The sequence below is a fragment of the Camellia sinensis genome, chromosome 11, assembly GCF_055761805.1.
Source record: "Camellia sinensis isolate YWXY chromosome 11, ASM5576180v1, whole genome shotgun sequence".
Classification (NCBI taxonomy): Eukaryota; Viridiplantae; Streptophyta; class Magnoliopsida; order Ericales; family Theaceae; genus Camellia; species Camellia sinensis.
In genome coordinates, this window is record NC_138971.1 from 65,211,014 (window position 1) to 65,283,102 (window position 72,089).

Below are 72,089 nucleotides of genomic sequence, written 5' to 3' on the forward strand. Positions count from 1 at the left end.
CTACTGCCTCAACTCCTCCTAGAGTTACTCGAGCTGCCTCGAAGAAAGGTATATACCCTTGTTTCTTTTCTCTTCTTCTTCTTCATAATGCTTTTTGCCTCATCTCGAGTTCTTCTTTTTGTGAAGATGGTGCGGGTGCCTCACAGGGAGATTCTCCTCAGAAAATCCAAGCTTTAAATCTTCTCAAGAGCAAACAACAACAAAAGAAAAGGAAGCTTTTACTTGATCTTGAAGAGGAAGCACCTGGGGTTCAGGCAGCAGAAGAAGAAGAAGAAGATCAAGAGCAAGAGACACCCTTAAAAAGAAGAAAGAATATGACTATCTCTCTCGCTGACTTCACTGGAGATCCTATTCATGAAGCATCTGCTAAAGCAGTGCAGGTAGAGCATTCCAAAGAGCTTATTGTATTCCAAAAGGCTGAGAAGAGGAGGCAACAACAAATGCTCAGGGATGAAGCTGCTGCTACTGATGCACTCCAGAAAGAGGTTGCAAGGAAATAGCAAGTTGCTGGACACTATACTTTTCGCAGCTTCCCAATCATGGCCATTACTTCTAAAACCAGTAAGCTCCTTTTATTTCTATTCATCTTTCTCAAATCCTCAATGCTGAGGCTTGACATTGTTTTGTATTTCTTCTTTTGCAGTCACAACTACTTTGCCAATTTTTCTAATAAGGGCTCCATCAGTTTCAGTCGAAGTTGAACAACCTCAAGATGTGGAGCCCATTCAAATAATTCTTCCACTTCCTAACCCTATATTTTCCATACCCGTCTTGAGGCCAAGTATTCCTGCTCCTTTTCCTTCTGACTTAACTCCATATATCCCTCATTTGTCTTTTGATTTTCCTCAATTTGATTCTCTTTTGAGCCTTGCTTTTCCTCCCCCTCCTAAGGAAATTCCAGCTGACACTCCATCTTTGATGGTAGTTGATTCCTGTAGAGAAGGTACTGGTAGCTCTCCAACTCATGGTTCATTATATCTGCCTAGCTCCAGTCCTTCTTCTCTTGACCAACTGGTAACAAAAACCATAGAGACTGCTAAGGATGCTCCACCCACTTCTCCTATTCCTATGCAGTCCTTTCTTCCTTCCAACAAAGCTCTTTCTGCATCTTTCATGTCTACGAATGAGGTGGACCTCTTCGAAGCTAGACTAGCTAGTCTCTTCGACATACCTTTCACCTCTCCAATAGCTAGCAACGAGACTGAGCCACTAGTTCTAACCGATTCCCTGCTAGAAATTTTTGAGAGCTCTTCCACCAGTAGTAAGACTTCCTTGCCTCCAATAGACTTGGACAGCTGTCTAGAGCTGCTGACATCTTTTGATCCATCAAACCACATTTGCCATGGTTCAACACTAGTCATACCAAGTTCCATTATCTCTTGGCTTTCTGTTTGAGATGAATGGTCTGCCAAAAAATTAGCTAAAACTTGTCCTTTTACTGCCTTTTGGGGAACATATTCTAAATGAAATTCTAATAACGGTAGTATCCATTCGCCAATTCTTCCTCTTAACATAGGCCTAGATAACATATATTTAACCAAATCTGTGGTTGCAATTACCAAGACAATTGTAGGCAAAAGATAGTATCTTAATTTCATCGCAGCAACATACAATGCATGGCACAACTTTTCTACAGCTGAGTATTTACATTCACAAGAATTGAAAAACCTACTAAGGTAATAAATAGCTTGCTCCTTACCTTCTTCATTGTCTTGGGCTAAAAAAACTCCCAATGAATCCTTTGCTGCAGCTATGTACAACTTCAAGGGCTTATCACCCTTTGGTGGCATCAGCACTGGAGGGTTGATCAAGTAGGTTTTGATTCCTTTGAAAGCAGTTTGATGCTCTGTTGTCCACCTCCTCTTCATCCTTCAGCCTTAATAAGGAAGAAAAAACTTTAGTTTTCCCTGCAGTATTAGAAATGAATCTTCGAAGAAAATTAACCTATCCAAGGAATTTTTGTAATTCTTTCTTACTTGATGGAGGTCTGACTTCAATGATAGCTTTGGCTTTATTCTGATCAATCTGTATTCCCTTCTTGTGTACTACATAGCCCAAGAAGTTTCCAACTGATACGCCAAAAGCACATTTGAGAAGATTAAATTTCAACTTGAACCTTCTCATTCTTTCAAAGGCTGCCTCCAAGTGGATCAAATGTTCTTTCATGGATTGGGACTTTACTACAATATCATCAATGTAACGCTCTAAATATCCTCCAATGAGGTCATGAAAAATAGTGTTCATAGCCCTTTGATATGTAGCCCCGGCATTCTTCAAACCAAACGGGATTTTAACCCATTCGAAGGTGCCAATATTCCCAGGACATCTGAATGCTGTTTTGTGGATATCCTCCTTTGCAATACATATTTGGTTATAACCAGAATGCCCATCCATCATTGACAAAACTTGATGCCCTGCTGAACTGTCTACCAACAAATCCACTATAGGCATAGGATACTCATCTTTTTGTGGTTGCTAAATTCAAGTTTCTGAAATCGATTCATACCCTCATTTTACCATTCTTCTTAACTACAAGCACAATATTGGATAGCCATTCAACGTACCTGGCTGTCCTAATAAAGCCTACTTTGAGGAGTCTAAGAATTTATTCCTTAACTTTCTGAATCACTTCTGGACTCATTCTTCTCGGTTTTTGCTTGTATGGCTTGAAATTAGGCCTCATAGGGAGCCTATGTTCTACTAATGACCTATCCAATCCTGGTAGTTCATTATAAGACCATCCAAAACAATCTTTATATTTCTTCAAAACAACCAACAACTGGTCCCTATCAAGAGCATTCAACCAAACACTTATATAGGTGGGCTATTGTATAGAACCTTCCCCTAGATTTACTTCTTCCAAGGGGTCTTGTATCTGAGAACTTACTAATGCCCATTCTTTGATTCCTTCTGACTTCGAAGCAATGTCCTTGCTTTGTTCTGCTTCCAGTTTCTTTGGTTCGACATCCTTACCTTCCTCCTCATAGACAAAAGTCTGTCCACAAGGCATCCTCCTCTTGTATCTCTTGGACTTTTATTTCAATATCCAAAGCACAGTATGTACCCAAGGCCAAACATCTGGCCTGTTGCTGTTCCTGCTTCCAACCAATTATTACGGTTTCTTTCTCTTGTTCTTGCGCTTTCTAGACTATTGATTGTACGTCCAATGCTGAAAACTTAATTAAAGCCAGAGATTTGGCCTCCTAGGTTCCATCTCTTTGCCTACAACCAGGCATCATTGTCATCTTTAACGACAAACTCTTCATCAGCACTTTCCTGGACTAAGTGCTTCAGGTGTGCTAATTCCTCCTCAGTCGTCACTTTGGCTAATCCATCAAGCTTTCTCAGTATACTAAGTGGTACCACTCCTTCAGTATACAATTTGGCCTCTGCAAAATCTGCACAGGCTATGAAGGGTTGAAGATCTACATTGATCTCCTCTGTCTCTCCATTGCACAAGGCCATCATGATTTTCTGATGTAAAGAGGAAGGCACACACTTGTTGGTGTGAATCCAATCTCTTCCAAGTAAAGCCTTATACTTAGCATTGTTGTCGATAACAAAGAATGTTGTCATGCAGTCCTTAGTTCCCACACTTAGGTTGATGGACAAAATACTTTGGGTCATCTGTTTGTCTCCAGCGAAACCAGCAATGGTTGTGCTGGTTGGGATTAATCTGGGGTTCTTCTTTCCTAGTTTTTTCAACGAAGATTTTGGAAGCAGATTTACAGCTACCCCGTTATCTACCAGCACCCGATTTATTTGTATTCCATCGAAGAAGGCCTTGATATATAAGGGTTTGACATGCTGTGTCATGGATGTCGTGGGATACTCAAAAGGGTATGAGAGGTTAATACTTACCTCTTCCTTACTCTCGTTTTCAGTTTCCATTGGTGTGGCTACTTCGGATTCGTCTTGCACCATACTTACTTGGGAGTCTTCACTGGAGACTGGAATTGGGTCAATCTCCTGACCTTGGTCTTTATCTTCAACTTGAAACTCCTGTGGTAATATAAGCACCATATTCACTGACACTGGAGGGAACGAGCCAAATTGGACGACTGGCTGTACCTGCTTTCCCTCTAGGTCAACTGGTTCAATTACTTAAGAAGCGTCCTCTATGCTGCATTCTAGCACTTCTGTACCAATAGCTTCCTTCGAATTGTCTGTTTCTGCTGGCTTTTCAACCAAAAATGTTTGTTCAGCCATGAAGGCTTCAAACATCTCTTCCTCAACCACTTCCTTCCTTTGGCCTAGGCCAACTTCTTCCTCTATCTCAGTATCACTTTCCATCAAAGCCTTTTCCAATCCTGCCAGGCTAGATCTTTCCTTGGCCTTTAGTTTGAAATGAACTTTGGCCAACTGTTCCCTGCTACAATTCCTTTTGTCTGGAAGAGTTGATTTTAAATTATGGTCTGACTTTGAATCTTTTTCTCCTCCTACCTGGTTCTTTAGCTAAACCAATGAAGAGCTTTCTCCACCTTCTTTCAGATCCTTCTGGTATTGAGTGTACCTTCGTTGGATCTTCTTTCTTTGGGACCTAGAAATCACTGGGACCATGTGTAGACGTCCTCGAATGTCCCGGGAAAATCCCGTTTTGTTCATTGGGCTTACAACAGTTCGGACTATCACGGTTCTTAATCTGATCTCGCGAAGTGCGATACGAGATTGATGAATCACCAAAGAGTCCAAATCCGGTAAATCGTTTTGAAAAACTAATTTTTAGAAAGAAGTGCCAAACATGGACAGTTTTGCCAGATACAGAGTCGCCACCTAAATATTTTATTTTGGGAGAATTTAGGAAACCCCGACTCGTGCCTAGGGCCACGTGTCTATCATCACCAAAGTTGCCTCGGCTCGGAAACTTGGGTATGATTGGGGAAGGTCATGCAATAAGCACCCCCGCTCGCCCGATCAAAGATCGGCCACTACTAAACATGATATCTTGTTTTTGAAAACATATGTGTTCTTATTCTGGTTTATTAGCCTAGAATTGCTACGTGATGCGCACAACATACAAGTATAGACTGGATCGTCTAAGTTGGAACAAAGCATCGCATATCCGTTTGTTTTGAAAATGGATTGAAGCTTGCTACTCGCAAGTAGGCTAAAACACGGGTTTTGACGAATTATTCCAATTCAAGCAACCCAACCTTCACCCACAGGCATTTAGGCAGTTATATCACATAAGCACATAGCCTCATGGTAAGCATGCTATCATGGCAGTCACTCACACGCATGCAAGGATGCTAAAGCATAAACACTTACCGAGTACTCCGAGCCAAAGAAAGAAGCTAATTAGAAAACATGCATGAATCCTAACTATCCTAAGATGCCTAATGCAACACATGCAAGAATGCAACTAAGATAGGCTCAGATATTCTAAGATGGCATATGAGATGCTACAGGTAATATGTATTCAACTTGGAATTGAAATACGATGCAGTTAGTATGATGCGCCGAGCCTGGTGCATGCAATACAGATGAATCAATGCAAGCATGCGAACATATAGATGCTAATTGAAACATACCCTAAAACTAACCATCATAAGCTGGTAAATAAAAGGGAGAAAGGCGTGGGGTTAGAAGACATGCATCACACGCACGCACACTTATTACAAAGTTCGCCCTCTCGCGAGGGTCCAAATGAATAATACACAACCAACTAGCTAATCTAAGCTAATTAAACTAATTATTACATAACCCAAATGAATAACGAATTACAGCTAATTATTACACAACGCTAGCTAATTAACAAATTTAACTAAGGAAGCGAATAAACTAGCATGCAAGCTACATGAAATGGATTGCCTCAGCTCTGCCTTGAATGATAAAGGATGCATGCATGCCCGAGTCGCCTTGTCGGGAAATCCATCGCGATGCCTCGACTCGCCTTTGTTTGCAATTGATTTTAGAAAGTTGCACGAGGCTCCAAAGAGATGAAACTCTACCCAGGGAAGCTGTGGGAAGGCTGTCGACCAGCTATAGGCAAGGGAGAACACCTGCCGACCACCCTTGGTGGTGAAGACCAGAAAAGGTGGTCGGCCTACCAGAAAACCTAGTCGGCCGACCAATTCATTCTCTTGGTTTTTGTTTTTTCTGCAACAAAGGCAAGAGAGAGAGAAGGCAATGTATTTTCAACATATGTGTGCCCGACCATTCTCCTCATCATTGTATAAGCTCTAGGGAGTGTAGTCCTCGATCCTCAGGCCACCAATCACGCATCCCGATGCATGATGGCGGAGGAGTCGAATTGCACGACTCAATGGGACATGAATGTACATATAAGCAACTAAAACCAACAACTCCATCATGGATGGTCAAGAGTGTCGGCGACCGGGATTCAAGGCACGTTTCGTCACTTTGAGTACGAAACGTCCCACGTTTCCTGTGTTTGGACTAAACCCTACTCCAAACACAATGCAACAAACAATGTATGGATAAATGCAACTCTAGCATGCGATCTAAATGCAATGCAACTAAGTGATGCGAAGATGCATGGAATGATATGCAAGCATGCAAATGGCATACACAATGCTATGAACTAATCAATGGCATACTCAATGCACATGGATTATATGGCATGCATACACAATGCACTAACATACACAATGTTATGAACGAGGCATGCTCAATGCAATGATCAATCATACGATAACATGGACTACAGGGCATACACAATGGAAGATGGACTTAAACCAAGATGGATGGGCCTCGGCCACACCCAAATCAGTGGCTAAACATGATGAAAATAAGGCAATGACACACATACAAGCATGTACAATGTAAGGGATCAAAGCCTAAGGTACGAGATACAACTCTACAAAAGCATTGAAAGGATAAAATATGGCATACAATGGCATAAGTTCCAGCTTTGAAATAACGTGCAACATGGTCCCGAATCACACAATGCATATTGGGAGGCTCAAATACCGAAACTAGTGAAGCACATTACACTAGAGGTATGCAAAGCAATGCTCAAATGACCAAACCAACCCCAAACAGTCCCTATGCAAGCCCAAAACAGTGGAAAAATTGACTAAGATGATGGCTTGAAATGCACAAAAATGAAGCTCATGCATTGGCCTATCAATGAGGGATACAAGCACAACTCTCAAACGCATTTAAAGAGTAGAAAACATGGGCATATAGCACCAGTATAAGCTCTAAAATAACATGTTCAATGATGCCAAAACATAAAAACAACTCAAGTTAAGCATGCAAGAGGCTCCAAAACTCGAAGCTAGGCAAGGGTATTACACTACAAGCATCCATGGCAAGCATCATTCCACCATGGGACCTCAAAACAGAGCTAAGGCAGCCCAAATCATGAATAAAATTAGTTTAGAACATGGCCAAAATATGCTAGAATCAAGGGCCAAAACAACATGCAATGTGAGCTAGTGAACATGGATTACACTACAAGCATATGAAGCATTCAAGAGGCCACTAAACCAGAAAAATTCAGAGACATGACATGCCAAATAAAGCCCAAAAACCCACTGAAACATGATCAATTCATGCAAGAATGACATGCTCCTTTGATAGGCTATAAGAGGGGTTATTCTACACATGCAAGAGACACACCCAAGGTGACAAAACCAACTCTGGATAGAGCCTAGGCAGACCATAAAAGTCACTAAAAAGCGCCTGAAACAAGGCTTGGATGTATGCAAATGAAGGCTCCTTTGTAAGGCCAAAATGCTAGTGAACAAGACAACGAGGGAGAGGGTCACCCCTCTCTGATTTTGGCTCTCAAAAACACATGTTAACCACTGAAAATATTCTGGATTTCAGTGGTTCAAAGGTCAAGCAAAGGTCAACACAAAGGCCTTAGTGCAAGGTCAAAACAAGGAAAAATGAAGCATGCAAGGGGGTAGATGACCCCCAACAACAAAATGACCTTAAACAAACATCAAAAGGACCTCAAAACAAGACTTTTTTCAGTTGACAACAAAGCTCAAATATGCATGCAAATATGGCTAAGAGATGGATCCAAATAAAGCTTAAAAGAGGGAAAAAGTGTTACCTTTGTAGCTCAGCAAAACCAGCAACTTCTCCAGCTCAAAACCAACTCTTTGAGACCTCTCAAGACCCTCCAAGAACCTTAGAACAATGGTGGAGGTGTGTGGCTATGATGTGTGGTGCAAAGGTGCAAAAACAATACCCTTTTGGACTCAAAGTGTAGAGATATAGAGAGGGATATATCTTGCAGCCTTAGAGCAATTTCAGAACCTGGTATAAGGAGAGGAAGGCTCTCTCTTATAGAGATACAAGGCCAAAGATTCTTCAAGAAGCTAAAAACCAAGGCTCAAGATCCTCCATACACGTGTATGGAGGATACAGTCCGTGCCTTCCAGCTGGCATAGCTAGCACACACTCACAGAGACAAGACTGGAGGAGGCAGGCCGACCAGTTCAGGTGGTCGGCCGACCACTTCCCCTGGTCGACCGACCAGTTCAAAAGGTTCAACCCAATAAAAGGTGGTCGGCCAGCCCATTTGATGGTCTCCCAACTGAATGCAAGCTAGTGGTATGGTGGGAGACCAACAAATGTGGCTCAAAAACCAAGGAGACCAGCTTCTTGACAAGAAAACCGGCTGGCAGGAGAAAAGGTGGTCTCCCACCCTTGTACCACCTCCCAAACAATGAAAACAAAGTCCATGCCAAAAATGAACCAAGACGGATGCAAAATGAGGGTTCGGGGGTCAAAACGCGCAGCCGGGTGCCCTGAAAACAGGCTGTTAAGCAACGAACGTGGCGTGCGACCACAAAGGTGGTCTCCTGGGCCACAGTGTCCCTCTAAACAGAGGAAACAAGGTGCGTGCCAAAAACCGTACCAAACGGAGAATGTTAACCGGTCCCGAACCGAGGCACGCGGCCGACGGCTACGAAAACCAGAAACTGGTCTCCAAACGGGAACAGTGGCCTGCGGCCATGAAAAGTAGCCTACGGCCACTGAGAGATGGACTACAAGATCTCTTCCTCCCTTCGAAAAGAGAAAACAAGACCTGGTTCGCAAACCGAGGTGAAGTACAAAGGGGTCCCGAGGTCCGGGGGTAAGGCTCTCAGCCAAAACTCTGAAACCTCAGAACGAGCACAACATGCACCATCACCAAGCGCTCAATCAATGACGTCTAAGTCTTAAGTTTGGTCAAAAATGGGGTGTCTACAGTTGTCCCTCTTTGACAGAACTCGAAAGTCATACGCGATGGGAGTGAATGTCAAAGCCCAGAGACGACCCATTTTTGACAAGGCCGAAGACTTAGACAAACGGGCGGGATAAGCAAGAGATGTGCCCCGAAGGCAGGGGTAAAATGCAAAACGATATGCACAAAGCCGAACATACCTTATGATTATACAAAGCGAGCTGTAATGAAGCAAATATTCACAATAAATGCAACAGTTTTAAGCAAGAATGCCATGCAAATCACACTACATTTCATGCAGTAAGAATCATGCAAAGAAAGCTGTAATGAAGCAAATATTCACAACAAATGCGACAGTTTATGCAGGCAAATACGAACCAAACTATATTACATGCAGAAAGGATGTAAGAAAATTATACAATTCTTGCTACGTCTCACACGGAGAATACAATACCGTCCGGTTCGTCTGGTCGCACCAGCTTCAAATGAACCGTACATACAATATCGCCTAGTTGCACCAGCCTCAAATGAACTGTACATACAATATCGTGCCTGCAAGAGAGAGAAACTTAACAGGTACAACATAGTTAGCAACATATGTTCAACGCTATATCGAACGCGGATACGCATGATGTCGATAGAAAAGTGTATAGCAATGCAAGCGAAACATGTGTGACAACGTAAGTTAAGTATGGATGCGTGACAATACCAGTGGAATGTGCACAACAATGTCAGTGGTGTGCATAACAATGCAACTTCAAAAGCATGCTTGAAACAAAATGCTGAGTAAAGAAGTGCAAGCTTCGAAGAGAGCAACTCAAACGCGACCTCCGATTTACCTCTCGGAGGGGTCGCAACATACTCAAAAAGGATGCACCTTGCTCTTGGCGAGTAACGACGAGCCATATGTCGAAGACTTGAATTGAAGTTCCAGCAGAGGCATTTCGCGCCGAAAAGTACACTTTTCTTGTACTTTCTCGAGAGTCGGGGACTCCAATCATCACCAAAATTCACAGGGAGAACAAAGGGACCTGGGAGACCACCCAGAAAGGATGGCCAACCACCTACCAGTGCCACCGACTAGTTTTTGCCCAGGGAGTGGTCAGCCTGCCAGAAAAACTGGTCGGCTGACCAGTTTACCAAATTCGGGGCAGTTTGGTCCTTTTATGCTCGGTTCTTTAAATACACAACTCCAAAACACTTTTCCTCACACACCCACTGCTGAAATCAGCCCCTTTTCCTTCCTAGAATATTTTCTCACTCAGATCTGTGCTTTATACGCGTTTTCCAACGCCCTACGCAAAGTTGTTTCGCGAAAACTTTCAGTTCTCTTCACTTTGAACTTATTAAAATTTGATTTCGGAGATTCTTCTCCATTTTCAGCATTTGAGGTATGTTTGTCTCGAAGTTTGGCACATTTTCTCGAGAGTTGACTTTTGTTGACTTTTTTCTAATTTTGGCTCATTTCGCTCATTTTTGCTCATTTTTACAGATTTCTTCAGATGGCAAATCATTTTCATCATGGTGGAGGTCCTCCGCATGCCGGGGATGGGCCGGACATCATGTCGCTGCCTCCGAGAGTTCGGCCTTTCAACCCCGAGAGGTATCATCCTCAGGAGCACGTCTTACCTCTGACCACTTTCTATCACTTCACTGACTTTGATCGACGAGCACCCGCGGATCTGCTACTACGGGAGCCAGAGTCTCATCTCTCTCATCAGGCACGAGAGGTACGTACTTCACTTTTACATTTTCTGCAATGTATGCCACATTTCCTGCACATTCCATGCTTTCGCTATGTATTTTTTATCTGCTCGTTCTGAACACATTCACACACCATACTTCTACTTATTCGGCACGCAGCCCACAACACAGTATTTTGTTAAGTTGGCACACAGCTTGTTCTGAACACACGGTTCATTCTTATCACTCAGTTTGTCTTGGGCACGCAACTCGTTTTTCGGGCACACAGCTTGTTTCCGGGCACACAGCTCGTTTCTCGGGCACACAGCTCTTTTTTCGGGCACACAGCTCACTTGGTTGTTTGAACACACAGCTCACACATTTCATTTGCACATAGCTCTTACTGAACACGCAGTCCGTAACACGGTGTCCGATTTGATTTGCACACAGCTCATACTGAACACGCAGTCTGTAACACAGTGTCTGATTTGATTTGCACACAGCTCATTCTTTGATTCTAAACACGCAGCTCATACACTTTCATTTGTGAACACACAACTCATTTACTTCATTTGCACGCAGTCCATACATTCTACTTTGAACACGCAGCCAATACCTTTTCATTTCCGAACGCACAGCTCATAGACTTCATTTGCACGCAGCTTATATATTTCGTTCTGAACACACAGCTCAGACGTCTCAATTCTGAACACACAGTTCATGCATTTTTATTTGTAAGCAGCTTATTCTTAATTCTGAATACGCAGCTCATAAATTTTCATTTCTGAACACACAGTTCATTTACTTTATCTGCACGCAGCTCATACCGAACACACAGTCCATACATGTTTGTTTGCATGCAGCCCATACTGAACACACAGCCCCTTTACTTCATTTGCACGTAGCTCAATACATTTCAATTCTGAAACTGAATACATCTGTTCATTTTGAATGCAGGTATCTTCTCGCTCTACGCGAGGTTATGGCTCGATCGTCGCTAGGGAGTGGTATGCGGAGCTCCCAGATAGCGTGCGTCATATGGTTGATGAGGCAGGGTTTAGACCCTTCTGCGTGGGGCTATCACATTACCCGGCGAGCAGGACCTTGATGGGGGCACTTGTGGAGAGATGGTGGGACACCACTAACTCATTTCACTTTTCGGCTACTGGGGATATGACAATGACCCCGTTTGACTTTGCCATGCTGACTGGCCTTGATGTGGCCGGCCGACCGATCCCCTACGACGCAGATATGGGCGAGTGGGAGGCGGCTTGGATTCATCTGTTGGGAGCCCGCCCGCCGATTGACAGATCTTCGGGTAGAGTCAGGTACACCTGGTTTCCCGTGCAATACAGGGGGACTATGCCCGAGACTCCCGAAAAGATAGAGTAGTACGCTCGACGGTTTTTGATGTTCCTCCTTGGGACCACTTTGTTCTCCGACAGGGGGAACACAGTTGGACTGTATCTACTCAGTACTTTAGTGGACCTATCACAGGTCAGCCAGTATGACTAGGGTGGCGCTGGCCTCGCTACCTTTTACTGTTACATGAGTGCGACCTCCCGTGGGCAGGCGAACATAGTTGGTGGCTACTGGAGAGCATGGGAGGTACATTCTGCCCTCTTGGTTTACATTCTTGTTTCTTTCGTTAGTTGTACACTACACACGGCACACCTTACATTCAGTATTCTACATTCTGCACTCAACATTTTGTATTCTCTATTCTGTATTCATATTATGCATTCAGTATTCTGTATTCTCTGTACATTCTGTATTCTGATGGCTGTTGCCCTATTTTTCACAGCTATGGGTTTACGCATACTTTCCGACTCTAGCCCCAGAGCTCGAGGTGGAGGTACCTCTTGTGATTCCTTACTCTCATGTATTTGAGAGCCGGTGCCGGCCGAGGGCTCGGGAGACTCTGTCCTACTTGCGGCAATTCTTTGATACGGTGCGGGCGACCGAGGTAATTCAGAACTCTCAGTTCTTTATGTTTTCAGCTTTGATTCATCTTGCATATTTATGATATCTAATCAGCTTATGCACTGGTTATCCGTAGATCACTTGGCGGCCCTGGGCGCCCTTGGGAGGAGATATTCGTTTCCGATTCCCTGGGGGGTGGGCCTCTTCTTTATACAGGACCTTATTTGAGGGGCCGGTTGGCAGGGCTTGGTTTCTGGGAGATCGCTTCATGCGTCAGACGATGGGCGTCCCTGATCAGAGTATCCCCTCACCACCTCCCGACGACATGCGGTCCACTATGGGACTCACTCCTGAGGAGGTCGACGTCGCTATATTGGGTACTGATGCGATTCTGTACACGGAGAAGGGGGAGCACGCGACTTACCGTCATATATACCTGATGCCCCCACTGACAGGTATCCGTACTTCTACGAGGTGGGCTGCTGGTGCATCATCGTCAGCTCGAGCCCGGGCTGCAGATGCTCCTTCGACTAGTAGGGCCGACACATCGAGGAGTGGGGCTAGACAGATTCCCCCGATTCCCCTACTTATCAGCACGCTGGATGGCCAGATCTTCCGACCGAGTTGACATGATAGCGATACGGGACATCTTACCCAATTCCATTGGAGCCGCCAGTGCCTGATCATCGATACGTTAGAGACCCTAACTCACCACCGGTATGCTTTACAGTTTTCATTTATCATTCAGATATTTGGACATTTATTCATTCACTGATAACTTGCACTTGCATCTGCAGCCTCCCATCGAGTATTGCGACGGGTTACTCGGAATGGTAGCCTCACTCGAGAGCATGGTCCTGCGGAGGGAGACGTAGCTGTTCATCGCCGGTGTTTCGGTACTTTTCAATCTCCTTGCATTTGTCATACTTCTGATAACATGCTGAATTTGACCATTTCACTGCATTGGTTGACTGCATGTGTAGAGCGCATCTGACACACACCACATTCAATATCGTATCTGCATACACCCATTCCATACAGCATTCTTACATCTGCATCTGATATACATACTTTAGCTGATGTATTCCAACTGCCCTTCTTCTTTTGTTTCAAATGCCACTGCTATAGGCTGGGCCGTCTGGGTCTTCTCGAGGAGCTGGGAGAAGCGGCTCAACTCGCAGCCGAGGCAGGCGTAGAGCACCTATCAGAGATGATGAGGAGTCCAGCGAGGAGGAGGAGTCTGCGCATCCTCAGTCAGAGACATCCATAGGCAGAGAGGAGGACTCTGGCTCCGGTTCTGAGAGCGGAGGTAATGCCGGGAGGATTTCGAGGGCGGCGACTCCGATTCGGATGGTGATGGCGCAGAGGTTGCTCAGCCGAAGTGGACGAAAAGGGCCTCTCAGTCTTGCACTTGAGAGCACTGATGCAGATGTTCCTGCTTTATTTTCTTTTATTACTAGTAGTTGTAGCACATCAGCTGTTAGGCAGTTTTATTTTCTTCAAAACTTTGTACCCTTGTTGTAAAATGTTGTAACAAAAGAATCATGATGGGATCAAACATCTTTTTGTTCAAAAAGTGTTGTACTTTGTATTTTTAGCATCGCATTGCATCATTTTGCACAAAAATGAGATTGAATGGAAATTGAGCACCGTGTATTGCCAAGTCAGGTAGTGAACCAACACAACAAACTAAACAACTTAACTTACTAAGAAACAACAAAACCTTAGCAAGTTTACAACTCGATAAGCAAAACACGACAATGTTGATTAAACAAAGAGTAACAACTCGATGCACAAAACTCGACAACTTGATAAATAAAACTTAACAACTCGACAAACAAACTTAACAACAACTCAATAAACAAACTTAACAACAACTCGATAAGTAAAGAACAACAGCTCGATAAGCAAATGCATTTCGGACAAACAGGGCAACGGAATGCATCCGAAACAGAGGTAACCTCGGACCTTCAACACTCCCAACTCATGGAAAGGCTAGGAGCTCTCTTCTAGAGGTTAGGAAAAGGCCAAAACCCAATTTTCCTCCATGGTCGACCACCAAAGAAGGCTAGCTGACCAGCTTTCTGCCTTGGAGACCAATGGGGTGGTCGGCCTACAAGAAAACCTTTCTGGCCGAACAGAAAAAGTGGTCAGCTGACCACTTGGCCTGGCGACCTCCAGATTTTTGACACATGTCCTTCAAACAGTGCCTTATCCTCTATAAAAGTTCCAGCTTCGTGGTTCTTTCATTCCATCTCAGTTTTGCATCAAAATGGAGGCATGTCTCATCCAAAATCACACAGCTTGGATTGCTACCTTAGACGGCTCGGAAAAGTTGAACTTCCGGGGCTTCGGCATAAATGCACTATTCACGCTGAGTCGCACTCCACTACATCTTTCATTCCTTCATGCCGCGGCAAAGTTTTGGAATTCGGTAACACATGTCTTTGGCTTTGGCGGGCAAGAGGTGTGTCCAACCTTCGAAGATTTCCAAGCTTTGATGGAATCCGAGCGCAACGAAGAAATCTTGTCCCAACTTCGCTTCGGCCACGCCCAAACCTTAGGGCGAATGTGTGGGCTCACTATGCACGACGCTCGATCTTTGATTTGTGACAGAATGTTGGATATTCCGAGTTTGATTTGTCAGTTTTCCGATGTCGGTGACCGTGGTGACCATCATTGGCAAGGCTTTCGGCGACATGCCCTTTGTTTGTGCATGCTATCTCATTTCTTGCTTGCCCCAAGCTTCAGCGGGTCTAGCAGTCGTCTGATCGAAGTTGCTCAAGGTTTGAAAGATGGAAAGAGCTGCATTGCCATGACATTGGCCGAGACATTGATGGGCTTGGATGCTTTCCATCGTCGGGAGACGACCAAATTTGCGAGGAGTCCACTACTGCTACAGGTAATGTTCCCACCCTATCTCACATATATATTGATCACATCACTCAGCCCTCAAGCTCGGTTTTTCTCACAAAGCCCTTTTCTCACTTTTCTCTCAACATACACCTCTCTATTCTTTAATCTCTCATTTTTCATCCCTCCCCAAGTGTGGTTGATGGACAAATTGTAGGTTGTGGACTCTTGCCCAGCATACTCAGCTCGCGGCTACTTCTTCCGACGTCGCCTAATCGATGCCCTTGATGAGGGATGGTGGTTTGACTGGATGTGCAATTTGTCTACAGACCGCATTGCTTGGCGCTGTCCTTGGCTTAATTTACCGGCAATGAGCTACAGTATGTCCCGGCAGCCTGGGATTCAGTTGATTGGCCTGACACACTGCGTGTTCTACTTTCTTTTCCGGTTCCAGCGCCAGTTTGGCCTTGACCAGATTTGCTCGGCAGAGGGGATAGAATACCCAGCTACATTTCCGGTCCAAGGCGTGCAGCTTGCTCGGTATGCCACAGCATGGAGGACTAGAGAGCTTTTGGCCCCCGCTCTCACTTTCAGTTGCACTTTGTCTGATGAGTGCATTGATTGGCTCAATGAAGAGGCACAGATTGGGCCCAGCTTGGCATCAGAAGCTTCGATTAGCTCTGGGAGGGGGCGCAGGAACACCTGACTATGCCCCGGATTTATTTGCTTTAATCAGAACTTTCAAGTTTTCTTTATGAATGTAATGAAAAGCAACTTCAATTTGTATTCAAGAGTAAGAGAACTCTGTATTGAAATCAATAAAATTAAAGGTTGTGGGTGCTGAAAATTTTTCGTTTGGTCTAAAAATGGTCTAAGTTGTAAAAAGATTAATTTGAGCAAAATCAACTTTTATTAAAACTTTTCAAAACCATTTTCGATATGGATCAAAGCTGGACACGCCTGAGATCTGTCACTGAGATGCACAATCCCGGATCCCAGCAACTGGAAAGTTGCCCCTAGTCTGAATAGCACTGCACCGGAGATCATAGCCGAAGCTCTTGAATGCTGAATAGACAAAGATGACTAAGATGATCAAATGGACAAAGTTGATCGGGGAAAAGTTTGTGGATGGACTTCAGGATGAAGTTGCCTACGTATCCTAAAGATGGGAATCAAGCCTTACGTAGTTCGGCTGGTGTTCACTCGTGTATTAACCCTCACCTTTTACGCTCTAACTTTTGTCAAGGCCGCCCTTTGCGGGTTTTCAACCTTGCGAGCTCAGTTTTTATAATTTCAAATTTTCTGTGCTCTAACTTTTGCCTAGGTCACCCTTTCGGATTTTCAGCCTAGCAAGCCACTTAGGGGTAATATTTCTTCAACTTGTCCATGTTGATCGGCTGTGAGAACTCTAGGCCATCTAGGTCCATCAAAATGACAGCTCCACCTGACCAAATAGACTTAATGATGTAAGGGCCAGTCCAATTGGGTCTAAACTTGCTCCTAGGGTCATGGATGGGAGCTCGGTTGTCCTTGAGCACCAAATCTCCTTCTTTCAAATTTTGGGACTTAACCTTCTTGTTGAGAGCCCTGGCAATTCTGCGCTGATAACCTTGAACATGGTACAGTGCTTTCAGTCTTCTTTCATCAAAGAGCATGAGTTCCTCAAATCTACTCTTCTGCCAATCTGCTTCAGCTATCTGACACTCAGCTAGCACTCGCAAAGACGGAACTTCAATCTCGATAGGTAGAACGACCTCTATCCCATAAACCAATGAATACGGAGTCGCCCCAGTAGAAGTTCTAATTAAAGTTCGGCAACCCCACAGAGCAAATGACAGCTTATTTGGCCAGTCCCGGTAGGTTTCCACCATTTTCTGTAAAATAAGCTTGATGTTCTTGTTGGCGGCCTCAACTGCTCTGTTGGTCTGCGGCCGATATGTAGATGACTTGTGAAAAGCCACGTTGTATTTCTTCAACAAGTCAATCACTTCCTTTTTGAAGTGAGAACCATTATCTGAGATAATCTCGTTTGGGACCCGATAACGATAGATGATGTTGTTCCTGATAAACTTCGCAACGTGTGAGCCTTCAACATCGCATAAGATTGGGCCTTAACCCACTTTGTAAAATAGTCTATCGCGACCAAAATGAACTCATGCGCATTGGACCCCTTTGGAGTGACAGCTCCGATCACATCGATTCCCCAAACTGAAAATGGCCATGGTGAAGTCATATTGTATAGCTTTGACGGCGGGATGTTCATGCGGTTTGCATGGACCTAACATTTGTGGCATCGCCGAACAAAGCCGATACAATCCTCCTTCACGGTGGACCAGTAGTAACCCTGTCTGAGGTTCTTTCGGGCTAGCATCACCCCGTTCATGTACGCTCCGCACTCTCCTCCGTGGATGGCCTCCATTAGATGCTTCGACTCTTCAGCCTCCATACATAACTTATGCATTCCCAGATGACCTCTCTTAGACAGTTTTCCTCCGCTGATGATGAACTGAGCAGCCATTCTTCAGATTGCCCTCTTGTCTTTGGCATTTGCCCCTGGTGGATACACTTCTTTCTCCAAGAAGTTCCAGACATTGTAATACCAAGGGTTCACATCTTGAACCTCTTCTATGGCAGCAATTGACTCATAGGCTGGTGCAAACTTCTGGTCAATGATGATCGGACGCATCCGGACTCCAAAAGGGATGTCTATCATGGAAGATAGAGTTGCTAGTGAATCTGCGAACCTATTGTTTTCTCTTAGTAGATGAGCGAAGTTCAGTTTCTTAAATCGAGGAATCAGCAGGTCCAAGGTCTGGTGGTACATTCTCATCTTTTCTTCTTTGACTTTCCAATCTCCCTTAGCTTGGGATACAACAAGGTTCGAGTCCCCGATGACGTCCAACTGTTTTGCCCCTAATTCTAGGGCTGCTTCTAAACCAGCAATGCATGCTTCATACTCTGCTTTGTTCGAGACTTTGAACCGGAGCTTAAATGCTAGAGGGATACGGGAATTGTCGGGTGCTATCAGCAACACCCCTATCCCATACCCATATTGGTTTGATGCTCCGTTAAAGTACATCGTGCAAGTTTCATCGTCGACATGCACAATGGCCTCGTCTGGGAATAAGTACTCAACTGCTTCATCCCTTTCCACTGGGTGATCGGCTAGGAACTCCGTTACTGCTCTCCCCTTTACTGACTTGTGAGTCATATACTTCAGATCGAATTCGGAAAGCAGAAGCAACCAACGAGCTAGCCTACCCGTAAGTGCCGGTTTCTCGAAGAGATATTTGATGGGATCCAATCTTGAAACCAACATTACGGAGTGAGCTAACAGGTAGTGTCGCAGCTTCCTGGTAGCCCATACCAAGGCCAAACAAGCCTTCTCGAGTGGAGTGTAGCGGGTCTCGTAATCCAACATCTTCTTGCTCAGATAGTAAATAGCTTTCTTCACTTTATCCTCTGATTCCTGCGCAAGCATGCAGCCCATCGTAGTTTCAATCACTGAAAGGTACAAAATCAACGGTTTTCCTGGCTCAGGCGGTGATAACATGGGTGGGTTCTGTAAGTATTCCTTGATCTGTTCAAAAGCAGCTTGGCATCGACCGTCCCATTGGAACTTCTTTTCTTTCTTCAGGAGACCAAAAAGTGGTTCACAAGTCAAGGTTAATTTTGAGATAAATCATCTTATGAATTGCACTTTACCCAGAAAGCCTCTCACCTCATTTTCAGTCCTCGGTGGTGGCATTTCTAAGATGGCCTTGATTTTGGAAGGGTCAACCTCGATACCTCTTTATGTAATCAAGAACCCAAGCATTTTCCCTGCTGTAACACCAAACGTACACTTCTGAGGATTCAGCCGCAACTGAAATTCTCTGATCCTTTGAAAAAACTTTTGCAAGGCGGTGTAGTGGCCCTCTCTTTCTTTGGACTTGACAATCATGTCGTCCACGTAGACCTCAACCTCTTTATGGATCATGTCATGCAATATCGTGATTGCGGCCCGTTGATATGTAGCTCCAGCGTTCTTCAACCTAAATGGCATCACCCTATAGCAATAAGTCCCCCACGGAGTGGTGAAAGCAGTCTTCTCCCGGTCTTCAGGTGCTATTACTATCTGATTGTAGCCTGAGAATCCATCCATGAATGAAAGCAAAGCATGCCCCGCTGTGAAGTATACTAACTCGTCGATATGCGGTAAGGGAAAGTCGTCCTTCGGACTGGCTCTATTCAAATCCTTGAAATCCATGCACACCCGGATCCTGCCATCCTTCTTCGGCACTGGAACGATGTTGGCCAACCAAGTTGGGTACTCAGATACCAGCAGGAACCCTACGTCAATTTGCTTGGTGACCTCTTCTTTAATCTTGAGAGCCTAGTCCGGGTGAATCCTTCTGAGTTTCTTTTTAACGGGTCGAGCCTCTGGGTTAAGAGGGATTCGGTGTTGTACAATCTCAGGATCGATTCCAGGCATGTCTTCGTAGGACCACATGAAAACATCTTTGAAATCTTTTAATAAAGCGACTAAGCGCTCGCGTTCCTCCGAAGACAACGTGGACCCGATCTGGACCAGCCGCGGGTCCTTCTCAGTACTAATATTCATTGTAGTGATTTCATCAACCAAGGATTTAACAAATCTCTCTTGCTCTTGATCAATTAGACGTTGTAAAATCGGAGGAATTTCTTCCTCGTCGTTTTCATGAAAATTTTGAAAGTCCTGATTAATACAATAAATCAAAGGCACAGAAAAGTACTCAGAAACCATAGCCATTCCATTCTCATTAAGCATTTCCAAATCGTCCGATTCCTCAGTTACAACTCCTCGGTTACAACAGACTCAAAAGAGAAAGAAAAAGACGACTTAGACAGGACTATGGTATCCGGGTTATCACCCCCAGGAATACCGGACTTAGACTCAGACGAGCTGGAACCTGATTCCGACTCTACAAACTCGGTGGAATTGGACTCCGGCTCACTACCTGACCTGGTGCCGCTTGACAAAAATCCCTCATCGTACTGCCAGATGAGAGAGGGTGCGATGGATGCATCTAAAATGTTTGAAGGTGGGCTCACAACCGTTTCATTCTCAATCATGGACACCGAGAAGTTATCCCCCAAGCACTTCTGTACGATCGGAGGATCTGAGAGCAGACAAGCCAGCGCTACCCCCATTTCGATTTTGGCGTTCTCAGAATCCACTTTCTCATTTTGCTCAACCTCAGCTAATGGGTCTGTCTGCTCCTCGGCAACATCATCCCCGAATAACTGCAGGTCAAAGAAGATCTCAAACCCCGGCAGGTGCCTCCTCTCAGCATTCAGCCATGGCTCTGGGAAACCACAAAATGGAAAGTCCTCCCCCTCCCGGACGAAGCGTCCGTTTAGGGTACCCTGGATGGGTCGGTGTACTAACTCATAAGGCTTCCCCGTCTGCTTCGTTCTGGCTCTCCCAGCCATCTCCTTGCCTTTCCTCACCCAGTCCTCTTTGGTGGGCAGATAACCCAAGCCAAAGGTATGCGGGTTGTGCGGCACTTCGGCCGATACTGCAATGCCCTTCGGGCCACTTTTCCCTAATCCCATCCCGGGGATGTGTTGGAGCTTGTTCATGAGGTACACTGATTGAGCGCTAACATATAACCCCTAATCAACAGCTAAGATGTTCTGTATGACTGAGCCTCAGCCAAAGTAAACCCTGATAGGAGCGCATCCTCCGTGCCGTGCTCGATTTCGAAAACTGGTGTGGACACTTCTGGCGGCGGATGGATTGACGAATTCCCGAAAACAATAGCCACCCCCTTCCCATCGAGGTATTTTAACATCTGGTGTAAGGTGGAAGAGACTGCCTTTATCTGGTGCAGCCACGGCCGCCCCAAAAGTAGGTTTAAGGTTGCAGGAATGTCCAGGACATGAAAGTCAATCTCGTGTTGTCCCGGACCAACCTAGGTCTGAGTTTTCACAGTCCTCATCACCTCTCTGCTTGTGTTATCATATGCCCTTATCACCTGGGCTGTTGGCACAAGGTTCGCGAGCTTTAACCCGATTGCATATGCCGTCCTTGACGGGAACACGTTAATAGCGGATCCTGTGTCGACAAGAACCACCGGTATCCATCTGCTTCTACATTCGACAGAGATATAGAGCGGTTTGTTATGATTCGCGCCCTCAGGTGGTAGTTCCTTGTCGAAAAAGGTCAACATCGGGGAAGCCCCTTCCAGGAAAACCAATCCCACTAGCTGTTCAAGCGTGGTGTCTATTGAGAGTTTGGCCTTGTCCATTGTCGATAAGACAGCTTGTCTATGAACACATGAAGCCATAAGCAGTCCCTAGATGGAGATGTCTGCTTGTATCTTTTTTAACTGTTTCAGTACGGCCTCTTTTTCAAGTAGCTTCTCATTCTGCTTTTCTGCCTCCTTGTCCTTCCCAGACGCCTCTAACTGATCTAGGTGTGAGGGCTTGAAATACTGTCCACTCCTAGTCATATGGTTAACTTCGCCAATATACCAGGTATCGTCCGGTTGATTGCTTCCCCAATCCTCATCAGTGTGGGCAAGACATAAATCATCGTCTTCCCACCACATTTTATCAGCATCTGACAGACACCTGTCCGGCTCCGTTGTAACTATCCCTATACGCGCAGTACTTTCCGTCCAAGTGCTCGCAACATGCTCTATCTTTGTGCACACAGCAGGTTCAGTCCCCACAGGGGCCTTGGCTTTTCTGGGTCTCTCAGAGTCTTCGATTCCTTCTTGTTCCAACTGCGTCAGTACAGTTTGCTGTTCAACATTCCCTGTATTCAAAATGCCCAAATCCTGAGTGAAATTCTTGGCACCGGCGCTCTCTGGCGTTGTATTCTGAATTCGGCCCTTCCGGCCACAACTGATGTCCTTGCCCTTGACGGGTCATTTTCCAGCTGAGATTCTTCAACAATATCTGGTTGGTCGTCAAGCCACCCTGTGACCTCTGCTGACTCCTCAAAATCGAACCAATTGACTATCATGTCCCTCGGATCTTGTTCATTGAAAATCTGAAGGTCAGCAACGTCCCCTTCCAGAACTGCTAAGTCATCTATCCTCTGATCCAGTCCATCCCCTTGTAGTACACAAATTTCTGCCCCCACTGGCAATTCCATATTCGGCCTAACCCGACCTGCTGATATAATGTAGCCACTCGGATCATATACCTCCTCAGCAAAGCTCCCCAATTCTTCAGTCCCTGAGTCCACTGTACCACTTTCCTCCAAAATCATCCCTTTCTGTCTTCGACAGCCACCACTATTGGTTCGGGTTGGGTTCGGGAGATGTCCAACATGCACAAGTCAGTGCTGTTAGGAAGGAACACCTCCGGCTTGGGTAGGTGAGATGGGGTGATATATATGCTGGGGTCGTATGACATGACCCCGGTCTGGATAAAGTTGATGCGTTTAGGAGGTGGAGCTTGGTTGTGTGGTGGGAGAGGGTTGGTTGTGACATTGGGTTTCTCTGGAGGCACAATCACCCTGTTATCAATGAGATCTTGAATCTCAAGACGTAATCGGAAGCATTGGTCGGTGTCATGACTGTGCTGTTGGTGAAAGGCACAGTATTTGGCTGGATTATGGGAGGGGGGGAGTGGATTCGGCAATGTCTGCGGCTCCAGGGGCTTCAAGTGCCCTTTCCTGATTAAAACCCCTAGAGCTTTTGACAGGGGCATATATAATGGGGTGAAGGTTCTTTGGCCTCAAGGTTGGTACTTGGTTGTTTGTGCGTTGCTTCCGGACGCACCGGTGAATGGTGTAGCTGTAAGGTTCTTGCGGGGGTGGTGGTGACCATGCTTACTTCTGAAGCTCTGGCAGTTGCGGCATTGCTTGTGCCTGTATTGGTGTTGTAGTTGAAGGTTCTCCTGGGTTGCTCTCTGTCTTGGTCGATCAGACCCTGTTTCATAGCATCTTTAATTTGTACCCCCATCTCATGTAAATCTGAAAAGGTAGGGAAGGGAAAAACAATCATTTTCTGCATAAGCTTGGGCTGGAGATTGCGCACAATCATCCGAATCTGATCTTTGTCAGTGGGCCTAGTGGTCATTAGTAAGGCCTTAGCCCTCCACCGGGTTACGAAGTCAGAAAAATCTCTTTAGGCTCCTGTCTAGTCGTCTCGAGATCACGGGTTGTGATCTCGATCTGTGTATTATAGGAGTACTGAGCGACAAAAGCCTCGGCCATCTCATCCCAATTCCTCTTAACATCGTCTTCCAATTTTGCATACCAGATAGTCGCTACACCTGATAAGGTTCGGCCAAATAAGGAAAGCTTCTACAATTTGGTGAGGCCCATTGGCCTTAATATGTCTGAAAACAGCTGTAAGTGCACCATGGGATCCCCGGACCCATCAAAGCGGTCAATATGTGGCATGTTAAATCTGTCCGGCAGCATCACAGCTGCGTTGGTATACCCATCCTCGATGTCTGGGATGGACTTCACACCCTGAGATTTCTTGAACAGCTTTTCAAGCTTGCTAACTTTTAATGTTGTGGGGTCCACCTCGAATTTGAAGGGAGAATCTGGTTTATTGATAGGAGTGGGCGCCTTGGATAGTTGAGGTAGAATTGGGGGTGGAGCCGGCCCTGTTGGGATGTCTGTATCCTCCTGGACATTCGCCGTCTCCCCGGGTATTGGAACTCTTGGTGGGAGAGGAGCTTGGTGTGAAGTTAATGCTCCGGCTTGCTGTTGTAGCCGGGTAATTAGCTCTGCCTGTTGGGCCATGACAACGGCCTGCTGTTTGGCAAATTCAGCTTGACGAGTAGCATCCTCCTGCATGGCTTTCATACTCTCTTGGAGTTGACGCATCATTTCCTCCATCCCTGCTATAGTGCCCTGTTCTAACTGAACTGTCGGTATATCTGCCTCTGCAGTAGACTCGGAAATCTCAACCTGACTGCTCAAGGACCACTGATCTAGCAATCTTGGTACCGATACACTGTGTCTTCTCGACCTCCGCTTGACAATCGGGGGTAAAGAGTAGAACACTGGTTGTCCGTCTACTAGATCCTTAGATCGATAGAGTCGACGACCTCTAGTCCAGAGTGCTTGGGGAATATCTGCTTGGTCGGAAGCAATTGTGCTAAACTACCTAGCAAAAAGATAGATAAAGCATGATAAGGAAGCATAACGGCTTAAATAAACACAACACATAGTCGAGTAGAACAACACGCAGTTGATAAGTTGAATACACTGTTCTCAAACACTGATCATTGTTCCCAAATTACTGCCCCCAAATCTGAATCTGATACTTGCAGATAACTGATTCCCAAAATATCGATACTGGTGCCCTCAGGCTTGATACCCAAACTTGTAAACTGATACATGCATTCCTGTAAAGACGCACTCTAAAAGCACATAGCAAACAAGTGAAAGCCAAAACACCCCTATGTTGGGGTAAGTTTTCCCTGTCCTAGTTTCGTCAAGAACAAGGGTTTCACTATGCACGCAACGGTTTCACACAACCTATAATCGAGTAAGCAACCTGTCCTAGTTTGGAATGGTCACTATGGATTCCGAATATGCACTAGGTCGAATGGTCAAAAAGGGTGCCCTGGTAAAAACGGGGCTTGTGTTCCCATCGTGGCAGAGCCCGTAACCGGTCAGCCTTACGGCACGTTTCTCAAAGTGAGCCTCCGGCAAACCGTTCAGGAATAACAGATGGCAAACACGGTGTCCTAGGCGCACCAATGCAAATGTAATGCAAAAAAACAAATAAGTGTAATCAAAACAAGATATCATGAGTTCGAGTCAAGTTCTCTAATTCCCCAACAGAGTCGCCAGAAACTGTAGACGTCCCCGAACGTCCTGGGAAAATCCCGTTTTGTTCATTGAGCTTACTACAATTCGGACTCAATGTCACGGTTCTTAATCTGATCTCGCGAAGTGCGATACGAGATTGATGAATAACCAAAGAGTCCAAATCCGGCAAATCGTTTTGAAAAATTGATTTTTAGAAAGAAGTGCCAAACATGGACTGCTTTGCCAGATACAGAGTCGCCACCTAAATATTTTATTTTGGGGGAATTTAGGAAACCCTAACTCGTGTCTAAGGCCATGTGTCCATCATCACCAAAGTTGCCTCGGCTCAAGAACTTGGGTACGATTAGGGAAGGTCATGCAATGAGCACCCCCGCTCGCCCTATCAAAGATCGGCCAATACTAAACATGATATCTTGTTTTTGAAAACATATGTGCTCTTATTCTGGTTTATTAGCCTATAATTGCTACATGATGCACACAACATACAAGTATAGACTGGATCGTCTAAGTTGGAACAAAGCATCGTATATCCATTTATTTTGAAAATGGATTGAAGCTTGCTACTCGCAAGTAGGCTAAAACACGGGTTTCGACGAATTATTCCAATTCAAGCAACCCAACCTTCACCCACAGGCATTCAGGCAGTTATATCACATAAGCACATTGCCTCATGGTAAGCATGCTATCATGGCAGTCACTCACAAGCATGCAAGGATGCTAAAGCATAAACACTTACCGAGTACTCCAAGCCAAAGAAAGAAGCTAATTAGAAAACATGCATGAATCCTAACTATGCTGAGATGCCTAATGTAACACATGCAAGAATGCAACTAAGATAGGCTCGGATATTCTAAGATGGCATATGAGATGCTACAGGTAACATGTATTCAACTTGGAATTGAAATACGATGCAGTTAGTATGATGCGCCGAGCCTGGTGCATGCAATACAGATGAATCAATGCAAGCATGTGAACATATAGATGCTAATTGAAACATGCCCTAAAACTAACCATTATAAGCTGGTAAATAAAAGGGAGAAAGACGTGGGGTTAGAAGACATGCATCACATGCACGCACACTTATTACAAAGTTTGCCCTCTCGCGGAGGGTCCGAATGAATAATACACAACCAATTAGCTAATCTAAGCTAATTAAACTAATTATTACAAAACCCAAATGAATAACGAATTACAGCTAATTATTACACAATGCTGGCTAATTAACAAATTTAACTAAGGAAGCGAATAAACTAGCATGCAAGCTACATGAAATGGATTGCCTCAGCTCTGCCTTGAATGATAAAGGATGCATGCATGCCCGAGTCACCTTGTCGGGAAATCCATCGCGATGCCTCGACTCGCCTTTGTTTGCAATTGATTTCAGAAAGTTGCACGAGGCTCCAAAGAGATTAAACTCTACCCAGGGAAGCTATGGGAAGGCTGCCGACCAGCTATAGGCAAGGGAGACCACCTGCCGACCACCCTTGGTAGTGAAGACCAGAAAAGGTGGTCGGCCTGCCAGAAAACTTGGTCGGCCGACCAGTTCATTCTCCTGGTTTCTGTTTTTTTTTGCAATAAAGGCAAAAGAGAGAGAGAGAAGGCAAGGTATTTTCAACATATGTATGCCCGACCATTCTCCCCATCATTGCATAAGCTCTAGGGAGTGTAGTCCTCGATCCTTGGGCCACTAATCACGCATCCCGATGTATGATGGCCGAGGAGTCGAATTGCACGACTCAATGTGACATGAATGCACATATATGCAACTAAAACCAACAACTCCATCATGGATGGTCAAGAGTGTCGACGACCGGGATTCGAGGCACGTTTCGTTACTTTGAGTACGAAACGTCCCACGTTTCCCGTGTTTGGACTAAACCCTACTCCAAACACAATGCAACAAACAATGTATGGGTAAATGCAACTCTAGCATGCGATCTAAATGCAATGCAACTAAGTGATGCGAAGATGCACGGAATGATATGCAAGCATGCAAATGGCATACACAATGCTATCAACTAATCAATGGTATACTCAATGCACATGGATTATATGGCATGCATACACAATGCACTAACATACGCAATGCTACGAACGAGGCATGTTCAATGCAATGATCAATCATGTGATAACATGGACTATAGGGCATACACAATGCAAGATGGATTTAAACCAAGATGGATGGGCCTCGGCCACACCCAAATCAGTGGCCAAACATGATGAAAACAAGGCAATGACACACACACACAAGCATGCACAATGTAAGGGATCAAAGCCTAAGGTACGAGATACAACTCTACAAAAGCATTGAAAGGATGAAATATGGCATACAATGGAACAAGTTCCAGCTCTGAAATAATGTGCAACATGGTCCCGAATCACGCAAACAACTCACACAATGCATATTGGGAGGCTCAAATACCGAAACTAGTGAAGCACATTACACTAGAGGTATGCAAAGCGATGCTCAAATGACCAAACCAACCCCATACAATCCTTGTGCAGGCCCAAAACAGTGGAAAAATGGACTAAGATGATGGCTTGAAATGCACAAAAATAAAGCTCATGCAATGGCCCATAATTGAGGTATACAAGTACAACTGTCAAACGCATTTAAAGAGTGGAAAACATGGGAATATAACACAAGTATAAGCTCTGAAATAACATGTTCAATGATGCCAAAACATAAAAACAACTCAAGTTAAGCATGCAAAAAGCTTCAAAACTCGAAACTAGGCAAAGGTATTACATAACAAGCATGCATGGAAAGCATCATTTGACCATGGGACCTCAAAATAGAGCTAACGCAGCCTAAATGATGAATAAAATCAGTTTAGAACATGGCCAAAATATGCTAGAATCAAGGGCCAAAACAACATACAATGTGAGCTAGTGAACATGGAATACACTACAAGCATATGAAGCATTCAAGAGGCCACTAAACCAGAAAAAGTCAGAGACATGACATGCCAAATAAAGCCCAAAAACCCACTGAAACATGATCAATGCATGCAAGAATGACATGCTTCTCTGATAGGCTATAAGAGGGGTTATTCTACACATGCAAGAGACACACCCAAGGTGACAAAACCAACTCTGGATAGAGCCTAGGCAGTCCCTAAAAGTCACTGAAAAGGGCCTGAAACAAGGCTTGGATGTATGCAAATGAAGGCTCCTTTGTAAGGCCAAAATGCTAGTGAACAAGACAACGAGGGAGAGGGTCACCCCTCTCTGATTTTGGCTCTCAAAAACACATGTTAACTACTGAAAATCTGTTGGATTTTAGTGGTTAAAAGGCCAAACAAAGGTCAACACAAAGGCCTCAGGGCATGGCTCAAAACAAGGCAAAATGAAGCATGCAAGGGGGTAGATGACCCCCAACAACAAAATGACCTCAAACAAACATCAAAAGGACCTCAAAAAAATACTTTTTTCAGTTGACAACAAAGCTCAAATATGCATGAAAATAAGGCTAAGAGATGGATCCAAATAAAGCTTAAAAGAGGGAAAAAGTGTTACCCTTGTAGCTCAGCAAAACCAACAACTTCTCTAGCTCAAAACCAACTCTTTGAGACCTCTCAAGACCCTCCAAGAACCTTAGAACAATGGTGGAGGTGTGTGGCTATGATGTGTGGTGCAAAGGTGCAAGAACAAGACCCTTTTGGACTCAAAGTGTAGAGATATAGAGAGGGATATATCTTGCAGCCTTAGAGCAATTTCAAAACCTGGTATAAGGAGAGGAAGGCTCTCTCTTATAGAGATACAAGGCCAAAGCTTCTTCAAGAAACTAAAAACCAAGGCTCAAGATCCTCCATACACGTGTATAGAGGATACAATATGTGCCTTCCAGCTGGCACAGCTGACACACACTTACAGAGACAAGACTGGGGGAGGTAGGCCGACCAGTTCAGGTGGTCGGCCGACCACTTCCCCTGGTCGGCCAACCAGTTCAAAAGGTTTAACCCAATAAAAGGTGGTCGGCCAGCCCATTTGATGGTCTCCCAACTGAATGCAAGCTAGTGGTATGGTGGGAGACCAGCAAATGTGGCTCAAAAACCAAGGAGACCAGCTTCCTGACAAGAAAACCAGCTGGCAGGAGAAAAGTGGTCTCCAAGGAGAAAAGGTGGTCTCCCACCCTTGTACCACCTCCCAAGCAATGAAACAAGGTCCATGCCAAAAATAATGCAAAACGAGGGTTCGGGGGTCAAAACGCGCAGCCTGGTGCCTCGAAAACAGGTTGTTAAGCAACGAAAGTGGTGTGCGACCACAAAGGTGGTCTCTCAGGCCACAGTGTCTCCCTTGACAGAGGAAACAAGGTGTCTGCCAAAAATCGTGCCAAACGGAGAATGTTAAACGGTCCCGAACCGAGACGCGCGGCCGACTGCTCCGAAAATCAGAAACTGGTCTTCAAACGGGAACAGTGGCCTGCGACCACGAAAAGTAGCCTACGGCCACTGAGAGATGGTCTACAAGACCTTTTCCTCCCTTCGAGAAGAGAAAACAAGACCTGGTTTGCAAACCGAGGCAAAGCACGAAGGGGTCCCGAGGTCCGGGGGTAAGGCTCTCAGCCGAAACTCTAAAACCTCAAAACGAGCACAACATGCGCCATCACCGAGTGCTCAATCGATGATGTCTGAGTCTTAAGGTCGGTCAAAAATGGGGTTTCTACACCATGCTTGGTTCTTTTGTTTTCGGGTGCTTAAGTAATACCCAATTGTTTGGAGACACCAAAGGACGTTTGACCATCCTACCTTGGTTTCCAACAATACTTCTTTGGGTAGACATCTCCGTAGGTTTGTTCTGCATGACAAACAAATCTGGAACTCCAGGTACCCACGAACTACTGACCCATCTGTTGAACTATTTATTTCTTCCTTCGAAGCCATCTTCAAAGCTAGCTGTGAAGGCCACGGCTTAGCCCTGACTTCCTGTTTTGGGCCCAATTCAGGCCTTCGATAAAGGTGGCAACCTTCTGTCTTGTGTGAGACTGGTCTAGGATGCCAATCCCTGGCTTTGATCTCATAACTTGAACCACTTTCAGATCTTCTTTCAAGATGATTTCCCTCCATTCTGTAATAGTTAGGTGGCCTAGATTCATGTAGAGGTCTCTTGCCTTTGGAATGCATCCTAGTGACTTTTGGCTCAACCATTAATTGCTGCTACTTCATACCAATTGGATATGGCCTTTTGTTATAAGCACTGGTTGGTTTAGAATGCCTCTGCACATCCTTTTAATATTGTTTCCCATCAATTGGAAAGCCCCTTCAACCACTTATAGCTCAGCCTGCATCTAGGACACATTCTTTGCATGACAGCTGCTTCTAAAGAATCGCCATCCAGTGCTTCTTCATCAGAGTCTTCCCTCTGGTCTGAGAAATCTTGTCCAATAACTGGTAGATTTCCAGTGTCTTTCTTGGCAGTTGTCTGACTGGTAACGTGCATCTGTACATTGACTTCTTCCAATTTTTTCAAGGACAAGTTCTAGAAGTCTGGCATAACAACATTGGCTGCCACCTCTCTAATTTCTGGGAATGGATTAGTATCAATCCCCATGGACTTTTATGCTTTAGCTGGGAATTTTAAACTCCCTTTTTGAATCTGCTCTTAGATCCTGTCTCGAAAAACAATACAGTTTTTAATTGAGTGAGACCAAGAATTATGCCATTTACAATACATTTTTCCTTTAAGCTCCTCTGGAGATGGAGTTTTAACTCTTTTCGGTAACTTCAGGAAATTCGCAGCAAGCAAACGATCAAAAATGTCATATGCCTTTGTTAAATCGAAAGAGTATTTCCTATGAAGGTCTTTCTTTTTAAACTGCTGGTCAATTGTTGTGTCTTTATGAATTAATGCTTCACAGATCAGAGGTTCTTTCCCTACAATCTCTGCTGCATCAATCTCATAATTAGGATCTCTATAATACGTCTTGTATGATGTATTACTTCGATCTTGTTCTTCTTCTAGTAATGCTTCATACCTAGACACCTTATAGGTTAATTCCACTAAGTCTCTAAACTCAGTTTAGTCAAACTTCTTTCGAAGCCTAAACTCTAAACCATTTTGAGCCAATCTCACGAATTCAGGCTCTGGTAAGATGATCCTACATTTATTTCGTACTCTTTTAAATCTGGCAATAAACTGAGTAGCCTTCTCATCAGGCCTTTAACTCAATCTTGTCAAGTCTGCCATAGAAACCTCTTGCTCTGTTTGGAACAATTGGGCATGAAATGCCTCTTCCATTTGTTGCCAAGTTTGGATAGAGCCAGGTGTAAGGTTAATATACCATAGAAAGGCTACCCCAGTTAGAGAATTTGGGAACAATCTTAACGTCATATAGTCATTGTTAGTAAATTCACCACACTGAGCAATGAACCTAGCAATATGTTCAACCACTGACTGGTTTCCATTTCCATAAAAAATAGTGAAGTCGGGTGTTCTAAACCCCCTTGGGTATTCATGTACCCTATTTACCCATTCTAGATATGGCTTCCTGTACACAGGAGTTTGAACCCCCCGAGCCATTGATCCACACATCTCTCTAACAATGTCAGCAATTTGGTCCCTAGGGACCATATTTTGTGCCTGTTGAACGACTACTGGAGGAACAAACAGAGGATTTGGTGGACAACCTTGTGCTTGGGGTCCTTTTAGTCCATAGGGTGGTATATTTGGGACTGGTTGTCCCTGTGGTATTAGCTGCTGTTGAGGGTATGGATGACCTCTTTGAGCCTGTTCTGCAAAAGGACCTGCGAAAAGTGTTGGAACATGTGTTGTGTCTCTTCCATTTGTAGGAAAACCTTCCAACCCCCAGGGTACAAATTTGAATAAAGGGTTAATGAACCCCCTTGTGCCAGGTATGGCTTTGAACATGGGATTCAGAATCATCCTTATGCCATTTTCTTGTACTGGACTAGATCCACCAATTTGCATGGCTTCACTGTTAAGTAATGAGGCATTTTGACTTGCCATAGGTCTCGAAATAGGTTCATACCAAGACTGAGGTGATGGTCTTTCATAGTTTTGATTACCAGTTTGACCATTAGAATGTCCATTAATTTGCATAGGCTGTTTATCTTTAGCCAAACTTTGCTGAGGGACATTCGGAATTTCCTCCATATGTCTTGTGTTTGTTGGTTGGTGGGTATTCCTTCGATCCAAAAATGATGTTGTCCACTTTTCCATTGTGTTCATTAACTGCTGTCCCATGGCATCTATTAGGCCACCCCATGGATTCATTGGCTGAGTAGATGGAACAGTGGATTGTCAAATTCCTTGGCCTCGTCCAATATTATGAACACGTGGTACTTGTTCCGAAGTGTTGGTCTGTTCGACCATAGGTTCTGATAAGATGGGTGTTTCCACAGGATGTGTTATCACATTATCCTTTGGATTAGGTATTTCTACCTCTCTTTCCACGTCTTCTTCCAAGCGTTCATTTTCTCCTTGTCACCTACGTCTAGCCATTTCAATTAGTCCCACTGGGCGTACCAAAAATATACGTTGGCTTTTTTGGCTTTCGAAGGTTATTTTTGTAATTGTGAGCGTGCCAACAAAGATCAATTAGTCCTTACAGAAATTTAATTGCCAACCAATTATCAGACGATTGTGTTTTAGTTCTCTCAGCCTCAATGAAGAGGACTTTTACTGGTGGTTTTACTTAGGAGGTATAAACTGACAATGATTAATATGAAGAACAATTGCAGTATTTCATTAAGTAAAACGAAAGACTTACAATGATCCAATTCAGCCTCGTAGAGGTTTACAACAACAATTTACTTGAAACTACTCCTATGAACAAAGTGCAGTGCAGGAATTTTAAAGTATAGAAATACAAAGAACAAGAAATGTAAAACTGGAAAGAAAATAAAGTAGATAAAACTGGTTTTCTGGATCTGAGTCTGGTGTTTTTTCTAGGGTCTTCTCTGCTATTTATACTTCTTAAGGAGAATTATCGAACTGCACTTCTAACCGTCGAACTGCTCCTCCATGATCGCTGATCATGTTGCTTTGTAATTAGCTCCACTATGCCAATACTTGCAGTTAGGCTTCCCTTCCGATTTTGAATTTGAATTTGAATATAAGTAACCGTTGAAACCACATCACTTTGTATCTCTTTGTTGATCTAGTATTACGTAGGTCTCATGAAAACCAATTAAATTGTAATTGGTTTATACAAAATATGTAGTCAACAGTAGAATAATTATTACATTTTAAAAAAATTAATTTTTCAAAATTATCCTTTGATAATATATTTTTTAAGAAATATCAGTTATCATAATTATAGTTTTTGTATTGTTAATAAATTTAAAAGAAAGACAAAATAAAAAATTCATATTATTTTAAATCTTGATTTTTTTAAAAAAAAAATTTACTATTTTAATATAATCAAAAATAGAATAAACGAATAGTATTTTGAAACGGAAAAAATATGATATTTGTTGGGCGGTTCCCTCCCTATTAGGTCCCACATCAAGGACTCTTAAATGAGTCAAATATTTATTTATTTACTTTGTGAAGCTTTCCGTGGAACTACTACAATGATCGTAAAATGTCAAAGGCTTCGTTTGGGAAGCTATAGTTTGAATTTTTTTGACTATTTTAATTACAAAAAATAAAATAAGTTATTTTAGTCATAACAAATAAAATATCATATTTAACACATAATCATTACATTCTTCTCTCACAAAAAAATTCAAAAAAATCAAAAAGTCAAAAAGTCCTTCCCAAACCAAACTTTTAAGCCCAGGTTAAAATAGCCAAAAAAGTCAAAAAGCCAAAAAGTCAACCCACTTCCCAAACGGAGGCAAAATAATGGTAAAAGGTTACGGTTTTAATCCTGACCTTAAGTTTTTAGTCTCATCTTTTTAATAAAAAAATGTAGGAAAATATTTGATAGCTCAAAATTTTGTGGCTCAAATGGCTCAAATCTGTCAAAACGACGTCGTTTTATACTTAAAATCTGTCAAAACGACGTCGTTTTGAGTGATTTGAGTCATTTGAGCCACAAAATTTTGAGCTACCTAGCATTTGTTGAAAAATGTAATGTATGTGAGCGTGATTGCCTGGCTAACTTTTTCATTACAATTTTTAGCCGTAATAAAAATGTAAATCCCTTTTCTTTAAAAAAAAAAAAAGCATACATATGTCAATATATCTTCACAAAAGAATCTATGCATCCATATATTTCACGTAGTGATTCATAACTATTGTTATTGAAAAATTATTTATTCTCTCCCTAACTATTCTGACACTTGTCATGGCTCCATATGTCTTTAATTACATCAATATATCCAATTGGAAGAAGTGAATCACTTATATTGTGTTTGGTTAAGAGATTTGAAAAGAGAAATGAAAAAAATAGATGAAATATGAATAAAATATACTTACATTTCACCTAGTTCACATACATTTTCTTTTTCATTACAATTTTTAGCCGTAATAAAAATGTAAATCCCTTTTCTTCAAAAATAAAAAGCATACATATGTCAATATATCTTCACAAAAGAATCTATGCATCCATATATTTCACGTAGTGATTCATAACTATTGTTATTGAAAAATTATTTATTCTCTCCCTAACTATTTTGACACTTGTCATGGCTCCATATGTCTTTAATTACATCAATATATCCAATTGGAAGAAGTGAATCACTTATACTGTGTTTGGTTAAGAGATTTGAAAAGAAAAATAAAAAATATAGATGAAATGTGAATAAAATATACTTACATTTCACCTAATCCACATACCTTTTCTTTTTCTTTACAATTTTTAGCCGTAATAAAAATGTAAATCCCTTTTCTTCAAAAAAAAAAAAAAAAAGCATACATATGTCAATATATCTTCACAAAAGAATCTATGCATCCATATATTTCACGTAGTGATTCATAACTATTGTTATTGAAAAATTATTTATTCTCTCCCTAACTATTCTGACACTTGTCATGGCTCCATATGTCTTTAATTACATCAATATATCCAATTGGAAGAAGTGAATCACTTATACTGTATTTGGTTAAGAGATTTGAAAAGAAAAATAAAAAAGATAGATGAAATGTGAATAAAATATACTTACATTTCACCTAGTTCACATACCTTTTCTTTTTCATTTTTCAAATTCTTTTCTAAATCCTTTAACCAAATACAGCGTCAATGTATAGCAAAGTCACAATTACCAAAACTCAAGAGAGATGTATATATTGGCCATACACAAAAATGGTCAAAAGAAAGCTGCACATGGTGAGGTAGGGGAAAATTACTAGAAGCATAGCAAGGGGGTTTTTGTCTTAACATGGTAGTGCACCAATTAATGTATAGCAATTTAAATTAAGAACAAACAGGTTAAAGCATATCTCTAAACTACAATAATTAGTCAGAATTAGTGCTTGCTTTGCTGCGTCATTTTTCTACAAGGAAACAAGTAGAGCAGCAAAAATGGAATACATACAACCAGCAGGGTAACAATGCTAATTTGTAGATTAAATTTGATTTATTGACGGACCTAATTCTAATACTGAGTTTTTTTTCCTCTATTTTTAGCAAAATTTAAGAATCACAAACACAACCAAAATTATAGTCATATGATCATTATCCATATGGTCCAAAAACTAAACATGTGATACCTGTGGTCATAATGACTTCTCTGTTGCCATTTTGCTAATTGTAGCAATCTAGTTTAGGTCCATCATAATTGCAGAGAACACCAATGCCAACTGCAAGCGGCCACTGGTGGAGCTAGTGTATAGTGAGGTGTGTCACTTGACATGACATCACTCAATTTTGAAATTTTTTAAAAATAAATATATAATTTATTTAAAATATTTTAGATTTTACAAAATTAAACCCAGAGAAAAAAAAGAGAATTATTATTCCTTTTTAACTTTATTATAAATATACTCTAAATATTTGTTTTTAGTGTTTAAAATTACACATATGTGATTCTTTATTTGCATTAGAATACAAATTTTGGAGAAAATTTATAAATAATTGTAGTGAAAATAACAACTATAATTGTCATGATCATCAATTCTACCAATTACAACTACAATTGTGAAAAGATCTTTTGCTTGATGCAAAGTGAAAAAATTTTAATTTAGTCAAAGTGATGATTGAATCAAATGATTATTTCGCCATATATACTGGGGAAAAAAAATATTTGATAGCATAAGTAATAAGATTATTAAATAGTAATTTTAAAAAATGAAAACTTGTGAATAATTATGTAATGTAAATCTTTGCTTGATTTTGTTGAAGTATTAATTTCTCAACTTTAGTTTTATGTGTAATTTATTAAATTTAAATTATTTTGTCAATATGATTGAAAATATATAAAATTATAAAATAATATTTGATTTTGATATAAGTTGTGTAGAAGATATATTGACATAATGATACTGATGATAGTTGTTAATGACCTCACTGACCTGAAATCTTAGCTACGCCACTGCAAGCGGCATATCCAACAAGAAGAAGAAAAAGCAAAAATATATTATAGAATTTTACTTCTCAGCCCAAAGTCAAGTGCAAGCAACGTATCTGAGAAACTTTCAAGTCCCGCCCCGTCATGTATACACTCAAAATGTGTATTGTGAACTAGACATGAAAGTACTGAACAAAAAAAATCTAAAACATCAATAACAATTAAATCATGAAATAAGTATCAACAAAAATAAATTTTCATTTTAGTTATGTCTCTGACATGGACCTGGCCAAACAGCTTATGCCCTTAAGAGCCCTCTTATATACGAAGGAAGGATATACAATTATGAGCCAAATTTGGTCCAGTGTGTTATCATGTCAATTCCAACTTGTTCTTGTTCTTCATTGGGAACAAGAATTTTGAGTAATCAAATGAATTGATTATACAAAAAAGCTCATGCCAATATAGCCAAACCAAAAAAGAAGGAAAAAATTTGGTAGCCACAAATTCTGTAACTCAAATGGCCCGAAAATGCCAAAACGACGTCGTTTTAGCATTTTCGAAATTGTTTTGTAATGTATTCAGACAAAAAGCTAACATAGATGTTATGGGTAGAATTTTTTTTTGTAATTTCGTTCATATCTTAGATCTAGGAATTTATCCATCTTCCATAAAGGAGCCGTATTTGCCAGAAAATTAAGAGTTCCTATCGTAATGCATGACTATTTAACAGGGGGATTCACTGCAAATACTAGCTTGGCTCATTATTGCCAACCCTAATTGCTTTTTTTTTTTTTTTATTTACTTTAATCAGAACGAAATTCACTTTTTTGATCCATGTACACCTACCAATTCAACATAGATTCAAACTATTTTATCGAATCGTGGATTCTACTTGTCCTAAAACGATGTCGTTTTGGCATTTCCGGGCTATTTGAGCCACAGAATTTGTAGCCACCAATCATTGCCGAAAAAAGAATATGAATTGTCCACTACAAATCACTAACAAGAAAAGTAGTAAATCTCTGAAATTATGGATTCTAAGTTGCCGGATATGAATTCACCACCAAATCACTAACAAGGAAAGTTGAAGCAATAAAATGAATGGATTAAACAAAAAGCTCATGACAATATAACCATTGACATAGCTTCTTCAAATCAAATCTAATTGTCATGCTCTGCTCCAATAGCTCAAGTCCACAGCTTCCACCTTCAAGAAAACCCAACACCTCTGTATCTACTTTCTCTTAAAGAACATTGAATGGTTAAAAACAATTGCAATAAAATTCAGCAAACAGATAAAGAAGCAGGTAAAACTAGTTCCAACACACAACTCTGTTAATCACACCTTAACAACTCCGGCAAAAATCAACCACCACTCACTTTCATCATCACTCTAGCCCTAGCCCATAAGGGTGGAGCAAGGTCTGGATTGGTTCGGTTTGGGCTAAAGTCAGAACCTATATTGTCTATGGTTCCATAAGAATTAGAGCCAAACCAATCCGTTTAAATCATAAAACCAATTCGAACCAAACCATTTAAATACAATTTGGATCGGTTTGAAACTATGGTTTTACATAATCTCAACATGTACATAGAAGATTTGTTAAAATTATAACTACTCTAAATTACAGACATTCCTACTAGAAGATTGGAATAGAATGGTGATGCATTGAGCAAATACACATAAAATTGGCCAAAGTACAGGAAAATGAGCAAATATTTTCACTCCACCTTACCAATCAAAAACTAAAGAAACAAGACTTCACAGAGATGTTGAAATCATGAAACTTATATCCCAAAATAATTATTTCAAGTCAAAAAAAATATAGAATACATGACAAGCGGTCTGAATCGGTTTTAATCCGCAACCATGAATTGAAAACCGGAACCAATCCGTGAACTACAGTACCTCAATTTTCCAATTCAGAACCGAACCACAAATTAAAAAAATAAAACCAAACCTACCAGATTGAACTGGACAGGTTACGTTTGTAGATTATACGGATTCCTTACTCAGTCCTACTAGCCCAACCTTCCACCACAGCCCCACCACTCCCACTCTCACAGACCCATTACACAACCATTCACTACTACAAAATTGGTTAAAGGTACCTTAAACTTCTAATCTCAGTTTTTTCTAACACAAAAACGGTGATGGATGAGGATGCGACTGTTTGTACATTTTTCCCATCACAGTTTTTAGCCATGATAAAAGGCTTTAAAATTGAGATCAAATGTTAATAAGATCTCAGTTTTGTAAAAAACTGTGACCATGTTTTTCTCAGCATACAATCTCACTTATTTGAAAAAACTAAGATATTTTTCTCAACACATTTTCTCACTCTCCAATTCAGCCATTTGATATTCTACTGAAACCATATTTGTGGGCAAGAAATTTTATTACCAAATTAAAGATAGGTACAATGAACTCAAGGCACGACGGACCTATAATTTTATTACTAAACTAAGATGAATTTATCACAACCCAAGGTACAATTTGAAGCATAAGGCAAAATGTAGATACAAATATAGTAAAGTATTCCAAAGAAAACCTAAAATAGTAGGAGAAAAAGGAAGATGCCTTCATAACAGTAAATCAACAGGTAACCTAGAAAAACAGAACAGTACTTCAAAGCCTAATAAATTTTCTCGGCACACTTGCATCTTGAATCATGCCGAAAACATCCCTTATGGCCAATGGTATTATTATCACTGGAGAATTTTGATCTCCCTGTGAATATTAATAAAATAAGTATGTCAAATAATGTACTAAAAAAACTGCATATCAAATTCATGAGATTTATATTGCCGAATAAGAAATCATTATGAATAAATACTTAGGAATATAACATTACTGACTAAAACCATAGGTACATATGATGTCAATTTTTTAAGTGATAAATAACTTGTGTGCATTCCAAACAGGTAACTAGCACTGCTGGAAATGGGGCTTTTAGTGGCGTTTTAAAAACGCCGCTATATCTATCGAAAACGCCGCTAATTCATTTTGTGGCGTTCAGTACCAAACGTCGAAGCTGCGGCCGTCGCTGTATCTTTACGACGTTTAAAAAACGTTGTGATATTAGTATAGGAGGCGTTTTAAAAAACGCCGCCAAATGTCCCACTATACACTCGCTGACGTCACCAACGATATTTAGCGACGTTTTGAAACGTCGTCGTATCTGTTTAAATAATATGACCGTTACTGTTGAGGGTTTAGGAGGCGTTTTTGGAAACACCGTTATATCTTCTTTGTTTGTTTGTTTTTTTTTTTTTTTTTGAGATTGTGCTAGTTTTATTTGATTAAATTAAAAAGAATACCTGTAAGAAAATATTGAATTTGGTTTCGCATTCAATTAATAAAAAAATAACTATAATAAAACTAACATACAAAATATTAACTCCCATTCAAATACCTATAATAAAACTAACAAATAAAATAATAACTCCCATTCAAATAACAAATGAAGTATTAATTCAGTTTCATATGTGCAATAGCAACAACGAATCGATAGAGCGACCATAGCTCATTCGTTGTAAGCTACCTTATTACTAACCTATGAACATACAAATAAAATAAAATACATAAAAAAAAGTTCGTGATACCAATACAAGATTTTGATACAACTGGCATACAGAAGCCAATGCAATGCTCTACCTCTTTAGCCTGTTGTTTCTCCCAATCCTCCTTGACTTTCCGGTTGATTACTTCAACCTGATGTCGAATATCAGAAGTAACAAGAGTATTATGTCTTATCTTTAAAAAGTCAAACCTCTACCATTTGTCAAGTTATACTCAGTTTTTTTTTTAAAAAACTGTGATGTTTTTCTCAATTCTCACTATTCAATTCAGCCATTTGATATTCTACTCAAACCATTTTTTTGGGCAAGAAATTTTATTACCAAAATAAAGATAAAGTACAATGAGCTTAAGGCATGGACCTATAATTTTACTACCAAATTAAGACCGGTTTGTGGTCTACTCTACGCAAACCTTGTAATACTAGCCCACGTTCAAACCAATCACGTAAAGTAACAATAACAAGACTACAACTTGTGATCCAAAATAACAATAACTCGAGTTCATGAACAAATCAGTTCCTAGCTCAGTTTCAAACTGATCTCAACAATGTCAATGAAGCTGAGCAAGAAGTTCCTGAACATGTCAACCCTGACAAAGCATATCAAACTGAAGCTGGAAGCTTACCTGCCATTGATGCTGAGCAAGGAAAAGAAGTCATAGAGAACCTTAATGACAAATCAGCAAATGTGGGTTTGACATGTAAGCCTGTGCATCTGTCGACTAATTGTCACTCCACTGGGAAAGATGATAGTGTTAATTTGGAGCACCGACAAGAATCTTGCCCCAAGGTTTGTGTTTTTAGCATGTTATAGTTTGATAGCACCTCTCTCTTTCTATACTAGTGGGTCAAAAACTACTGTCTTCCTGTATATTTTTTAAGAGCAATAATGCAGTGAACCAGAAGATATGTCTAAAGATGAGCTTTATGGCTTTGTTTTATCTTACAACACATGATTGCGTCATGCATACAATTTTTTTTAATATATTTTTCATGGATGGAAAAATCAGATCTTGCCCCATTGTACTTTTTACGTGTCTTACTTGATGCCCTGACTCTAGGTGGGGACCAAATTGGAAAGCAAACTTGCAAAGCCCAGATTGAAGTCTTCCACTCAGGTTCAGAGAAATGTTTCTAGTGAGCCATCTAAATGCTCTGCAAAGAAACATATTAGATCAAAAAGCGAAGACTCACAGAGCACAAAAACAGAAAAACACTCATCGCACACAGCCATTCTAACCACACGTTGGGTATGCAGAACTTCAAAACCAGAGGCAAGTATTTGTTTATGATCTATAAGTACCTCTGAATATACCGAAGTAATGGTTCCAATAGGATGTTGCCCTGGCCCAAGTTAATGTTCTTAAAATGACAATTATGCATTTTGTTTTTTTGTTTTTGTTTCATTGATATTTTTAAGTAGCATTCCCTTATTTTGGAATATTGTTCATTTGTTCTTCCCTCATGTTATTGGCTGGTATTCTTAACAGGATCCTAAGAGTTCAAAGTCAAAAGTTATTCATGATAACAGAAGGTATTTATTCCTTTCGAATTTCTGCACAAGGAAAATCTATATCTGCAATGGGTATGCTGCTAAAAAATACTTCTCATTAGCAGTGAAAAGGAATTGAAGACAAAAAAGGTTGTTCATGAACCTAAGCCTTCTGCCTCAGAGAAGCTTGTTCCTAAAGCACGTCAGAATGCAAACAGGTTTATGAAACATCATATGCAATGCTTCATTACTTGGATGTTTTGACCTTCTGAGGTTTGACATAGAGTTACTGTTGTGCAGGCCCAAGCAGGTTGAGAATTCAACTAAGTCAGGCATGAAACAAAGCTTGGCTGTGTTCAATTTCAAAAGTGAGGAACGGGCAAAAAGGAGGAAAGAGGCAAGAACTGATGCTGTTTTATTAATTTTTATTTAAAAAAAAAAAGAAAAGGAAAAGAATCATGGCTGTGACTTGTTCATTTGTCTGTTTTCCTTTTTCATCTTAGTTTTACATGAAGTTGGGGGAGAAAAAGCATGCAAAGAAGGCCGGGACAAATCAAATTCAAGCAAATAAACTGGTACATAAATTCAATGCAATAGTTATCTAAACTGTACGGTTACATGCAAGACAATTCTTTCACATGGTAGCTAGATGATTATTTATTTATTTATTAAAGGGAAATGACTTCGTTGACAACCCTATAGCTTTTTTTCTTCAGATTTTAAAGACTTTTTACTGTTCATATCTTGATTCACTTCTTTGTCAACAGCATACAGTGACCTAGCAGATGCCTATGATCTAATGAAGCTTGGAGGGTTGGATTTTCACGGGAGAGGTGGGCAGAGTGAGTCTGATTTGGGAAGTGTGAACCTTCCAGTTTTGGCTGTGCATGAATTCCTTAGGACAGCCAGACCGATCTGGTGCGGTGCCATTAGAGGCATTCTAGAAAATTACACTGAAGATCCATCTCAGTTGAAGTTAGAGAGGATCATGAAGTTTGGGAAGACTAGAATCTTCAAGAATGGTTCACTTACTAAGACCAACAATGATTTGATTGATCTTTGCTTGTCGTCATGGTTGACAAATGAAGAAATGCAGGACTCAGTGTTTGAGACCATCAAGTTGAAGCTTTCCCAAATTTCAATCAACGACGAAGGAATTCAAGCCCCAACAGCAGTGAAATAGTCTTTTTTGTACCTTATTTGCGGCCAAACTGAGGATGATCTATGGATACAATATCATTTAAATGTCTTTTTTCTTTCAGAATTTTCAAGTGTTAATTAGTTTTAAGAAACAAATAACAAAAGGAAAGACAAAAGTTCTTAATGCATAGTTTTGGAAAACTTGAACATGTTTTGGGTGAAAGAATCCGAACAAGTTTTGGGCTGTATAAGTATAGATTGTATTGGGAGTTTTGTATCAGGTGTTTTGTTTGTTGGTTGATTTCTCGCTAATCATTTTTCTTGCTATTTGGTTTTTCCTAATTGATGCGTAGCGCACTATGCTCTCTTTTTTTATAAATAAGTAAATAAAATAGTAGATGGCTAATGAAGAGGCACTTCATCTACCAGAAAGCACCGCACCTACGAGACTAACCCTTGCTCTCAAATAATTGCAAGTGTGATCCAACTACTCATGTGGGATCCATCTATGGTTAGGCTGGATTTGGGACACAAAATGTACTATCTCTCTTAGACCCAAAAAGCTCCATTATTCACTTCCCAATTTTTATTGGAAACCAATTAGTTAAAAAGCATATACTTGAATTAAATATAGAGAATCCCACCCATTATATGCAGAGAGAAAAAAAAGTCACTGTGGAACCAATTTAAGTTACTTCTATCCACTCATCATTGGATATGCACAGCAAGTCATTTTTCCACCAAAATGAAACACCATTATGCAATCCCCACCTTCTCTCCCATATTAAGCAGGAGTTGACCTAATTCTTGCTATAATCACACCACATCTTTGGCTTCTTATTTTCTCAATGTTTTGCTTCCAGAGCAAAACACTTGAGTTTAGCCTAGTGGCCAGAGCCTCTGTATCTCACAAAAACCAACATAATAACATCTTAATCCTAATTAAAAACACAAAGCACAAGCAAGTGATGGCCAGCCTCCACCGTTTGAGAATGTAAGATAAACAAAACCATTAACATTTAAATTATCAATCTGCTAATTTTTCAAAGTAGAAAACATACTTGATTAGACCAAGCATATCTAATTTGATAAAAAGGCCAGATCGGCTGTACAAAACCATTAATATTTAAATTATACATGCAAAATGTACAACAAATCAGCTTGTAAAATCAAAGCAACAACAAATTCAAGTGAATTGTGAGTAAAATTACAACGCTGAATCTCTAAATCACAGAGCTGAACTGACAGAGATAACTAGGGTTTAGACAGCACAGAGAGCGAGAGAGAGAAAGGGGGAGAGAGAGAGAGTAGCTTACCGATCTGAATCGATTTTGAGAGAGAACTTCGAAATGGCTCGGATGAATCACCGATTTGAATCGATTTTGAGCGAGAACTTCGAACAGTGCAGAGAGGGCGAGAGAGACGGAGAGAGAGAGACCGCGAAAGTGAGAGTGAGAGTGAGAGCGCGAGAGTGAGATTGAGATTTTCGCTTATACTGCTTATCATATTCAAAATAAAGGTGAAACAGGAGGGAAGGAGGGGGTCGAACAAAAAACCATTCCAAGGCGTTTAAAAAACGTCTTTGATTCTTGAAACGGCGCCGTTTCAATTACAGAAAAACAAGACGTTTCTAAAACGCCGTTGAATATTAAAAACAATAACGTTTTAAAAAACGCCGTTAAAAAAAAGCCGCCTAACCCCATATTTCCTGTAGTGTAGTTGGAAGTTTTATAATACTAGACTTTGGATATCAATCAAACAATAGGTACAAATAAAGTCCTAGTTGAGATTCAAGAAATAAAACTAAGCCCAAAACTACTTTAGGTCATCATAAAAAGATCAAATATAGAAAGCTTGAAGAATGTCAATCATAGGTCATCATTCTCTAGCACCATTAAAGTCCATACTCTATTCTTTTTTGTCTGTCGAATTTGGCATAGTTAACACCTCTATAGATTCTCAATCAAATCAAAAGCCCAAGAACAATCCATGGATAAGAAAATAGTGAAGAAATAAAAAATAAAAACTGCTCGTCTTTTGAGGTTCAGGGTGAAACTAAATTACCCTCAAAAATAGCAAAAATAAACCTTTAATTTAGACAGACAATGCACAAATCCAAATTAAAATAAATTTTGCTTTCATCAAAGTAATGTTTCAAATTCCAGCAACAAACCATAAAAAGTGTAGGACTCGTTGAACATGGTATAGACCTAGAAGTTCAATATTAATCAACAAAGCAAACTCTAAGAACACATAATTGAAACAAAGAAACAATCACAAATGTGAGGCGAAGGGGTGCGATCAATTAATTTTTCCCACTGTAACAACAGCAAAATCAATTAACACAAATATTCCCTCGCTCTGTAGTTCAATTTAAAAGCAGTCAAAGAATGCAATTTAAATATCGCAGCTTCCATTAAACAAACGAAGCAATCAAAAGACAATTACGTACCCACTAATTTTGAGTGTTAGAACAAGCATTCAAATGACTGTCAGAACAAGCATTCACGTGTATTAATTTGCTAAAGTGTCAAACATTTAATCAATAAAAGCACATAAATAATAATGAAAAAAAGTTTAAATTGATCAAGAAGAAAAGTTTGTTTACCTGTCGACACAACGCTTGCCCATTTATAAATTCAGCTTCATATAAAACAATGACATCATGATTAGCTTAAGCAATCAAGAGCATAGTGATTACAATAAAATATTTTGTACACATTCTTCTTCCCAACAATAAGATACAGATGAGAGATAATGATTATGCAAGTACAGAACTAAATGGAGTTCCATAAACTCCATGTGAAAAGATGTGACCATCTTAGCTTAAATCAACCAAAACCAGTGTAGCTCGATATGAAGTTATTGGTTAGTCCTGGGGCACATCTTTCAACTATAATTGTCCATGATTTTGAAATGAATTGAAACTAAAAGCGGCTGATATTTTAAACTATTAGTTATCTGGTCAAATTAATGATAAATTAAGGGTTTGAAAGAGCTAATTTATATGACCTAGAATTTCAGAGTCTTGAATGGAGATTAAAGATTGTATTCCGGTTCATGAAGTCAAGCTTGATCTTAGCTCCAAAACTATGACTAACCAAGGAATTAATCTAGAGTACATAATTTAATTTTAAACATGTCCTAATCTGAGAGATCGATGAGCTATGCTTCATTCCAATATAGGATTAAGTTTAGGGCTTTTATTTGTTAATATATCCATATATAGAGAATAATATTTCGCCCTTTTCCATTGTCTAAACAATCTAGGAAACTTGGTTATTTAGTACCATCATTTATATTGAATGTTTCACTTGGTATGAAACATATAGCTGAAAATTATGTTCTCCTTCCCCCCATTTAGTTCATACATGTTAATGGGGTGATAATTTTGAAGGAATTTTCCACTTACAATAGGTTCTGAAGAGTTAGTAGTTAGGTATCTTTATCCCCTCATTTTTATGGAAAGGCAGATACATCATTTGTGTATATTACATATTTAATTTTGACAAGGACAATTCAAAACTAAGAGATGCAGTACACTTCATTCTAATTATTGTCTAACAATATAGGCAACTTGGTAAGTTTAGTGACTGTTTCGCTCGGTATTTGTCTAATAAGGTCTTTCTATAAAACATTCAGCACATAGCAAGCAATACTCATACTTCTATGAGTAAAATATTGCATTTAAACGTATTAGATGATGGCACTTCATAGATTAAACTTTTTTTCTTAAGTGGGATTACATACTATCAAATCATCTTAATGTATACACAAAATACATAAATAAATAAATAAATAAAAAAAGAAGCATGTATCAGCATACCATCTAATCATACAGAAAATTATCTTATGATGAGAAAAGAAAGGCATCTATCTTTACATGAAAAAATTATTCTTACCTTTATTGATATATTTTCGTAACTAGCCTTGGTAATCAGAGAAAATGCAACTATACAGACATCGGCCCCTCGATAGCTCAGGGGTCTTAATCTATTGTAATCCTCCTGACCCGTACCATGAAGCAAACAAGTCAAATACAGCACTTGTGAAGAGTTTATTGAAGAAGAAGATATCCCAAAGCCCTAAATTAATAGTGCTCCCATCCACAACCACGCTTGCACTAAATTGTCAAAAACAATAGGCACATAATCCTGTTCCAAGTTCAGTTAATTCCAACTTTGAATAAGAAAATTTCCATCATAAAAAGATTAAAAATTATCTACACCTTCACAATTTTTAGCTTCCAAAATCAAGTGAAAGAATTCCTCAATATATGAAAGATAACTAAATCTGGAAAGCCTTTCAAGGTCTATGACATTTCCATAGTCAAAGGCAGAAGATTGAGAGCAGAAACTTTGAAAGCAAATTTCTATTTCACCCATAACTTCAACTAAACAAAGTACATGGAATCCTAATTTTCCGTGTGATTCTTGAAAACTTTCCTTTCCTTCCCCTTTTTACCAAACAAACAGCAATGAAAAAAGACAATTTCTTCCAAGTTCAGTCAATTCAGGCTTCGAATAGAAAATTTTCCATCATAAAAAAATTAAAAATTATCTAAACCTTCACAATTTCAAGCTTCCAAAATCAAGTGAAGAAATTCCTAAATATATGAAACATAAATAAATCTGCATTTCAATGTCTATAACATTTCCATAGTCAAATGCCAGAAGATGGAGAGCAGAACTTTAAAAGCAATTTTCTATTCCACCCATAAACTTCAACTGATCAAATTCAGTTCAAAAAGGTCCCACTTGGAATGGCATCAAGGGTGGGTAGGCAAGCAAAGCATCCAAGCCTGGATTTTATTTCTTAATTTTCTATTGTGAAACTATATTTTCCTTTTGTGAACAAAAATAATTAACATGCAATGCAAGAAACCACAATTAAAGAAATGTCATATATTTTAATCAGTGACACAATGGCCTCATTTGGTAGAGCTGTGGGAAAGTGATTATAACTTATAGCCTAACAGCTTATAGCTTATAACTGTGAATATAAGCTGATTTTTGACTTACAAATTAAGCTTCTCCTCCCCCACTCAAAGAATAAGTTGATTTTTGACTTATAAAAAGCTATAAGCTATATTGTTAAGCTGAACCAAACACATCAAAATAGCTTAAATTAAGCTAAAAGCTGAAATAAGCTGGAAATAAGCCCTACCAAACAGGGCCAATCTAATTCTTCCAACTTAAAAGAGCTCTGATTGATGTCTGTTGAAGAATAAAAGCACCATGTATATACTAAACACTATAGAAATAATCACTATCCAATTATCTGACATGAGATACACTAAGAATTTTGAAAAAAAATGTCAGCTTACACACTTGTTGCAAGCAAAATTTTGCTGTTGCTTACTACATTTTAAATGATACTAGTTACAATTTTAGAAAATAAAATATGTAAAAGAAAACTAAAAGAAAAAATAAATTATTGATATAGATATCTGTGGAGAAGTGGTTTGGAAATACTCTTCTGATCCTGGGGGACGCTCGTGATCCTCTGCTAGTCACCTGAAAAGGAATAAACACTCCGGTCGGAGGTGCCGGAATTAGCACTCCGACGGGCAAGTCAGTCTTTACACTCAGGATTACTTATATTATAAGTTAAACATAATAGTTCTCACATACCTTTCTTAGTCTGTTGTTCCTTTATTTATACTTGTTTCCTGGGCCTCGGGGCCAAGCCCACTTTTCACTCATTATCCTCTTATTTACTCGGCTCTATAGTTCGATAGATACTTGGCCTATCTATTGCATTCGGCCTCCTGATCGTGCAGGATAGAACCAAGTAATATATGTCTTCTAGAATGCACGTTTCTGATTCTGCCATTTATCCGGCTCCCACAATTGCCCCCCAAACTCCCCATTGACAGTAGTTAATTGGTGTGTTTGGTTTTGAATGTGAAAAGTCAAGAGACATAAGTTAGGCGGCATCACTTATCCCAATGTGAATGTCAGAACGCACACGCCTTTCGGTCATCATTATACTTTCCCGCCTCATTCGTGCATCTCTCGCATTTATTACGATTTGAAACTCCAGTCCCTTCGAATGCATGCTTTTTCGAATATTTGAGCCTCCTGGATTGCCAGTCGGTATCCCTTCTCTGACTCGCGTTTTTTGCAACTCCTCTCTGTCTCTCCTTGTCTCCTTTGCCTCTCGTAAGTTTTCTTCTCTTCTCTTTGTAATCCTATTTTCCGTGTTTATTTTAGATTTGGCATACCCTTGAGTCCTCGCTAGAATGGCTAAGCACTTGAAAGACCTCCTTTCCCAGGGTCGCAATTCGGGGTTTCGACGACATTTTTATGTCCCTAATGATGTCCACCTATCTCTAGTGACGGACAATACTCTTGATATGGAGAGGGAGGATGAAAATACAATCGTCTTTCCCCTCCTATCCATTACGGAGGGCGGAGTCCATTTTCCCCTATACCTATTCCGTAGGGCCGTCCTCCGCTATTGGGGTTTGATTCCTTCCCAACCCAATGTGAAATTTTTCGAATCATCATGGGAATCGTAAAGTTGAACCGGCGCCTTAGAATCAACCTTGGCATTTCGGCCATTCGGCACTGCTATGCTTTAGCCAAATCCTCCGATCGGCACGGGCGCTACTTTCTCAGGGCCAAGGACACTGACCATCACTTGGTAACCATGCTTGCCAGCTCTGGCAAACGAGTTGATGATGTGATGGTCAATGTTCGAGGCAATTGGGAATTCGGCGAAGGCGAAGATCGCCTGGACCCTATACCCAGATAGAGGGGTGAACCAGCTTGCCATGTAACTCCTCGTGTTTATTGATATTTCTTTTACTCGGCTTTTTCTCCCAGTCTAATCCTTTGTTTATGCAGGCAATAAGTTGAAGAAAATTTTGACTTCGGCCGACGAGGCAGTCCTTGCGGAAATTGAGACTGCACTCAAGTATTTTGGTCGTCCAAACGTATAGAAGCAAGGGAGAGCCGCCCATATACTCCTGCGGTACGAGCCTACTTATACTACGTTCTCGGCCGCGGACGACATTCCGATCCCAACCGGCGAACAGCATCTTACGGCTCTTGTCTTCCCCAGCTTCAAGACCCTTAGGCAAATTGGTTTCGAAGCATCTGATTCGAAGCGAGACGTAGAGCCGGTGGTTGAGATAGTTGCTAAACAAACGAGAGAGTTTGCTGCTGAGGCCGAAGAAGTCGACGAGGCTCTAAAGTCAGCATTTGAAGCAGCCGGTCTTAACTAGCCTAACTCACTGTCCACTTCGGGTCGGGGGGAGTTTTCCTTTGGAGATATTTTTATTGGTTTAGAAGATCTGCCCGGCTCCTATTCCGAGGGCATGGTGAAGGAATCTCTTTCTCAGCTAGCACGAAAAAAGAATGCTGAGCGTTTGGCCACCTGTCAGAAGGCCGAGGCCATTACTTCTAAAACTGCCCACCCTGAATCATCTGAGCCCGTTGTCGTTGTTGAAACGGCTCAAATCGTTTCTGTTGAGACAGAACGGTCAGTTGAATGTTTGACTCCAGAGGTTGATAAGGGCAGGGAAAAGCAACCCGCCGATTTTGAGGCCGTCTTTGAAGAAATCCCAGTCGAAAAACGGCCGCGCTTAGAGTCGGACGTGGTTGTTCCTTTTGTGGTTCAGCCGAAGATAAAAAATGTGCTGATCTTCTCTGACGCGTCGGCTGTGAAAGACCCAGCCGTGACGTTGAGCCTAGTTTCGTCGGTTTCGTTGCCGGCTAACAAGGCGGCATTCCGCTCGGAGCAGGACTTTTTTAGCAATTGCATTGGCCGCTCAGACAACTCTTCTGGTATATATCTTGATCTTATCTTTTGCGTTTCTGCATATATTTGTTTTGGTATTAAATCATCGTGTCGATTTGTCTTTGATTGTTTGATTGTGATTGTTATTTATTGTTTAAAAAATTAAAACATAATCACAAATCAATATCTCAAGGATTTTTAGATTTTTCAATATACAAAACTTAAAAATATTTAAGTCCATTATATAAGTACTAGCACATAATTTTTAGTCCAATTAATTCACATTAGTCTTTACTGGACTATTCGTATACATCAACTAACTACTCTTTTATAATGGGCCACGAATGTACACTCATAGAGGTCCAAGTGCCTAGGCTCACTCAGCATAAGCCTATGGCATATATCATTTGAGGGTGATGTAGGCCGAAAGGTACCACATTCAGACCGCTTAAGTTACATTTATAGTCTTTGAATTTTGTTTAGTTGTCAAATATGATGTGTTTTGTGCACTTGTATAGATTTGGCAAGCAACACACAATTCAGGCAAAAAGTGGCACAAAAGCAGTTTCTTCGAACACGTATTGAAACTTCTCGGCCTGCCACCTCATCGCATGTACGACCGAACTGCACCTCATGTGCGGCCCACCACCGCTCGAGTGAAAGTTGTGTGCGCTCGAACGACCCACCTAGGGACACATGCCCGAAATTTTGAGCTCGTTTTGCTGAGAATAAAAAGATGAAAAATAGGTTGTTCTAGGGTTCTAAAATTTTCCAAAGGATAGGAGGGGCTAGGGTTTGAAGGAAAGGGTTTGAAGCTTCAAGAATATCTCTCATGGTGGTTTTCTCTTCCTCTACCTCTTCCCACTCCTCCATGAGTGGCTAGTTCTCATATTTCTAGGGTTTTGATGAAACCCTAACCAAGCAAATATGGTTTTATTTTTGATTTTTGATTATGTAATGGTTTGAACAAGTTGTATGGTATTCAAGAAGTTTTTAAATATATTTTCCATTATTTCTTTAAGTATTCTTCTTTTTGTGATTGTTGGATGTTTTCCATGCAATGGTTTTCTTTGCTTTCATATTCAAGGTATGAGACGAGCCATACTACAAGGGACGAGTCGTATTGCCACCCTAGTTTAGAGCGAACGACTCGTGCTACTTGAGTTGGTTCGTACCTATACGTTGAACGTGATAATTTGCTTAATCAATGCTTTTGAACTTGTAGTTGTGAAGTATTAGTTGGTTCGAACCGTACATAATTGATTTTCAAGTTGAGACTTTATTTATGTAACTAGTGGTGAGTTTATTACCCTAGGTTTTTCCCAAAATCAATAATTTCAATTTCACCTTTAATTGCTAGTTTAATTTCTGAGTATTTTAATTATTTTTAGTTATGAATCATCATCTTTTTAATCAAGATTAAATTAGGAATTTAACAATTAAATTAGTTTAATTGTTAACAACTCCGCCGGTCCCAAGCCCGGGTTAAGGAGGAGGGTTGTGTGTTAGGTAGCCGACAGCCAACACGTAAAAAAGCCGCTCAGATCCCTTATGAAAATGAATCCTACTTTGAATTGTTTAAATGCTAGGTCATTCCCCTCAAGTGACACATTGCGCCTACCTCCGGGTGTTTCGAAAAGTGTGCAAGGGGCGCCGCATCGACGCCTGGGTGCGGTGAAAAATGGGCAAAGGTTTCCGCGCTTTTCTGGACGAGCGCAGGTAAAGAAGCTAGTCCAAGACTATAGGTTTAGGGTAGCCACTTGGAACATAGGAACCTTAATTGGTAAGACGATGGAATTGGTAGATGTTATGATTAGGAGGAGAGTTAGTATAGCTTGCATACAAGAAACTAAGTGGACGGGAGAGAAAGCTAAGAAAATTGAGGATACCGGTTTTAAACTATATTATAGTGGTAAGGATAGACGCATGAATGGGGTAGGAATCATAATTGCCAAGGGTCTTGTGGAAAGTGTAGTGGCGGTCACTAGGAAAGGAGATAGGATTATGCTAGTTAAACTAGTTATTGAAGGGAATATAGTGAATATTATTAGCGCATACGCCCCTCAAGTAGGGTTAGATGATCAAACTAAGAGGGATTTTTGGGAGCAAATGGATGAGATCTTACAGGAGATACCCGTAGGAGAGAACCTGGCTATAGGTGGAGATTTTAATGGCCATGTGGGCATAGATGAACTAGGTTATGAAAGGGTGCATGGTGGATACGGTTTTGGTGATAGAAATGAGGCTGGAGAGAGTGTCTTAGATTTTGCGTTGGCTTCTGACCTGGTGGTGGCCAATACTATGTGTAAGAAGAGGGAGGAGCATTTGATAACCTTTAAGAGTGGATTAGTTAAGAGTCAAATAGATTACTTCTTAGTGAGAAAAGTAGACCGCCTAAAATGCAATGATTGTAAGGTGATTCCTGGAGAGAGTCTGGTCTCTCAACATAGTATTTTGGTACTAGATTTATGTTTTAGAGGGCAATACTAAGCTAAGAAGGATGGCGGGCGTCGTAGGACGAGATGGTGGGACCTAAAAGGGGATAAACTAGAAATATTTAAGAATCGAATGGATAAGGAAGGTACTTGGGACTTAGAAGGTGATGCTAACACTATGTGGAACTCGATGGCCAATTGTATGAGGAGAATCTCAAGGGAAGTACTTGGAGAGTCGAAAGGAATGGGACCCAGCTCTAGGGAAACTTGGTGGTAGAGGGAAGAGGTTCAAGCGGTAGTTAAGGCAAAAAAAGAGTGCTTTAAAAAGTGGCAGAAGGATAGAATTGAGGAAAACCTTAAGAGCTATAGATTGGCTAATAAGGAGGTCAAGAAAGTAGTGAGAGAGACCAAGTTAAAAGTATATGATGACCTATACACTAGACTAGATAGTAAGGAGGGAGAGAAGAGGGTATACAAACTTGCTAAGATACGTGAGAGGAAAACAAGAGATTTTAATCAAGTAAAGTGCATCAAGAGTGAGGATTCTAAGGTATTGGTGAAGGATGATGAGATTAAGGAAAGATGGAAGAATTATTTTGAGAAATTATTAAATGAGGAACATGGAGGTACGACAATAAGAGAAGAAATAGCCAGTAATACGATAAACCAAGACTATAGGTTCTATCGTAGGATTAGGAACTTTGAAGTGGAAATTGTACTTAAGAAGATGAAATCAAATAAGGCTTTAGGACCCGATGATATCCCTATTGAAGCTTGGAAGTGTTTGGGTAAAAAGGGAGTTGGTTGGTTGACTAGGTTGTTTAGCAAACTTTTGTTGACTAGGAACATGCCAGATGAGTGGAGGAAGAGTATTTTAGTGCCAATCTATAAGAATAAAGGTAATGTCCAGAATTGTAACAACTATAGAGGAATCAAGCTAATCTTTCATTTAATGAATGTGTGGGAGAGGGTGATGGAACGTCGATTGCGAGATATAACAGAGGTGTCAGAGAATCAATTTGGGTTTATGCCTGGTAGGTCAACAATGGAAGCGATCTATCTTTTGAGGAGAGTAATAGAAAAGTATAAAGAAAAGAAAAGAGACATTCATATGGTGTTTATCGACCTTGAGAAAGCATATGACAGAGTGTCCCGGGATATAATATAGTGGGTGTTAGAGAAGAAAGGGGTGAAAAAAGGTTACATTGACGTGATTAGGGACATGTATGAAGGGGTGGTGACCACTATTAGATCGCCAGCTGGAGAGACAAATGAATTTCCTATCACTGTAGGGTTACACCAAGGATCTACCTTAAGTCCTTATCTTTTTGCTTTAATTATGGACGAGGTGACGATAAATATTTAGGATGACGTGCTATGGTGCATGCTTTCTGCAGACGATATTGTGCTAGTGGATGAAACTAGAGAAGGAGTTAACACAAAGTTAGAGATTTGGAGAAAAGATCTTGAATCTAAAGGATTCCGGATAAGAAGAACTAAGACAGAATACATAGAGTGTAAATTTAGTAACAGTAACAATGAAAGCAGAGGAGAAGTGAAGATTGAGAACAAAGAATTGCCTAAGAGTGAACATTTCGTTATTTAGGGTCAATTATCACAACAGCGGGAGAGATTGATGCAGATGTGGCCCATAGGATTAAGGCGGGATGGTGTAAGTGGAAAAGTGCGTCTGGGGTATTGTGCGATAAACGAATACCCACTAGACTAAAAGGTAAGTTTTATAGAACGGCTATTAGACCAGCTATGTTGTATGGGACGGAGTGTTGGGCAACCAAGAAACAACATGTAGATAAGATGAGTGTGGCTGAGATGATGATGCTAAGTTGGATGTGTGGTAAGACTAGACAAGACAAGATTATGAATGAGTGTATTCGGGAATGGGTAGGAGTAGCACTGATAGAAGATAAGTTGAGAGAGAATCGTTTGAGATGGTTTGGTCATATTCAACGGAGACCAATAGAGGCAGTATTGAAGAGATGCGATGCTGTAACGGTAGATGGAAGTGTTAGGGGACGGGGTAGGCCTAGATTAACGTTGACTAGCGTTTTAAATAGAGATATGAATCTACTTAATTTGACTAATGAAATGGCCTTTGATAGGGCCGCGTGGAGAAGAAGGATTCATGTAGCCGACCCCATTTGATGGGACTTAAGGCTTGGTTTGGTTTGGTTTGGTTTGGTAATTTCACATTTGTCCTTATGGATCGATACCTAGATTTACCATTATTCTAAGGAATTTGGTGTAGTTTAGTGTTTTATTTTTTGTGTGTAAAATGACACATCAAATTTTGGCGTTGTTGCTGGGGCTTCTGGAAAAATTAATTAATTTAAAGTTATATTCTTATTTTAATTTTTAGCTTAGGATTTTATGCTTTCGTGTTGCTAAGTGTGCAAAGTTTTTGCAAGTGGAGCTATCACCGAAGTGTGAGCGGAGAGCAACCGAGCTTTAAAAACAAACCGCAGCACCAAAATAAAAAAAAAGAAAGAAAAAAATAGAGCAAATACTCTCAAGAAAAGCACCAAAGTGCTACACATAGAGAGCTCAAGTGGAGATTGAAAACAACGGTCTACACGTCAAGCACCAACAAGACGAGTAAAGCATTTTCGTTAAACTGCTGTGAGTATTTTCTCCTTTGGTATTTTACTTTCATAACTTAGTGCACAAGAGTCGGAACTTAGTGTGTATGTGTGAGTGGTATATGCATGAGCATTGTTCTTGCCGCCTTGAATTGTGGAGTTTGGACCTTGAACTAGAAAGGACTCTTAGGAACCTTCACTACAAGAAAATGAGCTATTTGAGTCCCATTATTTGTGACAGAAACATTTGCTGACTCAAAAATATGTTATTAGAGTCGGCAAAGTAGGACCGTCTCAAAAAAAATTTAGTTAGTGTTATTATTTGAGTCGGCAGACTATGCCGTCACAAAATTTTTTTATTTGCGTTGGCCAAATTTTTACCGTCTCAAACAAAAATTATTTAATTTTTTTTTCCATTTTTTGGCTCCAAAAACTACATCGCGCGCCTTTTTTTCGCGCCATTTCAGGTCACTTTTGCGTCGGTGTTCTGTGCCGTCACAAAAAGTAATTGAAAAAAATTAAAACGACATAGTTTTAGAACCTGATATATATACCCTTCCTCTTTATTTTTTTTTCTTTTCTGTTTTTGCCCTAAATTCAATCTTGGTTCATCACTACAAACAAACTCTTCATTGACACCACTAATTCTCCTCTCCACCGGCACCGCCGATTCTCCATCTCCACCGACACCACCGACTCTCCTCTCCTCCACCAACACCGCCGACTATCCTCTTGCGGGTAAGTGCTCTCTCTTTCTCTCTCTCTCTCTATATATATACGTATATATATATATATATATCGGTCTCTCTAACAATTGAAATAGTAGATGATTTGAGTGTTTGATTTGTGTTCTTTCACCCCTCGTTAATTCTGAGCTTTCTCTGGAATCAAACTGGGGAAAAATGGTGTATGGATTTGTAATCTTTCGTCCCTGTTTTTCTCCGAATGGGTTTGGCTTGATATGTACCCAAAAAATGTTCTCTGTTTTTCAGCTTTTTATGTATGAGGGATTAATGGTGTATACGTTTTGTAATCTACTAGCAGTAATTGGGTAATATTGTGTTGTCCTCACTAAGAAATTATAGAAGTTAGTTTTCCATTTATGTTCTTGATATTGTTTCCCATTTAGTTTAGAAGTAATTTTTATGAAAAAAAAAAAAAACATGAAAACATTTGTTGTAGTTGCAAGTCATTGATTGAACTTGCCTGAGGAGGTGCATGTTCAAATGTTTGGAGTCGATATTCATGCATGATCCAATCAGATTTCCTTCCATTGGGTGTGCGGCCCTTGTAGAACACTAGGGTCTTTCTCATCCCTATTATTCTGTTCTTTGAAAGAACAGCCTTGTTCTTTGAAAGCACAGCCTTGTCTTTCTCATCCACTCACTTTGTTCTTCATATCCCAATCTGCACCTATCTGTATTTCACATCATCATAATTTAATCAAACCTAAGTACTACATGGTAATTTTGGTTGGTCAATTGGTCTAAGTAATAGGAAAAAATTTGAAAAGAAAGCCAATTTACCTTGGATGTCCCATGGTTCAATTCTGTAGAGATCAATGTCAACAATGACATCTAAATCAATTTTCAATGAGTTAATCTTTCGCTTGAGATAATATCCCACGAGTTCTTCCTCCGTTGGGTGAAATCTAAAGCCAGGAGGGACACATGATTCCATCTCCATTGATTTTTCTACTAAAATATAAAGACAAATATATTAGTGAGAGAGAGAGACAATTTATATATATATGTTACACATACAGAAGAAAATATATATATATATATATATATGCAGTTAAATTTAAACTTGATCATTTTAAAATAAATGACTACTTTAATAATAAAACTATCACCATCATATATATGATATATCATTCTGGTGAAGAATTTATATAAAAAAATTGTAAGAACATAAGGTGAAGAATTTATATAAAAAAATTGTAAGAATATAAGGATATGGTAAAAATTGCACTGGGCTTTTGAGAATGGTCAAGAAAGTCATTAAGAAAAAAAAAACAAACACAAGGATATGGTTTGAAATATATCCAATTTCAGTGCCTATCTTTTTGACTGGAGGGACTTTTGATTAACAACAACAATTCTGCTAAAATACTACTTCACTAACTCATGAAATGACATTTGTGAGGTTGGTAGACTATGGCTTTGGGGGTTCATATATCTATAAATTTTTTAAAGTAAATGCTTTGGTTGACCCACTTAATTCTTTCCACTCTAAATCCTTAGGTCCTCTATTTATATGCTGGAGGACAGTGATCATTGGCTTAAGAAGGATAACCCAGACGTATTTTTTCTTATAATAATTTGTTATTTAAAAATAAAATTATATATTTTGTCATTATGTTAATATTATTTTTTAATTACAAATTATTATAATTTTATCAAAAAATTACGTAACATTAATCACAAAAATACATAATATATATCATAAAAATGCATAAAAAGTGCATATTCTCCCATTTAATATCAGAATATTAAAAGATAGAGTTCGGAATGCAAGACATGTTTGTTTTGTATACGATGATCATGAATAGTGATGTACATTGTTGAACATCAGGTCATGATGATCTGTACCCATCAAATGGTCCTATATGTGTGATTCAACTGTGGTTGTCATTGAAGAAATGGCAGACCAACTAGGGTACCCACCAAACAAGATAGATATATTATATGGCCTAAACATGGCCATTTGCCTCATTGAAAGTACTTATAGGCAAGTCTATTGAACATAGCCGAAAAGATTGACTTACATAGACACAAGCATGCTTAATATATGAATATGTATGTTCCTTTCAGTGTAGTCCACTCCATTGCTCATGCTGGTGGAAAATGTTTTCACACCAACCCTTAGAACTCAACTTCGTGAGTAGATATTTATTCAAAGAAAATAACTTGCTACTAGTGTTAAACAATTACTACACTCTCACTCTCACTCTCACTCTCACTCTCTTGAATGTAACTTCCTATCCTACTAGTGTTAAACGCATACTCTCTCTCTCTCTCTCTCTCTCTCTCTCTCTCTCTCTCTCCATATATATATATAAATATACATATTTGCGTATGCTAGTTAAATAAATAAATAATTTATTATATATTGTGTGCCATTCAAATGATAAAAATATTATTCCTTAGACTTAAGGTCTTAAATTTTAATCCTCATACCCTCAAACATTAAGGAAAGCCTTTTTATTTTATTTTATTTTATTTTATTTTATCTTAAATTATAATTGTCCTGAATGGTTGGTAAGTAAGTATGCTATTTATACAATTGTTTAGAATTCAACTCTTATGCCAATTTGCGAGGAAGAAGTTTTTCATGAATTTCCTAATTCTAGCGTGGATCATCTATCTTTGACCGAACTAGAGAGGGGATTAGTTAAGATTTGCATAAATTTTTTCGGACATCCCTTATCATTAAACCAAAAAAATAAAAAAATAAAATTGCTAAGCTCAAACAAAACATAGGCACTAATAGGGAAGCCCGTATAGATCACAAAGGTATGAGAGCATATAAGGCAAACTTGGATGATGCAGTAAGCAAAAACAAGTGATAATCTCAAACTCATTCATGAACTCTGAAACATTATTCATTGATTATCCATTTACTATACATGAATCAGTTCAAAACCAAGAAATGGTTCTACAAAATATATATATATATATATATATATACACTAACCAGAAACTCCGACCTTGCCTTATTCTTGCACTGTCCTGTGAGAGAGAGAGAGAGAGAGAGAGAGAGAGAGAGAGAGAGTTTGGGAGAAATTTCTTTCTAGTTTCTTCTCATGGCTAGTTCGATAAAGTGGAACCCTATATAATTCCATAGCTATGCACAGGATTCATCTTTAATTTCCAATAGAATATAGTCTATATTTGTTGCAAATATACTTTTTTATCGGCAAAGAGAAAATTTATTTTTCTGTGTTGAAGGTGCCAAGGATGGTGCTGAAGGAATTTCCCAATTAATTTCACGATTTATTTTTTGTCCTTGGCAGAGTCTTATGCATAACTTCTAATGGTTTATTGTAGTTATACACATGTTCTAACTTCATAATTTAGGAATGCATAAATATATATTGTAGTTTGTAGCTCACTGTGTTAAATTGTAAACCTTTAGTAATTAATGTGATGTGATTTTCACAGGCAAAGTTAAGAAAAGTGGGACGATGGATAAAAGTTGGATTGATTTAGGAACTAGGATGTCAAGGGAGTACTTGGATGGGATTGATACATTCCTAAAGTTTGCATACACTAATAGGACTGAAGGTTCATACATTAGTTGTCCTTGTAGGAATTGTGAGAATCGCTATAATTTTTCACGAGAAGTTGTGAAGGATCATCTTTACAGTAATGGCTTTTATAAGAAGTATAAAAATTGGACTAATCATGGTGAATCATATGTTCCTTTGCATGGTAATGAGGATATGGAAACCTTGGTGGATTCAAATGTTAGGGATGGACTTCATAAGGTCCCAAGGTGGCCTAAGTGGTATACAGGTGGAGTAAAAATGACTAACTGAATAACTTGGGCAATTTGTTTGTTTTTCTTTTCTTTTCTTTTCTTTTCTTTTCTTTTCTTTTATTTCTATGTATCATATTTAATAAAATGGTATTGGTGTTGGTTATATAGCTTCCAAATGCCTCTAGTGGACGTTAACAAGTCAGGAAGTCTGTAGGAGATCATGATAGTCAAGATGATGAGTTGTTGGGTTCTCCTATGCAGGTATCTCTATTACATAATGTAATATTCACAATCACACGCAATTGAGGTTAAGGGTTAGCCTACTGAAAACCCGATTTAGTGTTATTGTTGCTGTTGAACCTATTTTCCTGATGTTGAACCTAAAGTAAGACTGATTAGTGTTGAACCTATTTTACATTTCTTAATAGTGTTGAACCTGTTTTGCATTCGTTTTGAGCAGCCATCAACATTTAATTTCAGCTTTCCTACAGGTGGACAAAACCATTTGATTAGTCTAGGATGAGAGGGTAAATTTCTTAGTTCCTTTCTTTTTTCTTTGGTATTTTTTGTCTCGTCCATCTCAGTAGTTTTGAAAATTTTGTTTCAAGGCTTCATCTTCTTCTAGAAAGAAAACCAAGCAATCAGCTAAAAAAGGCTCTTTTGATTCATATTCCTTTTGCTCTAAAGACCATCAAAGTCTGTGTAATACACAGTTCACTGATCGCAGTGTTACTAGAACGAAATGTTGAACCCAACACATTTGATGAGCTTTCTATTAGGAATTGGTTTGATTGTTTGGGTGGTAATGCTGTGTTGAATTTTGATGACATAGTGAATAGGTCTTGGGTTCGAGAATTTTATTGCAACATTCATCCTCTAATTCATCATCTTTTTGGATGTATGTGAGGGGTAAAAGTTTTGAGTTTAATGCGGATATTGTTGCTAATATTCTTGGTCGCGAACGGCCTCTTGTGTGTGACTATCCCCAAGATAAGTGTTATGCTTCTATCCCAATTGATTTCAATCTCATTGCCTATACCCTATTAGGTGCTCCTTATAATTGGATTCCCGGTGTTTCACTTTCTCATCGTTCTCTCATTGCACCTTATAGGATCTTGAATCTCATTGTCTCACACAATGTCGCTCTTACACTGCATTTTTCTGATGTGTCATATGATCAAGGGTACTTCCTCTATGCCATTAGCCAAAACTTGTCAATAGATTTTTCTGATACACCTTATATATAGTCAAACATTAAAATGCACTAACAATTACATTTGTGGATCATTTTTATTTTGCTTTCTATAAAAAGCAAAGGGACATTTTTTTTTTGTTGCAATTCATACAAATTATTAATAACAATTGAATATGAGACCTCACATCACAAAGTATGCTATATAACCACTAGAAAACATTACTTTAGAAAGTGTTGTTGGGTCCACAATGAAGTTCAAGTTTTCATTGCTGTTTGGTGGTTGATAAATAGGAAGCTGTAGAGTGTGTATTAGCATCAGGTTGCTGAGGTTTATAAGGAGGTCTGGGTCTTAGTCTTTCCTCAGATTGGTGGTTCTTTATTTCCCTATCTATCTGTGCTGATTCTGATAATTCTGTGCTAACTCTGCTTCTGAGGTTGGGATCTGTTAGTCTGCTAAGCTCTGCTACTGTGACAAGCTTGGCCTTAGTCTCAAGTTGGATTCATGTGTGGCTGGAGTTATGATATTAACCACTGATTTTGCACAGCATACTTAAGACTAGGTCTAGTTTTGCTTTACAAATGGTGGCTGAGCTAGTGTGTAGCCGTCTGCTGTGATGATCTCTAGTGTAGTGTCGTCTACTGGGATGGTCTCTGGCTACTGGTCTGGGGAGTTTGCTGCTGTCTGCTGTGATGGTCTCTACTGTGGAGCTTGCTGCTATCTACTGGTCTGTCCTAGTTGAATGTCTATGTTGGTCTGCTGATCTGTGCTTTTTTTTTTTTTTTTGGCTTTTGCTTTTGGATCTTGCTTCCTAGATATATAGGATTTCAAATAGGTAGCAGTAATTGTGCATGAGTTTCACCTACTTCCAATGAAATGGAAAAATGAGTAACATTAAAAAGAAGGTATGTTGATAAACACGTCAGTTTTGACATTCACAAGAACTAGAATTGGAAATGTAGTTAAACGTAGAGAGACAGACACAAACGTCCAAACACATGCAAGCACAGCTGTGTGAATGACATATATTAGCTTCATATGAAGTATAAAAGGCTTGTACTTGCATGTCAACACAGACACAAGCATGCATGATCTCCATTTATTAATTAATTTGCTTCCAATTGCGAATCTTAGTCATTTCTCCAACCTAATATATGTTGCCATAATTTTCTTTACCTTGTCTATGGATGAGTCAGCAACAAAATGGTGAAGTTGAAACCCTCAAAGTTATTATGAAGGCATGTATAATATTGCATAACATGATTGTTGAAGACGAGCGAAATGAACAAAATATAGACTGTAATTATGATGCAATCGAAGAAAGTCTCCCTCTAGCAGTGTCACATGAGCGTGCACTCGAACTTTATGAATTCATTCAAAATCATCATTACATCAGAGATAGACAAACTCATTCTCAACTCCAAGCAGACCTAATTGAGCATTTGTGACATCTACATGGAGATTTGTAACAACTTGAATTAGAAATAGTTTATTTATTTTGAAGTTTACTCCTAACTTTGCTATTTATGATTTTTTTTTTTATTTTATTCATTGACCTTTGTAAGGTTTTGATTAGTTATTTTGTGTTCTTTCAGTTCTTAATTTAATTTGATAAATTACAATTATTGAAGAACTTCCTTTGTATTGTAATATATATGGCATTTTTTGTTTTGAAAATTGGTTTAATTAGTTTGAATGACTAGTTAAAATAAAGAGTATGATTGGAACATACAATAGCTAAACTAATTAGGTAAAATAAAGAGTGTCCCTTTTTTGTACTTTAGCTAGTGAAAAATAAAGAGTGTGGTTGGAGTTGCTCTTATAATCTAGACAATTTGATTATATTCAGTGAGGCCTAATAGTATAGCTAGGGAGTGTTTTGCTAAAATTGAGTTTATGACTTGGTGAAGCTATATATATATTATATAACCTAATATTTGATTTAATTTGTTTTTGTTTTGGTTTTTGTTTTCAGGTTTTGCATGAAGACTGATAGATGAATTAATGGTGGCATGGAAGCTAATTTTATTTTTGGACATATTATATTATGGCTTGAGATGTCAAGCTTTTTGTACTTAATATTTATAACATATTGCTACCATACTATTTGTATTGATGTAACAAATTTTTTGGTAATATTTTGATGTCAATGAAGCTAAGATGATGACTGAATTTGTATAAATATTTTTGGTTTTTGAATGAATGAATGAATGTCTATTGATTGAATGCATTTTTTTTATTAGATTTCAATGAACATAATACAGGTATTAATTACAAAAAAGAAATAACTTTTTTTTTTTTTTTTTTTTTTTTTTTTTTTTTTTTTTGTGACGGCAACTAACAGTCTCAAAAAACCTATGCAATGTACAAGTGAATTTTTTTTAGAGTCGGCACATTGCAGACGCAAAAAACTCTATAGCGACGGTAATGTACCGACATAAATAATGGTAGTGATTTTTTGGTCTTTTTTGTGACGGCAGAATACCGTCTCAATTAAAACATTTTGCCATCGCAAATATTCTGTGACGGCACAGTTGCCGACTCAAAAAGTTTTAGCGACCCCCGTACTCTCGTCCCTCACCATGCCGTCGAAAGGCCGTCACAAAAACTTTTTGCGACGGCAATTATGTTTTTTGCGACAGTAACCTGCCGACTCAAAAAGTATGTTCTTTTGTAGTGCTTACAGCCTCTTTTCATGTTCCTAGGCTTGAATATCCATATCCATACTTCAAACCATTAGAGATGGCGAACCCAAATGTGCCAAATGGGCCCAACCGGACCCTTAAGGATTACTTCATACCCACTGCATATACATCACCATCATGCATTCAGTTACCCGACACCATCGCTGCTCATTATGAGATTAAGTACAACACCATCCAAATGCTCCCATCATTCCATGGACTAGCTCATGATGGCCTTTACAAACATCTGCATGAATTTCTAGAAATTTGCTCTATAGTAAAGATCTAGAATTTCACTAATGAGGCCTTAATGTTGCGACTGTTCCCATTTTCACAGAAGAACAAAGCCAAACACTAGCTGAACTCCTTACCTACTAATTCTTTCATAACATAGGACCAATTACAGCAAAAGTTTTTGGAGAAGTACCTTCCCATTGGTAAGAACAACCAACTTAGGCAAGCCATCACCAATTTTGCTCAAATTGATGGCGAGCAATTTCATAAAACATGGGAAAGGCTTCGTGACCTTCTACAACAGTGCCCTTACCACCAAGTGCCTGATTGGCAACTTGTTCAGACTTTTTACTATGGTTTAACTGAGCTCACTGCCAAATGGTGGATTCTTCTTGTGGTGGGACATTCATGTCAAAAAATGACGCCGAGGCATGCCAACTATTTAAGAACTAAGTGATAATTCTTTTCACCATGCCTCCGTAGCCCGGCAAGTGCGGCAACCTGTAGTTGGAGCCTTGAAAAGAGGGGGCGTTTATGAGGTAGGGCACAATGTAGACTTAGCCCAACAAATAGAGGCATTGTCCCATAAAATGGACCAATTGTTAGGTTCAGGACATGCCCCTACACTGCAAGTTGTTCCTCAATTTCACAAGGCATGTGTTATCTGTGCGAGCCCTGCTTATGAATTGAGTGAGTGCCCTTCGGCATCATAATTTCCGGAGTTGGTCCAAGAGCATGTAAATGTGGTTCAAGGATTCTCCAAACCCGATAATGACCCATATTCTAACACATATAACCTGGGATGGAGAAATCACCCTAATTTTTCATGAAGACCTCATTCACAAGGCACTTCTTACAACCCTCCACCACCAAGGCAGAATTTTAATAATTTTTCCAACCAATCTTCCTACCGCCCACCACAACCTTACCGATAACCACAACCCCCACCTGTTTCTCAAGGCAACTCAACCTTTGAGACTCAGGTGTTGGAAGTTCTTTCAGAGCTTAAGGGGTTAGCACCAGTAGTTTACTCCAACACTCACTCAATTGCCAAGCTAGAGGCCCAATTAGGTCAAATGGCTAATAACATGAATATGAGAGAGGAGAGAATTACAGAGTCAGGCTGTGGCTAACCTTAAGGGGCAATATGGGGCAGAGGGGTCAAGTGGGAATAGAAAGCATCATAAACAGGTACAAGCGGTGATTACTATGAGAAGTGGAAGGGAGTTAGAGCCTCGACCAGTTGCGTCTGATGCAACTGGGGCTAAGAAGGTTGACCACGGTGGTAAACCCAATGAAAGCAAGGGTGAGGAAGAAACACATAAGGGGGATGTGTAGACGCGCCCGTGGGCCTCATGCTACAGTTCGGACTCGATTTGTGTCACTGTTCTTAATCTGAACCAAAGAGTCCAAATCCGGCAAATCGTTTTGAGAAACAAATTTTTTTGAAAAGAAGTGCCAAACATGGACTGCTTTGCCAGATACAGAGTCGCCACCTAAATATTTTAAAATGGGAGAATTTAGAAAATCCTGACTCGGTGCCAAAGGCCACGTGTTCGTCATCACCAAAGTTGCCTCGGCTCGGGAACTTGGGTACGATTGGGGAAGGTCAGCTATGAGCACCCCCTCTCGCCCGATTCGAAGATCGGCCTCTACTAACCGTGATATCCGTTTTTGAAAATGTTATGTGTTCTTATTCCGGTTATTAGCCTAGAATTACTATGTTATGCGCACAGCAAACAAGTATAGACTAGATTGCCTAATTTGGAAATAAGCATTGCATATCCGTTTGTCTTAAAAAAAACTTTGGAATTTGCTACTGGCAAGTAGGCTAAAATACGGATTTCAACGAGTTTTTCCAACTCAAACAATCCAACCTTCACCCACAGGCATTCAAACAGTTTATCACATAAGCATCTAGCCACATGGTAAGCATGCTGTCATGATAGCATTCACACTCATGCGAGATGCTAATGCAAAAATACTTACATCGTACTCTGTGCCAAAATAATAAACTAGTTAGCCAACATGCATGGTCCTAGTTCATGTCAAATTGACTAATGCAACATATACAGGATGCACTTAGAGTAGGCTCGGCTAACCTAAGCATGGCATGTGAAATGCGATCAATTGATGCACGTATTCAATTTGGAATTGAAGTACAAATGCAGTTAGCAAGATGCGCCGAGCCCAGTGCATGCAAGACAAATGTATGGATGCACGCATGTGTAGCATAAGGTAAGCTAAATTAAACATGTCCTATTACTAACCATCAAAGCAGGTAAGGAAAAGGGAAGAAAGACGTGGGGTTGGAAGACATACACACACCCACGCACACTTATTACACAATTGCCCTCACTCGGAGGGTCCAAATAAATATTACAGATAATTAACCTACAAGCTAATTAAATATTACAGGCCATCTAATTAGCTAAGCAAATTAACTAATCTAGGGAAAAAAAAGATAAACCGCCTCGGGAAGAGAGCCTAATGCAATGCGTGCTCGGTCCTGCCCGGAAGTACACTGCCATGCCTAGGCTGCCTCTGTTTTCCTTGATATGCTCCTCTGGAGACTGCCAAAGTCTCAGGACTGTTTCCCTGGACATTGAGGAGTGCCACCGGCAGAATAGAATGGCCACCGGTAGTGGTGTGTGATCACTGGCTGTTGGTGAGGCGATCGACACATGAAGGATTGCCGGTCGGCACTGGACACTGCCGGTCGGCAAAGAATGTCTACAGAACCTGTAATTGGTAGCAGCAGAGGGCAAGGCAGAGCATGGCAATGCAATTCAAGCAATGTATGCACCAATCCTATCCCTTATCATGTGTATGACTCAAAGGGGCATGGTTCTTGGTTCTCGGACCACCAATCGCGCATTTCAATGCGTGATGGCCCAAAGAATCAAGTATGCATTTTGATATGGAATGCAATGCACATAAACAAACCAATGGGACTCAACCTCCATCACAAGCATTTCAAGAGGCCAAGCATGCATGCAAATGGAATGCAATCCTAAGCATGTGAACTAAGGATGCGACATGGCAATGCAATGCATTCATGCAAGTATGCAAGCAAATATACGAGGCAAACATGCAAACAAGCAAAGGGTGGACTTGAGCATGGTTTGGGCAGCCCTCACTAAGCCCAAAAACAGTGGCTAAAATGCCCAAAATGAAGGACTAGTGGCATGCAAACATGCATGCAAATGATCTCCAACACTTTAAGCATTGAATAGAAATTCTCAAGCACACTTAAGAGGATGCAAACATGGACATATGGCATGCGAGGTAAGCATTGAAAATCATGTTACAAAAGGTGCTAAGCCAATTAAACAAGATAAACTAAACATTAGCATGCAAATGGCCCAAGTACTTGAAGCAAGTCAAGGGGGGCTTAAACCATGGTTAAGCCAACCAAACCTCACAAGGCCAAGAGGGCTTAAAACAGGTCCAAGGCAGACCTAGACCATGCAAAGGGGACCCCTAGATGGCATCTAAGTGGCTCAAATTCAAAAGCATGCACCATGGCCAAAACATGGAGCATGCAAGACAAGCTTCCAAAGCTTCAAAAAGGCATCCAAGGCAAGCATACAAGCATGTTAAAGGGACTGAAATAACATGGCAAATGGTCCCAAATCACTAAATTAAGGCAAGGATGCATGCTACACATTCACACATTTAAGGCCAACAAGCCAAAAATGCAAAGGGGCTATACAATGCATTCCATGGCCGACCCAAACAACTATGGACAGACCTCAAGCATGGCAAAATAAGCACAAAACATGCTTGAACAATGGTTTACAACCTAAGGCATGTTAAGGCCTAAACATGGCATTACAAGGTAGGTATGCTAAGCATGCATGGTGTACCAAAACCAACTAAAAACAGAGGCATATTATGACATAATAAGCATAAAAAACACCTAAGGCATGGTCAACATGAAGCTTAGCTAGGTGCTCCCACATGAGGCCAAAAATGGTCCTTTTCAAGGACAACAAGGATAGGGGGTGGCCCTCTCCTCCCTAGGACCTCAAGGCACCATCCTCACCTCTGAAATCCCTCAAGATTTTAGTGGTGAGGAGGCCCAAACACCAAGGTCCCGGAGCTCACTCAAAATAGCACAAAATGGGGCCTCTCAAGGCCTAAGAGGGGTCAAAAACCTCCAAACCACAAAACACTCTAAACAAACTATTTAGAGGGCCTAAAAATAGAACTTTTTTATGTTATACACTAAGCTCAAAAAAAGTTCTAAGGTAGGCAAAAATAGTATGAAAAAATGGGGAATAAAAGGACAAGATTGTTACCCTTCAAGACCTCTTCAACAAATGGTGGACCAGCTGGTTCTTCAAGCTCAAAACCACCCAAGAACCTCAAGAACAACCTCTTAGAACCTCAGTAGCCAAGGGAAGGTGTAACACTATGTGTTTGTGTGTAATAGTAAGACACAAATACCCTTATACACACACAAAGGTAAAAACAGAGAGAGAAATAGAGATAGGTGTGACACAAACCCTAACCCTAATCCAGAGCTCTCCTCTGTATTTTTTGTCTCTAAAATAGCTAACCCTAAAGCCAAGAGGGGAGGGCTCCTCTTATAGAGGGGCCAATCTTGTAAAGCTTACAAGGTAAGCTAACAAGGGAGCCATCCCTCCATACACGTGTATGGAGGGGAACAAAATGCCATACAGCTGTATTAAAATATCTGCAAAAGCAGATGAACAGTAGTCGGCTGCTCAAAAATGTCATTTTGACAAAATTGACTGCCGACCGGCAACAAAGAATGCCGACTGGCAATATACATTGCTGATGGAAACAAAATACTAGCCGGTGGCCCATGGCTATGGCCGGTGATGTGTGGGGATGCCTCACAAGGCATTCCCTGCCCCTCCAAGGCAAAACACAAGTGTTTGGTGCAAAACCAGACACTAAACAGTCGAGTTCGGAGATCCTGAGGCAAAGCGCGTAGCTGAGACCTCCGGGAACTCCAAACGAAACACGAACATGGATGATCACCGGGTGTTCAAACGGTGATGTTCAAGTCTTAAGGACGGTCAAAAATGGGGTGTCTACAGTTGCCCCTCTTTGACAGAACTCGAAAGTCATAACAATGACGGGAGTGATTGTCAAAGCCCAGAGACGACCCATTTTTGACAAGGCCGAAGACTTAGACAAACATGCAAGACAAACAAGGTATACGCCTGAAGGCAGGGGAAAAATGCAAGACAATGCACAGAGCCGGACATAACTTATGATCATGCAAAGAAAGCTGTAATGAAGCATACATGCGACAATTTTAAGCTAGCATACACCGAACTACACTACAATGCAGAAAGGATGTAAGAGAATTATGCAATTCTCAATACGTCTCACTCGGAGGATACAATACCTGTGCGGCTCGTCTGGTTGTACCAGCCTCAAATGAACCGTACATACAATATCGTGCCTGTAAAGAAAATAACTGAACTGGTACGATGTTATTAGCAACATGCATGACAATGCAAAAATGGATGCAAAATGATATGCAATATATACAAAACAATGTATAAACAATGCAAATAAAGATGCAATGTAATTGAAATAATGCAAACTATATGCAAAGCAATTGAATAATGATTCAATCATGAGCGGTTCGGAACCACACCTATGTCAAATAGATTGATGGAGGTAACAAGTCCGTCTACCATAGAACGGTCAACTGAACTATGAGTAATGTAGATGGACGCAAGAACAAGTATTGGGGGGAATGACATAAGTGGGGAAACGACCCGCTGGGGAAAGGACAATGATCCTAATGATAGATGCAAAAATTACACTACAATGTAATATATGGATATGCTGGGGAGATGGCAATGGACATGGCACGCGGGCTAAACCAAATCTTGCCTAGGCAAGGCATGTACGCATACAAGCCATGTTTAACATAGAACGGTCTACTGAACTATGCTTCGACACGAGAAGTATGGGCACATACCAGACCAAGCTCAACATGGAAAGGCGCAAGCCATAGGCGGAGGTGATGCAATGAATGCATGCAAGCTACAATGCAATGTGCACTGGGATGGAAAAGATACGATGGATATGGCCTGCGGGCCAAACCAAATCTTGCCTAGGAAGGGCATGTACACATACAAGCCGTGTCTAACACAGAACGGTCTACTGAACTATGTTTCGACGTGAAAAGTATGGGCACATACCAGACCAAGCTCAATCATGGAAAGACGCAAGCCATAGGCAGAGGTGATGCAATGAATGCATGCAAGCTACAATGCGATATCTACAAATATGCAATGGAAGTGGATATGCAATATTTACAGTGGAAATGCATGACGAATGCACTATTCTACGATGCATGATGCATGGAATGTGCGGCAACACGCGGCTTAAGATATGCACGACAATGCAAGCGAACTGTGCACGTCAATGCGCCAAAGGTCTTGCACCTTCCAAGGATTTAAGGTCTCCTAGACCGTGCGTATTTAAGGTCTCGCCGATTGCATGATAATGCATGTGACATTGCCAACAGTCGTTCGGGCACGACAAACACCGAAGGACTTGCACCTTCAGAGGATTTAGGGTCTCTTAGACCGTGGAATACCTGTGCGGTTCGTCTGGTTGCACCAGCCTCAAATGAACCGTACATACAATATCATGCCTGCAAAGAAAACAAACTTAACAGGTACAATGTGGTTAACAATATGCATATTAATGTATTTGAAAATGCGAGACAATGCAAAGCAAGTGGGAAGCATAACGATGCTGTGAAAGGCACAGACATGTAAGTGGAGTATGCGGTCTACGCAGGCAACAAAATTGATCATGACCATGCGGTCTACGCAAGTAATGACATTGAACGTAAGAATGCAATCTACGCAAGTAGAACATGCGGTCTACGCAAGTAGTAAAATTGATTACAAATATGCGGTCTACGCGAGTAAAACATGCGGTCTATGCAAGCAACAAAATTGATTATAAACATGCGGTCTACACAAGCAAAACATGCGGTCTACGCAAGTAATGAATTTGAACAAACATGCGGTCTACGCAAGGAAAACATGTGGTCTACGCAAGTAATGAATTTGATCAAACATGCGGTCTACGCAAGCAAAACATGCGGTCTACGCAAGTAATGAATTGAACAAACATGCGGTCTATGCAAGCAATGAAATTGAACATAAGCATGCGGTCTACGCAAACAAAGCATGCGGTCTACGCAAGTAATGAAATTGAACAAGCATACGGTCTACGCAAGCAAAACATGCGGTCTACGCAAGTAATGAAATCGAACAAGCATGCGGTCTACGCAAGCAAAACATACGGTCTACGCAGGTAATGAAATCTGAACAAACATGCGGTCTACGCAAGCAAAACATGCGGTCTACGCAGGCAATGAAATTTGAACAAACATGCGGTCTACGCAAGGAAAACATGCGGTCTACGCAGGTAATGAAATTGATTACAAACATGCGGTCTACGCAAGCAAAACATGCAATCTACGCAAGTAATGAAATTGAACAAGCATACGGTCTACGCAAGCAAAACATGCGGTCTACGCAGGTAATGAAATTTGAACAAACATGCGGTCTACGCAAGTAAAACATGCGGTCTACGCAGGTAATGAATTTGAACAAACATGCGGTCTACGCAAGCAAAACATGCGGTCTACGCAGGTAATGAAATTTGATTACAAACATGCGGTCTACGCA

General features: G+C 40.3%; 1 protein-coding gene and 1 long non-coding RNA gene across 2 annotated transcripts; one reads left to right on the forward strand and one right to left on the reverse strand.

The window, feature by feature from the left end:
• Window positions 1-37,580: 37,580 nt before the first annotated feature.
• LOC145801989 (uncharacterized) lies at window positions 37,581-46,907 on the reverse strand. Its single transcript, XR_014343965.1, has 2 exons — window positions 45,465-46,907; window positions 37,581-39,530 (listed from the first exon to the last, which is right to left on the reverse strand). It is a non-coding gene; the product is annotated as an uncharacterized LOC145801989 (long non-coding RNA).
• On the forward strand, window positions 39,995-42,427 carry LOC114301037 (uncharacterized). Its single transcript, XM_028245935.2, has 6 exons — window positions 39,995-40,057; window positions 40,898-41,170; window positions 41,442-41,654; window positions 41,871-41,914; window positions 41,998-42,090; window positions 42,173-42,427. Exons 1-6 carry the CDS (start codon window positions 39,995-39,997, stop codon window positions 42,303-42,305), a joined length of 819 nt encoding a protein of 272 aa, XP_028101736.2. The 3' UTR covers window positions 42,306-42,427.
• Window positions 46,908-72,089: the final 25,182 nt, after the last annotated feature.

Excerpts from the sequence above, each read along its gene's own strand:
- LOC114301037 (XM_028245935.2), top strand. The coding sequence starts at position 39,995 with ATGACCGTTACTGTTGAGGGTTTAGGAGGCGTTTTTGGAAACACCGTT. Across the intron at positions 41,915-41,997 it reads GTTATTCATGATAACAGAAG|TGAAAAGGAATTGAAGACAA; the intron begins GTATTTATTCCT and ends TCTCATTAGCAG. Across the intron at positions 42,091-42,172 it reads GCACGTCAGAATGCAAACAG|GCCCAAGCAGGTTGAGAATT; the intron begins GTTTATGAAACA and ends ACTGTTGTGCAG.